We start from the raw sequence: 56,529 nt of genomic DNA, 5'->3' as shown, positions 1-56,529 counted from the left end.
GACTGCTACATGGACCCACGTTCCCCTTCAGTGTTTACACCTCACTGCTTAAGTGGCTGTCGTGGTGTCTTGTTTGACATCCCTTTACAGCATCAAGTTTGGGACGGTGCCTCTAGATTAGCTCAGCCTCTTGAAAGCTGGGCTCAAACTTCAAGCAGATCCTCAGCTTCCCTGGGAAGTGCTGGAGAGGAGGATCCATCAGCTATGTGATCCTTGGAAACAAAACACCAGCTGCTTTTCCTGCTGGAGTTGTGTGGCTTTGCATGTATGATATTATACAACTGGAACATGGTGCTGCCCCCTGCAGGTAAGCAGCAGCTACTATCCAGGTCATGTATTACCCAGAGGCACTTCTTTCCATTAGTGCCCTGTGAAGCCTTTAATCTGTGCTTTCGTTCAGTAATTACAAACTACTACACACTGGCTGTCAGAGTGTTTCCACTCTGGCTGCAAGAGGAGGAAGGCGTCTCTACTTGTCTCTCGGGGGCGGAGTTTGTTACCCAGAAAGGAGCCAGATTCTTTCAATGAGGCAGTTGAAGGGAGAAGGAAGGAAGTGCCAGCTGTTCAGGTAAGAACATGTTTAAGTGGTGATCTTTGTTGGAGGACCTTGTGTTGTTTCCTTGCACGTCTTCTTCATCTCTTTTTGTTCTTGTGTGTTTTTTAGCTTCATACATCTGTCTTCATGTGTGCATGCTATTGTGCTGACATTCACCTTAAATCTGAGGACTGCACTGAGCTTGAATACAGCAGGATACGTGCTCCATATAAAACTTATTAAAACTTGTAATTATTACTAACTGTGCATTTAAGGAGGATGATGAGCTTCAGACAACAAAACATGGTCGTGCTGTGTCCTGCATGATGTTCAGCTGTGCACAGATTCATCACTCTGAGCTCCTCTTTCTTCCTTCACTTATATGCAGTCTCTTGGACATTTTGCTGTACTCTACTCAATAGCAGTGAGATGTTAGCAGCCTGTGATTTCAACAGCGTTACCTTTTTCCCCTCGTGGCTTTAAAAGCGCTGGCTGCTGAAGGTCCCGTCATTATGTCGATGAGACGATGAGACGAAGGAATGGAGCAGTTACACATCAGCGTTGTGTGCTGGGCTTGGAAAAGAAACGAGGGAGGTCCTCATCTTATTTAAGGGAGGGATTATGAAATGCTGTTTGACCTTAAGAATATTTTATGACCTTATCGGAGACGCACCACATGTCAGCTTGTTGTGTGTCCCCCACCAGCATCCCACAGGATCACCACAGCCTGTGGTTCAGGAGTGGACAGCAGACAGAACATGTCTTGCTGATGTATTGTGTAAGGACTGTAACACAAGAGCCAAAACAGGAAGAGGATCAACCCAAAGTGCTGCAGGCAGCGTAACATTTGGACCTTTCCCAGGACTCCTGCCTCCACACTGATGCACATCAGGCACAGAGACATCCAGCTCTGTGAGAGTTCGACACACAGACATCAGCATCATGCAGTGCCATGTAGTCCTGGACAGTTATCTGACCTGCCATGCTTTGTTTGTCCGCTCCATCTCATCCACAACACTGATGCTGAGTGATGAGCTCTGGCTGTCCAAAGGTGTTGGATAAGGTCCGTGTCCAGACTCTGTCCAGGCTGGTTCTGTAGTTTCATTATAGAGACTCTGTGCATCCACACAGAGCAAACTGCTGTCATCACGCTCCATTAGCTACTGTACCCGAACACACAGTATCTGTCTGCAGGTACAGATGTGTGCTGCATATTTACAGCTGTGTACTTGACATGCAAACACATCTTGTAGCGGCTGTCGTCGTTTTGAAAAACATTTGGAGCACAGCAGCATTTTTCCACTCCAGCACCTTTGACCTGAGCTGTGTCTGAGGAAGTCTGATCGCACGACTGCAGCCAACAAATACATCTTTTAAAAATAAACAAAAGTTCTGAACAACAGCTGTTATATACTCTGCAAAGCATTGTTCAAACTAAATGAAAACTGGGAGCTCAAAGCATGTCAGTCAGTTTGTGAAGCTCATCAATAGTTATTGTGTGCACCAGATTATAAATCGTTATGAGAGGAATTCATTACATCAGTGTGGTGAATAAAACCACAGAGAGAAGATCTCTGACCGACAGCCAGGAATGACAGAGGGGCGCACTGCATCTCTAATAACAATCAATTTAACTTTATTTACACAGCGCCACGTCACAACACAGTCGCCTCAAGGTGCTTTATATTGTAAGGTAATAATACATACAGAGAAAAGCCAACAATCATGTGACCCCCTGTGAGCAAGACCTTTGGCGACAGTGGGAAGGAAAAACTCCCTTTGAACAGGAAGAAACCTCCAGCAGGCTCAGGAGGATACTTGGGTTTCACTGAAGTTTCAGAATAAAGGACCATCATTTACTCAACTGCTCTGTGTTGTTATACATCTGATCAGCATCATTGGAAATCTATGCTGACTGTACATGGAGCATATTTACACAGGAGGACAGAAAGCACACACTGTAACTTCACACGCTTTTGCAAAACAAATGTTTCATTTTTACCTGGACCAGCGCACTTTGGGGAGCTTTTCCTCTTAAATGCGTAGTACTACATCGAGAGGTTGAGGATGAACAATCAGAAAAGCTTTCTTGAGACACACTAAAGCTCTGACCAGTGGAAATCCAGTTTTCCCACACAGCTCCCACACATGCGGGACAAGCTGCAGCATGTTCTCTGCACAGAGGGTGATTATAAGGTGCTTCGTGTGTGAGGTCTGGGACAGCTGTCCTACCTGAGGAACACGCTGAAAGAATGTGGAGGGTTGAGATCAGCTTTCAGATACTGAACAGCTCTGATCTGCATCCTCAGCCTGATCGACAGTCAGACAGGACTAAGCTGTTTTGATTACTGTGGAAAAGTAACGGCTCCAGAAATGAGACGGTCTGTGTAAGCTGAAGTGGGCAGCATGTGAAAACGTTTAAAGCATCCTGTAGGAATTTATTTAGCAGTTGGGTTAATGAAGCCTTTCCCACTGGAGCTGTCCTAAAGAAGTTTGGCAGGAGCAGGCGTATGTGTCCCAAACATGTCTGGAGCTGTCTCGTTGCTGTTCCCTCACTTATAATTACCAAAACCACAAACAGCTTTGTGTCGCTGGTTTCAGAAAGCGCCGGTGTGTTTACTCCAGCTTCATGCTCTTTGTTTCTGGTGCCACTGATGGAGCTACAAAGGAGTGACAGAGATAACATTCATACTGAAACATGTCCAAGGTGAAAGCTTCTATTACACCTGTTTCATTTGGAGCTGCTTGTTTGGTTTGACATGTTCATTTAGACCCAATAGTGTAAGTTTATATCAGCATCATATTTCCAATCGTTTTCATTTGTAGAGCACATAATTACTCAGTGCAACACACTGGGTGGGTGGGGGGTCTTTCTCGCAGTCTTATTCAGGATGTGTGACCAGCAGCTTGGGGGAAATGATTATTTGAACCCTTTATAAATTAGAAAGAAATGAACAATCACTCATTTGCATCTTTAGTTTTAATGGAGAGAACATCACCCACAAATCCAAAAACACGTCATACAAAAGTTCCAATGATTTGCAGGCTGTGATTGGCTCCATTACAGATACTCCTGATGTCCACCCAGCAGCTGGAGAAAGCACATCTGTCCACAGAATGATGGTGTTTTCCCCCCCAGCCTCTCCACCACCATGGACCTGACCAAAGACTGGTCAAAGGATGTCAGGGTTGTAGATCTTGTTGGAAAGGTGACAACTGTTGGTGCAGTTATTCAGAAACAGAAGAAATGTAAATGAACCATTAATCACTCTGGTCTGGAGCTCCTGGGAACATCTGGCCTCATGGGGTGTGGATGATCATCAGAAAGATCCTCACTGAAAGAGCTTGATGCTCTGGAGGCGTCTGGGACCAGAGTCCCCAGGAACAGCACTGATAACACATAAAGGCAAACGTTTCCATCATCAGTGGCTGATGCCTGGTTTGGGAATCAAACTGTCTTGAAGCAACTCGCTGGAGACTGCAAATATTTTGGTGACTAGCTAGCCATTATATGCTCACAGCATCATGAGTGTCATCATATCCTGTTCACTTTATTTCCCATTACCATCCCACCTACACTCTGATGGTGCCACAGAGGTCAGGGGTCATACTGACACTCTTCATGTATGAAATGCTTTGAACTGAAATCTTTTCACTTCCTTTGCAGTTCCTGACTCATCCTCCCGCCTGGCACAAGCTCAAAGCCAGGAAGCTGAATCAGCATGCAGCCAGAGTAAAGTCCAGCAGGGATCCTTTCATTGGCTGAAGAGTTGAACTGAAGCGTTTTCCTGAAGGTGATCGTGCTCTTGTTTGCTGCAGGCCTGAAGGATCCTCGAGACGTTGGCTTGTGACTGACAGCAATGGGTTCAGCTGTTCGACTCCTGGCCTGGATGTGCCTTCCTCTGCTTTTGGTTGAAATAACCTGTGCATTGCATGGTTCCCTTGTAAAAGTCAACAAGGGGTTAAAAGTGAAACGAGGCCAATCGGCCTACCTTCATGTGGAGGACTTGCAGTTCCACATTCCCCATCAGAAGGATTCGTGCAAGTTGGAGGTGGTAGTGAATGAGCCCATAACTCAGCGAGTAGGAAAACTGGTGCCTCAGGTAATAAAAGCAAAGCTGTTATTGGACGTCATGTTTCACACTAAACTTCTTATTGACCACTGAACACCCAGTTGTAGTATTTCACGTCAAAAGTGGATTTGATCCATTAGTATTTCTTTTAATTGTATAAAACAGTAATTATGACATGATGAGTGACGGAGCAGCTACTTAAAGCACATCGTGCGCTGTCCGTGTTGTGTGCTGCTCAATAACATTCAATATTTAGTATTTACTGTTACTTACACCTGTGCAGGTTGTTGCTCTCATCTCTGTGTTGTTCTCTTTGTTCTTCTTTTAACAGGTGATCCAACAGGTTTTCTCAGTGTTCTCTTACTGTCCCCTCTGTTTCTCTTCCTCCCTTTCTCTGTGATTGTCCAATTTGTAATAATTTAAAATAAAGTAAATAAATAAACAATAATAATATAGCATTGCCATATTGATCCTATTGAAAAAATAAATCTTTCCAATGGACAGTGTTTTGATGTTATTCAGGTGTTGTTCAGACTACCAGAGGCTGATCTCTGTTGATCTCAGACAAGTTTCACCTCCAACCGCTCAGTGTGGTTTTCTTACACTGCAAATGTCCAGTTATAGGTCAGGTCTTAGAAAACCCACGTTTCTATTTATTTTCTGTTTAATTAGAGATATATACTCTTTTGCCTTTGTTGAATAGTGTAAAGTTAGACAGGACACTGTGGGGAAGTAGAGGGGGAAGACCCACAGCAGTGATCTGCAGCTCAGACATGTGACAGCTAAAGCAGCACCCAGGAAACATTTCTGAAAAGAGCCAAAAATGCTGCAAATAAACTTACTGTGAAAAACTTGAGCTGTATGATGAAACATGTTTGTTCAGTGACGATGGCTTTGACTCGTTGTGCTTGGTGATTTTCACCTCACAGGTGTTTGATTGTGATTATCTGGCTGATGAAGTAAAGTACGTCCACAACGGCTGCCCATTGTTGACAGAAGACACTGTCAAGCTTCGCCTGTACAGGTAAACATCTGCTGAAGTCCTTCATGCAGGCTTTTAAAGAGACTGTATATTTCACACATGAAGAAAAACATTTCTGAATCATTTCCTTTTTACAAGACTCTTTACTGGGACACAGTTTGTTATTTATCTGTGAAGGTCTGTTTTTCTTTGACATCAGATTCACAGAGACAGAGACATACATGGAGGTATTTGCCATCCATGTAGAAATTATGGAACCTGAGTGCACCATCATTAGGTTGGGGCCAAAATCCCTGGAGGTTCCCGAGTTCTACAGCCTCTCGAATGCTGTCGATGGAAATGTGGTCTCCTTCCACTATGAAAGCAGGTCAAGCTTGGATTGTAGCATCCATCTGAATAGTCACGACACCCATCTGCCAACCCACGGTCAGCTGGTCACAGGGGAACCAGAGAAAGCCACAAGGAGAGGGGATGAGCCGGAGACTTTCATCCATTTGCGTCAGCAGCTGGGTAATCCATGACACTGGTTGAATATTAGATCCTAAAATCAAAATAAAATAACAAGGAAAAGTCATTTTTATGCTTCACTGAGAGCAGCTAGCAGTGCACGAGGCATTTCATGGACGCCCAGCCTTCATGTTCTTGTGAATACATCTAAAACATGAAGTGAACATTGACCTGGACTCCAGGATGACCTGATCAGATGTTGGTGTGACTGAAGCTCACAGAATGTCGAACACACTGAATTATGTAAATGCAAAGTCATCTTCACTGTGATGTCAAATCAGTTTTAGATATACCAATTTGGAGCACCGTCACGCAATAACAATATTTTCATTATATTTACCTTTGGCATGGCAACTACTTGAGGTGTCACACTGAATATAACCAAAATCCAGATGGTGATGTTATGGTTTGGTCATGGTTACGTGCCGTGTCATCATGTAGACAACAAAGCCAGAGCAACGTGTCGATCTGAAGACTGCCTGAAGGGTCTGAAGCTGGTGAAGCTCACCAAAGTTTCCTGTGAGGACTTCCTGGTGATGGGGCTGAGGTATCAACATACAGACCCTCCATCTCCACATGTGGATTACATTGCAGTCAGACTGGATCTGAAGGACACCAGGAGTGGCAGCATATATCAGGTAATTATACACTTTATATGTACTTTAAGTTTCCATGAATTACACATTTGATACAAAATTCTTCTCCTGGTGTGTTTTAAGTCTGAACAGGCCTGGATCCCAGTGCAGATCACTGGTGCAATGCCCAACCAGCCTCCTACACCAGCCTACATGTCCACGTTTGTTCTGGAAGTCGATCAGTTCATCCTTACTCCGCTGTCCACTGCTACACTGGATGCTGACGACGAAGAAACTCCCAAACAGCTTTTAGTGTTTAACGTCACGACACCTCCTCAGGACGGCTTTATCACACATCTGTCTGACCACACTCGCCCAGTCTCCTCCTTCACGTGGCTTGATCTCAATGACATGCTCATTGGATATCAGCCTGCTAACTTCTCTCATAACCAACGCAGGAATTATGAGGTCAGCACATCCAGCTTTACTGTTCTTTTTTCATGCATTATGTCTTTGTGTCCTGGTGTGTAAAGCTTCTGTTTAATTACAGGTGGAGTTTGAAGTTCATGACTTTTATTTTGAGAAGAGCCCACCACTTACTGTTCACATGTCTGTAAGGACTGCAGACACAAACGCTCCCAGGGTGTCCTGGAACATGGGTACGTCATCACTGTCACATGACCTGAGCATTCTGGTTGGTTAGAACTAAAAATATAGACTGACAGGTTATTGTTTTGGTGTTCAAGAAAACAAAGTGATGTTTGTAATTTGCTGTAAACATATAGAAAGACATTTCATCTTTCCATCTTTGGTGCTGCTGGTGTCCTCCAGAATGACCAGTTACGTGAATTTTAACCATTAACACTTTGGTTTGTAGGTCTCAGCCTGTTAGAGGGTCAGTCTCGTCCAATAACGTGGGAACAGCTTCAGATTGTGGACAACGACAACCTGGATGCCGTTCGTATCATAACTGTGGACGGCCTGCAGCATGGACGGCTAACAGTCAGAGGTGCTAACACAATTTATTTATATGGCGCCAAATCACAACAACAGTCACCTCAAGGAGCTTTACACTGTAAGATAAAGACCCTACAATAATAGAGAGAAAACAGAGAAAACTCAACCATGAACAAACGTTTTGATACCAGTGGGAGGGAAAAACAGGAAGAACCAGGCTCAGGGAGGGGCGGGGCCATCTGCTGCGACGGGTTGGGGCTGAGGTGAGGAAGACGGGACAAAGACACGCTGTGGAAGAGAGCCAGAGATTAATAATAACTAACAATTAAATACAGAGATTTGTATAAACACACAGATTGTGAAAAACAGCTGCAGTGCAGTACCTGTAATACCTACAGCATGTTCTAATCGCTCTAATAGGATATTATGGTCGACAGTATCGAACGCTGCACTGAGGTCTAGCAGGACAAGCACAGAGATGAGTCCACTGTCAGAGGCCATAAGAAGGTCATTTGTAACCTTCACTAAAGCTGTTTCTGTGCTGAGCTCTGAAACCTGACTGAAACTCTTCAAATAAACCATTCCTCTGCAGACGATCAGAAACAGACTTATTTCCATGACAGAAAGTGTTGCAATGCTAACAAACGAATGGTGTCATTGTGTAGTCGCAGCTGAATCTAAATGAGAGACCTGTTCACATTTCCTATGAGCCTTTGAGCTCCTCCATCACTTAAGCCGGAGAAAGTTGGTGTTCAAAAATTGTTTGATGTCATCTTTTTGTCCATTTTGTTGAAAAAATGAAATTATATTGTTGCATTTCTTGCTTAGTCTGTCTGGAGCTGTCTGTGGGAACAGTGTTATCACCCAGCCAGTGGTTTGACCCCCACAGTGGGATCTGTCCCGTGCACAGTTTCACACGTCACCATTTGGTCATATTTGCACTGACGTCTTGGTTCGGATGCTGCCTGTATCTGTATCTGTTTGACTGTAATTGTTTGATATGATTCCAGGTGGAAAGGGCTTCATGTTTACTGTCAATGACATAAAAGGGGGAGTGGTCTGCTATCACCATGACGACAGTGACTCCACCAAAGACTTCATAATCTTTCGCATCACTGACGGTCATCATCAGACCCGGCACAAGTTCCCCATCAAGATCCTCCCCAAGGATGACACGCCTCCTTTTCTTATCACCAACATGCTGCTGGAGGTCCCTGAGGGCCACACAGCTCTGCTGAGAGGCTCCATCCTTCAGGCCTCTGACATGGACTCCAGTGATGACTACATCCTCTTTAACATTACCCGCCCCCCTCAGTCAGGAGAGGTTATGAAAATTCCTGGACCAGGGAAAACAGGTCGGAAAATTAATCATGTGTTTATACTTGTATCGTACCGAGCGTCTCTTTGTGTTCTAACCACGTCGTATCGTACGTACTGGTTTTAATCCAGGTTACCCTGTCAGCCACTTTTTGCAGAAGGACCTGTCTCAGTCAAAGGTTTACTATCGTCATCTTGGACATGAGGTGTCCGATGATTGGTTTGAGGTGGTACTGTCTGATTTCCATGACCCACCCAACCTATCAGAGGCTCAGGTGTGTAGCACTGTCTCACCGTAAAGATACTGTAATTTAGTTTGGATGAGGATGTACTATTGAGCGAAGCACCAGGCTGCTCTGACACAGCTCAGTCACATTTATCTGTATTCCCCAAATACTAAATACTCCTCATTCTTAAGCTAACCTTTAAATGTAGCAGCAGAGAGCTTCACATCTATGGATACGTTTTTAAACGGCTCTTGGCTAAACAGGTGAACACAGTGAAATCTCGTTTCCTTGTAAAGTTCATGAAAAAAGAAGCTGAAACTCTTCCCTTTGTCTTTGATTTCACATGATGTCCAGGAACACAGCCCAGAGTGCCCCACACAACGTGCACTGGCAGCACATGGGGCGCATACATAACCTATCTCGTCAGATTCTTTGTTGTTTATTTGCTTGTTTGTTTGGAGGTGGTGATGGTGCACGTGGAGCCGGTTCCCAACAAACCTCCTAAAGAGGTTCCAGGTTCCAGTCGGAGTCTTGTGCTCAAAGAAACGGACGTAGTCCACATCACACGGCAGCAGCTCCACTTTGTAGACCAGCAGTCAGCTGACAGAGAGCTCACGTTTACTGTGACTACTCCACCTTTTTACGCTCGTCCCCACAGGTGAGTCGCCTCAGCTTCACAAACCTGCTGTGGGGAAATGTTCGGTCTGAATTTTTGCTGTCTTTGTGTTGTCGTCTTACTGAGCAGCAATCCGGACGCGGGGAGGCTGTTTCTGGTCGACAGCATACCCAAATTTACCAAAGACGCCAACGCGCCAATGCTGAGGGTCTTCACTCAGGTAAACCTTTATTTCTTAGTCAGGTAGATGTTGTAAGCACATATGTGGTCTGGCTCAAAACTCTGGTTCCTTCCTGTTTTCAGCATGCAGTAAACTTCATGAAAGTAGCCTACATGCCTCCTATCATGGACATCGGCCCGCACCCCCAGCAAATCCAGTTTGTTCTCTCTGTAACCAACCATCGAGGTAAAACAGTCACTGGGATCTGCTTTAACATCACTGTAGAGCCGGTGGACAACCAGCCGCCACAGGTGGAAAAGAAAATGATCACATTCGTATCTTTTATCACATGCAGCAATGTGAATGCATAAAATAAACGTGATTACATTCTCCTTCAGGTTGTTTCCAAGCCTCTGACCGTAGATGAGGGAGGGGAGTGCAGGCTTGGCCCTGAACACTTGCTGCTGTCGGATGAAGACTCTTCAGAAGAAGCTCTGCGGGTGGAGCTGCAGAGGGAACCCCAGCATGGGACTCTGCATCTCAGTGGCCTCCTGATGAAACCAGGGCAAAGCTTCACTCTGCAAGATCTGCAAAGCCACAACGTTCGGTCAGACGATCTTAGTTCTGTTTGCCGCTGACGATTTAAAATGCTTTGCATGTCTCTTGCATGTATAGGAACGATTGGGATTACGTCTTCCTACACTGCGTTCTGGATCTTGCACATATAATCTTCTTTTACAGCCAATCACCTCTGTCTGCAGTTTTTCATTTGCACTGCCAGCTTTTGCAGAAACTGTTTATTCCTTTCTCAGGATCATGCAGTCATGTGCTTGTCTTAATGGAGCATCCCAGTATCTGGAGTTTCCAATTTTATCTTGCTACCATAGAAGCATCTAAAGTAACCTGGTGTAGCTGCTGCTGGATAGTGACAACAGGAGCCTCTGTGAGCACAAGGTGTCCTTTTAAGGTGCTGGTGCTCAGGACTCTGCATGATTAATGAAATGTTCCATCATTTCCTCAACAAACACAATCAATACAAACCAGGCTTATTGTATAATAGCAGTATTTGTACTTGCTGTTGACTCATTGGTTCATTTTTAGGATCTTAAATTGTCTTCGCTTCTGTTTTTACTGTTGTTCTTCCTCAGTCACCGTCCTCTTCACCCTCTCTGTAGGTGATTACTTTAAACATCTGATTCCATGTTAAGATGACACATCCATGTCATATCTGTGTTCATCTGTCATGTAGGTACAGTCATGACAGCTCAGAAACTACACAGGACAACATTGAATTCACTGCAACAGACAGGACCAGCTCAGTCATTTTTGTCTTGCAAGTGATGGTAATTAAAGAAATGCCCAACATCCAACAGAAAACAGAGAATTTGCACTTGCTTCACCCTCTTTGTCCATTTCCAGGTGAAGCCCATCAATGATGAGGTCCCAGTAGTCGGTGCAGGTTTGAAAGCAGGTCTCAGCTGTGCAGAGGGGCAGGAAGTAGTCCTCACCGCAGAGTACATCTATGCCACTGATAGAGACAGCGACAACAGCAGCCTGTCCTTCCTAATTGTGCAGCAGCCGCATCACGGTGTGGTGCTGAGAGAAGGTGCAGCGGTGGATCGCTTCATCCAGGCAGACATCACTGCAGGGATCGTCACATATAAACACACAGGTGCAAACAGAGAAAGAGTCGTATACCTATTATAGATATATGCAAGTCATTAGTGTGATGGCTGATGCTGTTGGATGGATGGTAACAGTAACATCAGGAATTTCATGTGACTGATGGTCTTAGAAGCATATTTTAAGACCAGTTTCTCTCATTGAACGCTTGGTAACATCAACGTTTTCTGTGATTGGATATGACCTGGTCTCATTCTGCTCCTTTTAGAAACCACAGTCATGGGTAACAAACATGTAACCTCAGGATGTGCCTGTCAGCCATCGGTACTCACAGTCTGGAAATTTCAGTAGCACACATGTCACCTCGTGTCATCCGGTTCACCTGCCTCTCAAACACTGTCATAATGATGTAAGGCCCCGACAAAAGCCGGGACGCTGAATAAGACACAAGTAAAATATTGCAATGATATGTAAATCAGACAAACACACATTTATTTCAAATATATGAAACACATTGAAAATATGAGAAATGTATTTAATTCAATGAAAGAAATGAATCTTTCCTTGTAGCAGCAGTTGATGCACGTCTGGAGACCCGGTGCTGAACTCTTGTTGTTCTCATGTCGAGGACAGTCCAGAGCTCTTCTTTGTCATGTTTGTTTCAGCATTGATCAGAGCTGGTTTTGGTCTCGTCTTTGGATCACAAATTTCTTCAGATTTTCAAAATCTTTTGACGACATCCTCCTGAGACCCAGACTGTTAGTTTATGTTCCCTGTCTGTGTCTTTTGACCTATGTGAGCTACCTGCTAAAACAATGATGTTTCACGTGGCCTCCAAAGAGGCAGAAATCACAAAAAAGTTCACCTGAAAGAGACTTTTTCCTTTCTCAGAAGGATATTATGCAGATGATGGTGGTGAGGAGGACCCGACGTGCAGACACTCAGAGGCGGAAAGTAAACTTAGATTTATTGTTAGTATTAAATCCGGTTCTTTGTATTCTTTACGGCAAAGACAGACACGGCTCAAAGTGGCAAAACTGAGAACACAAACAAACTAAGCAGACAGAACACACAGTGTGGACATCACAACACTGAGGAAAACACAGGGCTTAAATACACAGCAAATCAGGGCTAACGAGACAGGGGAAGCAAAACCTGATACAATAACCTGAGACACAGAAAGTAAAACAGGAAACATAACGGAGACGCGGACTTGACAAGGGGATACAGCAGAAAGCAGAAACCAAAAGGCCAGAAAAGATCAGTAATATCAAAATCAACATGAATAATGTAAAAACTCTGGGTGGCATCCCCAGGTCTCCTCACATCAGGGGCTATTACAATAAACAGGAAGCATGCAGACTGAGACGTGGACACAGAACAGGAAACCAGAAACTATCACTAACAAAGAATAATCCAAAGAGTCTCAGTGGAAGCAGAAAATACTGCGTCACCCTCGACTGATTCCCGTCTGTGGTCTCCCACCAAGCTGTCAAATTATCAGTTCACATGATATAAATGTTACTGAGGTGTGACAGAGACGCAGCTGCTTCTCTAAAGGTTCTTATCACGTTTGTGGTTTTAGAAGTAGAGATCGGACTCTCTCCTCGCCATGACACCGTCACCTTTGTCATTTCTGACGGAGAGACGGAGACGCTGGCTTTATGCTGCAGTGGAGGGAGTCCTGTCAGGACCAGCAGCACCGCTCACCTGAGGCAGACGCTACCCGTGTACGACCTGCAGATCACCGTGTTTCCTGTTGACAGCCAACCACCTACGCTAGAAACACGTGAGCGTCTCACCTTTAGTCACTCGGGGAAAAAGCAAAATGTACTTTGTTGATATCGACGCCCTGTTTGCTTGTTTGTAGCAGACATCTTTAAAGTGAATGAAGGTGGGACGGCCCCCATTACTGCGGCTCACCTGAAAGCCTCCGACGTGGACACAGTGCTGGACGAGCTGGTCATCAGCCTGACCTCCCCACCTCAGTTTGGCTACATTGAAAATGTCCTCCCCAGTCCTGGATTTGAGAAAAGCAACACAGGAGTGAGCACAGGTGAGCATCTCGCTGTACGTGACCACAGAGTCAGTATTTGATGTTTATTTCAACCTCTTTCTCTCAGCTTCTTTTTCATACAAGGACATCACTGAGGGTCATGTCAACTATGTGCAGTCCAGACATCAGAGGGTGGAGCCAACAGCTGACCACCTGATGCTCTGTGTATCAGACGGCAAACACAGCTCCGCCCACGTCTCTTTCTACATCATTATAAACCCCACAAATGATGAAGTGCCAGAGCTGGTGGCTCACAACATCACGGTAAGTTTTTATCAACTCTTATTGATCATAGTACTCATGACTGTTCGTTGAACATGGTCATTACGTCCGTTTATGTAAAGGTACACGAAGGACAAATGAAGCGGCTAGACTCGTCTGTCTTGCATGCGACGGATCTGGACATCCCCAAGAACGTGTTGCTCTTTAGCGTGGCCACACCCCCTCGACACGGCAGCATCGTCGCCCACAGCAGTGGAGAGCGAGAGAAACGAGAGGCCCAGCGTCAGCTTCCTGTGGTTGCCTTTACTGTGGAGGATCTTATAAATGGTATTGTTTACATGTTAAAGCTTCAGTTATGACTGAAATAGTTTACAAATGTTTTAAATTACTACAGATGATCCAAACAAGCCATATCTAACCAGCTGCACATCAACATGTTGTCTTCTGTTGTGCATTCAAACAAACAATAACAGTTTTATTAGTTTGCCTTGATGCAGCGATGAGTGGAGAGTAAATAGGAATATTAATATAGGCCAAGTTACAAAAAGATTCAAGACTTGAAAATCTGGAACCTTTAAATCAGAACAAAAGTTAAAACTACATGAAAGATATTTAAATAAACTCATGTTACCGAATACAAACCCCACTAATGTGCACATTTGATCAAAAATGAATAATTTAAATAAATGAACTGAGTCAAAACAACGTGCTCGTCACTGTCCAACAGCTGTGGGTGTGGTGTACGTGCACGACGACTCTGAGAGTGTGGAGGATAGTTTCACCATCCAGCTGACTGACGGACGGCACCACGTCCTGAAACAGGTGACGGTTAAAGTGCTGCAGGTGAACGACGAGAAGCCCCAGCTTACCAGGTTGGACCAACATTTCCCCGTTTAAAGTCGGTGCAGCATCGATTGTGCAAAATAAAGTGAACGTTGTACCGATCTTGTGTCCTTCAGGAACGCCGGCCTAGACGTGGATCCAGGTGAAAGCAGACTGATATCCAGCGCGTCACTGTTCGCACAGGACCGTGATACCCCTCCTTCAGAGCTCATGTACATGTTTGAAAGTGTTCCAACCCAAGGACTGCTTCAGCTTAAAGTTAGTGCAGTATCATTTTATTATATATAAAATATATCAGTTTGTTTGGTGGAAGAAGAGATTAAATGTTACATTTATACACAATAAGTCTGAAGCAACTTAAACATCGAGAGCCTCTGATGTGCAGCACGTTTTAATTTAACAGAGCTGCTTTTGTCTCTGAGACACAAACGATGGTGATGTTAAAAGTCTGCAGCACTTATTATACTGCTGTAAATCACAAGGATAAGGGCACCTGGGATGTTGTTCTCCTTGCCAACTCTGTTTTTGCACTTTTATTCTTTTCCTTTAAGTCCATGTTGTTTCTTTACATCTGCATCTTAAGACTCAAGGGTGACCGACCATTACTCCCTTACCAAGGAATTTGCTGTGTTCCTAACTATGTCTCATCTGATCTCAGGAGAATCAGGGCTGGGTCACACTGGCTGCTGGGAAGAACTGCACCCAAGAAATGGTCGACATGAACCTTCTACGTTATGTAAACACAGGCCGTCGGGCTGCTCAAAGTCAGGATTTCTTTGTCTTCCATTTGCTGGATGGAGAGAATCAGTCACCCTCACAGCACTTCCAGATCTCCATCAAAGACCTAGACAAAGGTATCGCAGCTTCATTTAACTTGTGTAGGTTCTTGATCAATGACGAACGTTCATCCTGCTCAGTGTCGGTAAGCAGAAGTCATACCAACTATAATATTTTAAAACACTGATGTGGGAGATAAGAGTCAGCAAGTCTACTGACAACTGGAAAGATCTGAGAGACACAGACTGAATCCTTTTGAACAAATAACAAAAATGTTCTAAAATAGCAGGAATCTTGGAATATTCTAGTCAACCACACACACACACACACACACACACACACACACACACACACACACACACACACACACACACACACACACACACACTTTATGTGCTGGACACACCCTACACCTGGGGTCTTGCCTGGTGTGATGGACCCCAGCCTCTATGGATCTTGTACTCAGAGCTTGTTCTTGTGCTGCCGTGATTAGTGCCTCTGTGCTTGCTTCAGTCCAGCTTTGTCCAGCCACTGGGATCCAAACACAGGACAGAGGGGGCAAAGAGAAACACGAGGGCCAAGGAAGCCAAACCCAGGAACCATAGAAATAAATCACAAATGAATTGAAAACGCTGGGTCGAAATGACCCAGACCTGTGACAGTCTATATGTCAGCATCTCCTCCTTTGGCCAGCTTATTATGCCAGCAGGGTATGTGGTCACGGGCAGGGCGTAGGTGTTGATAGCCTGTGCAGAACAGCAGTGGGGACAGAGCTTCTCCCTGGTACAACACTTGATGGTTTCACATTCCCACTGAGTTCCTGATGAAGCCTCTGAGGGTCCTGTTGATCTTGTAGAGCTTTGGGATCCCAGGATCCAGGTGTGAGTCATAGACTTTATTTCAGTCAAATCAGCAGTGCACAGGCTGGTCAGGCTGCTCACTCCTCAGGTATTCTTGCCCCTTTCTGTGCCCCACTCATGTGCCTGTTCATCTTAGCCGCTATGATGCCTGACAGGAGCTTCCACCTGGTGCTGAGGCAGGTTATCGGCCAATAGGATGTCTGCCACGGTGATGGTTACGGGACCCTGCATAGGAAGGTTGCTGTGGTCTGCTATTAGATCCATTAGCCACTGAGCATTGCTGTTGTGTCTTCTCCTGTTTGTTTTTCCGGTATTGCTCTGTCTCCAGGCTTGGTGTTCTCATCTTCCTCCCCTGCCACTGAGGTTATACCATGGATGGATGTTTCCTTGGAGTGTAGCTGGTTCATTCTCCTGCCTTCTATCTCTCTGGTATACCTCTTCAAATGGCAGACTTCAATGTCTCGATGCTGGCAGCTTGCTGTGCTTCTTAGGCACCCCTTTCTTCATCACACCTTTTAGTAGTTGGCTAACGTCCCTCCGTGCTACCTTCACCTTAGCTGATGGCCTGTAGTCTCCATGGAGGACACTGCTCCTTGTTGCTGTTCATCTTGCAGCCAAGCATCACCGTGGTCTCTGCTGCTGGTGTAGATCAGCTGGTTGGTTTCAGTGATGGTCACAGCAGGGATTGTAAGTGATGCTGCATTCATATCGTCTAGTAAACCTGCTGAGAGTACTTGATGTAGTCTTGGTGACCGGCAACGATACCTAATACACCCATAGCATACAGCCACCTAATCTCAGTCCAACAAAACAATATTTTAGTCATTGATGTAATAAATGCAAATCTGAAGAGAGGAAGTGTCTGCAGTGAAGTCACACCGTGTACTTTGTCTTTTTAGGAAACATCGTCATCTTTGTGAAACCAGCGAACGTCAGCCGTGGAGATCGCATCGTTCTCACCACCCATGTGCTGCAGGCCACAGATGGCACAGACCAGCCAGAGGAGCTTCTGTACGTCATCACCAGCCCACCTGCTCATGGACACATAGAGTACATGAAACATCCTGGCATCATCATTTCTACCTTCAGCCAGATGGACATAGCAGCCAACCTGGTGGCTTATGTTCACGATAACAGAGCCAGCACGCCCAAAGAAACTTTCCAGTGAGTCTGAAACGCTGTCTGAGATCAAGGAAAGCTCTTTCAAACGATGCTTCGTATTTAACTTTGACCTGCAGCTTTTCTTAATGAGACAGACCTTTCAAGATCCCATTTCAGTGGGATTCACTCAGTTATTGGTTGTTAGACTAATAACCCAAACTGGTGGAGAATCAAACAGCACATGGGTCACCTCCACCCCCACCCTTAAACCTGGTTCTGTTGGAGGTTTCTTCCTGCTAAAAGGGAGTTTTTCCTTCTCACTGTTGCCAAAGCACTTGCTCATAGGGGCTCATATGATTGTTGGTGTTTCCACTGCTTTCACTATATTATTGTAGGGTCTTGGCGTTACAATATAAAGCTCCCCGAGGGAACTGTTATTGTGATTAGGCACCATATAAATAATCTTACATTGATTTGAGCTGAATCGAATTAAACTGTCTGGTGAAAGCTAACCTCAAAGGTAAATTAGCGACTGATGTACTGTAGTCATCACTTTGATCACATTACACCTAACACCCAGTCCTTTGCATTTCTTTTGACAGGTTTATTGTGAGCAATGGTAAAACTAGCGTAAATGGCAGCTTTGAGATCGGGGTGGAAACGGTGGATCGTATCTTACCATCTCTGTCCTCCAACAAAGTCCTCACGGTGCCCCAGGGATCGTCCATTATCCTGGGTCCAGACTACCTGTCTCTGTCAGACCCCGACACTCCTCCCAGCACCCTGACATTTGTCCTTTCACAGCCTCCACAGTATGGCAGACTAGTTTTAGCTGGTGAACCACTGAGCACAGGCTCTAATTTCACCCAGAGAGACATAGAGGAGCTGGAGGTGGCATATCAACATGACGGGGGGCCGTCACAGATAGACCGATTCTCCTTCACTGGCTCAGACAGCACTAATCGAGGGTTCCTGCTGGATGGGCAGTTACACAGAGAGCCTGTTTTCTTCATATTTCAGGTAGGTTATAAGGGCTGGCTTTACCTGTGACAGATACTGTGGTTGTGCCATAATTGTGTTGGAAACATGTGCACTAGTTAAGGCAAACAAACACTGGTTAGCTGTTTTATCCACACAGTGCTAAACCACTTTTGTGGTCATTATTGAAAGCTGTGCACAGAAGGAGAGGGACATGGAAACTGCACAGTAGAAATGTACTAACGCTGTGCCATCTCTAGTACAACATCAAGCTGTGTGTAATTTCAGATCAGGCCTTTGGATAAGTCGCCTCCTGAGGTTGTGAAAGTGCTTCCCCTTTGGAAAGCAGAGCCTTTAGCTGATGGCCGATACGGCATCTTCCTGTCATCCCAAGAACTGAAGGCTCGAGACAGCAACAGCAGAGAAGAAGAGCTCATATTCTGCATAGTTCGTCCACCACACTTTGGTTTCCTAGAAAACATTACCACAGGTAAGGACGATGTTTACACTTTAACTTTGAACCAGAAACCTGTAGCCTCATCCTTCTTACTTTGTGCAGGGGGTTTTGTGCCACAGCGCTTCTTGCAGATGGAGCTAAAGAAGAGATCTATTGTGTACATCATCAGTCTGGACACGGAGTCTGTCTCAGACAGCCTGGAGTTCACAGTGTCCGACCTGCTGGGGAACACAGGGCCTCGTCACCTGTAAGAACAATACTTTAAATAAACAGTGCAGAGTTTGTCCTGTATTAACTTCGTTCTTTGCAGACTCGAGTTCAGGTGGTCCAGGGTGGAGCTGCTGCAGACCGAGACGTCAGCCTGTGAGGAGCAGGGAACGATCTCACTGGACATCGTTCGTCGGGGGAATTTGGCCGTATCGTCATATATTTCTGTCAAGGTTTGCACGTCATTTGGTTACTGAAACTGAGGCGTAGTTATGATTTCTCTTATTCTAACAATGGTTAACTAAGACATGTTATACGTATAGTTTCCACTATGAGGTGACTGTTGTTGTGAACTGGCTCTACACAAATATGACTGAGGTGAAAAGAGATTTGTGATAACTCAGCTACAGGACATTTAGCTTGTATGCAGATTGATGAACATGTGGTTCTGCGACTTGTGTCTTTATTTAGGTAAATGAGGTCACTGCAACAGCTGGAAAGGACTTCCTCACAAACCCATCTGCACTCGTCCAGTTTGATCCAGGTATGTGTTTGATAATAGAGACAGAAGGTCTGTCTGTCTGCAGGGTCAGGCCAAAAGTCCCCGTTTATGGAGCAGAGTTTGAGTCCAGGCAATGAAAGAAGGTCATTAAAGTTCAGTGAGGATCTGTGTCAGTGTCTTTCACACTGGAAGTTTGATGATAAGTGGCTGGAGGCAGCAGGTTCTCTCTGTGCATGTGTGGGCTACCTCCGGATATACCGTCTTTCACCCACAGTCTAAAGACGAGCTTGGATCCAGTCACGTGAAAAGAACCAGTTAAACAAACATGAAAAACAAGAAATATAAATACTGAAAACTGAAAACACAGAAGTGGAAGATGAGTCACGCTAATGGTCCAAAGAAAAGGACAAACCTCAGGTCCCTACAGACACACCCTGATGATGACGTTCTTCTAATTGTGTTGTGACTGAATTTCTTATTATTACAGCAACAGCTTAGTGCGACGTGTTAACGGTCCTCCTCAGAGTTTTGAATGAAAGCCTCGTAGAGAAGCGGTTCCCAGTAGTTTCATGTTCCTCTGGCTGCCTGTTTGTTCCCCTTATTAGTTCCACTTGTGCTACAATCAGCTGATTTCAGTTTATGTGCTGGAGGAAGAAAACAGTGACGCAGTTTGTGGATTGTGTTAAAGCATAATGCAGATGTTTCCTCTTTCCTGGATGCACTTTAACATCGTGCGTTCATCCTTTTGAGCAATAAAACAAATAAAATGTCTGTAACAATGTTTCTAAATCCTTCACACAAAACAGTTTAGGAAGCTTAGGAAGTGCAGCTTCTACACTCAGTCCCTGGTTACATTTTCTACTGTGAATGAATGATTAAATGTCTCTGTGTAAACACTGTGATGGACTGCTGACCTGTGCGCGCACACACACACACACACACACACACACAAACACTGTGTGTAGGAGTGTCAAAGCGAAGGTGGCAAACTGAGATTATCCAAGATTACCTCGAGGAGGCTGACGAGACTTTTGAAGTGCTGCTGGTCTCTCCTGAAAGCACCGTCATTGGCAGCACCAACAAAGCTACGCTCACCATCAGAGACTCAGCAGGAGGTAAAAATGATTATTTTGCCACACATGATGGCATTTGAGGATAGACTTATCTTACCCCCGAACTAAAACCACAGGGCAGTGCAGGCTAGACCAGAATCAGGAGGCTCCTGTTCTTGGAGGACAGGAGATTCAGGCCAACACGTACCCTCAGCATGGATCCATACACCTCGAGAAACTTCCTCTTGGGACAGACTCGATCATCTGGACCCGTGGAGACAGCATCTCCAGGCCAGGAGTCCCCAAAAAGAAACTCAGAGTCAGAGGCAATGCAAAGTCAGTAAGTACATCCTGTAAGCTCTGCTGTTTGAATGTATTATATATGAAATCGCTGCAGTTGAATCTTTCTGCAGTGGCGCGTGGGTAAACTGCTGCTCTGGGTTTTTCTTTCAGATTGCACCGTCATCAGTTTTTCACAATGGAACAGACACCGTTTACACAGTAGGTAGCACTCCCCACTCCTACCAATGAGACTTCTGAAAGTTTTCACTTCTATTGCTTCTTCAATTTCAGTATCACGGCATCATCCAAATGCAAGTAGAAGACGACACCTCATCATCCAGGAAGGGCAGAAAGGCAAACATCCAGGTGGTTAGCAGGGGGGCACAACAGCATCGGTCCCACCCTCACAGAAACATCTTAAAACCTCAGAAAGCTGGCGTGGCGAAGGGACATGTGAGTACCAGCGGGTTTTCTTCCCCCTCGAACTCCATCAGCTCGGCTTTTAGGAACGCTGAATCGTTTTGTTTTGCTTGTATATCTGTTTAAAAGAAAAGGAAAGAATCTGCTCATGCTGCTGCAAATTCACACTTCAATCTCCACCAAGCACTTCAGCTGGAGAACAGCTGCTCACACTCACATGTTGTTACGGCCGCTGGACCTGAAAGCACACACAGAAGTGTAACACAGAGCGAGTCGTTTATTAGGCTGAATACACGAACGCAAAACAAGGCAAAGCAACTTTGAAAACATCCTGAAACTGGACGTAACATGAAGCGAGATGGACAGACGATGTGAAATACACAGGAGGGTAATGAGGGAAGTGGAAACGCTGGGGAAACACAGCTGACACAAACCTGACGCCACACAGGAAGCAAAACTAAACACACTGAACAGGGAAACACAAGACTTTCAAAATAAAAAAGGAAACCTGGAGAGACGACACCACGAGCTTGACAAACATGAAACACGCAGACAGTCTGTCATGAAACACATGACAGACTGGAGAGAAACATGAGAAGAGACAAGGGAGACACAAGCACAAACAGGAAAAGAAAACAAGGAAACATAGAAGAAACAAAATAGATTAAAACTCAACGAACCCCAAACTAAAAATAACACAACAAGGTAACATTATTCCAATGATAAGAAATCAAAAATCCAAAATAAACTCAAAATGCTGGGTCACAGACGCAGACATATATGCTCTATAAAGTCCAGGCAAGCTGCAGCACTGAGTCATGTAGAGCACAGTAGAGTTTACGTTCTTGTCGTTCAGGTGTGTGCACCTTTGGGGTAGCATGATGTGCTAGCAACACGGTGGTAGCTCTGTTGCTAGTGCACATACTGGACCTTCTGTTGCTCCACACACTGTGAAGTACATTGCATATTATTGTGGAGCAGCACTATAATCTGTGTGAATGTTTGTGGGTCACAGACTACAGCTGGCAACCCCGTCCGCAAACCCTGTGTGCCAGGACTTAGAGGCCTCCTTCATTTTCACCAAGCTACCAACGAGCTCTTTCACTGCAACGGTGTCTCCTGGAAAGCCTGGGCACCAACTGATCAGGTACTACAGCTTCACAACACCAACACAAGCCAAGCACATTAACCTGTGACAACACGGGGAAACTGAAAAGCTGCAGATCTAAAATCATCTTTCCTGTTGAATAGATGGTGAGTGCTCAGATGTGTCCTCAGGGCTCCACCTTTCATGGTGGTTATTGCTACACCCTCAGTACTGAACGCAAGCTGACATGGAGTGAAGCAAACAGGGCCTGCAGGGAAAGGTACAGTTGTGTGTTCCCACAAACACTTTGTGCATTACAAACACGATGAGCATGAGGCGCTTCTTCTTCCTAACGGCAGGTTTAGAGGAACACTGGCCAGTGTTGCGTCTCAAGCTGACATGGACTGGCTGTGGGACTTTGGTGGAAGGAAGCCTTTCTGGATCGGTAGGTGTCGTGTTTTTACATGTGTGAGTAAATGTAACGGTGTCAATGGTGCCGGCTCCTCATTCGCTTGTAATGCATTCTAAATAAAAAATCACTCACTGTGTAAAAATGGACTTTCAGTTTAGTTTAATATGTAAAGTTTAAAGTGCACTGGACACAAAGTAACTACAACCTCCACCTCATCTGACTGGAACATTCGTTAAGTTTAACGAAACATTTTTGTATCCAGTGCAAAGAATTCTAATGTGTTTAAAAAATATAATCATAGTATGTAAATAGGTTAGTAAAGTGAATTCAATACCAACAGCGTTGCTAGAACATTATTTTCTAACATCTGGTCCCCAAAGTGAAAGTATTGATTCGTTTTATTGAGGCAGAAGGTTTTGATTTTGCTCCCTGCCTGTTCTCTCCATCCTTACATGGATTCAATCCCGGTACTCCTGCTTTAGTCGTCCAGAGACGGGGTGCTGGTTTAGTTCAGTGGGCTGAGCGATCCACCGTGTGCAGCTGCTCACCCACCGAGCTAAACCCGACGCTGCACATCTGTATGTTGTGTTTGCAGGGAGCCGTATAGCCCAGGGCCAAAGCCCCACACGTTTCTGTCCGTGCATTTTTTATGCAGAATGTAACGAGCTCATCTTCTCTGTTGCGCCAGGTCTGAACGACAGGGAGGGCCGAGGACGCTGGGAGTGGGCCGGAGGCGAGCCGGTCGGCTACACCAACTGGAGAAAAATGCCTCTTCAGCCAAAAAAGAAAGAAAGCAGAAAGTGTGTTCTGGTTTGGAGGAGGGCAAAGTGGCAAATCAGGGAGTGTAAGACGAGCAGAGGTCATCGCTTTGTCTGCTCGGTTAAAATCTGAGTTCAGCACCGTCCAGTCCAGCGCGGTCCGGCAGCAGTGAGCTGTCACTGTGCGTGACAGAAATTCACAACCTGTTTACAATTAACACGTGAAAAGAGCTTGGTGTCCAAACACAGTTCATGTTGGACTCATATTTACAGTGCAAGTGTTGCAAGTGTTACAGTGAAGATGTCCTTGGGGCCTTAATCAGCTCCTCAGCCTCTGTTTGAACCACAGTTATTAAACATTCATGCGTTTCGTTCATAAGTATGTAAACGTGGGAAGATGAAGCTGAATCCGTTCATTTATTTTCCTTATTAAAAGACTGAATCATGTAAATGTGCTGATATTGTATTTGTGTGCAATTATAAGTGACAGCCAGCTGCTGCTGCATTATCGACTTTATTAAACACATATTAACAGAGTTAATGTTATTGCACCAATAAAAACAGGCTTTGTTTGTCACGAGCTGCTGCTGCTGTCGTTTTTCTCTTTTCAACATTATCTCTGCTGCTCCGACCCGAGCCAGCGCTGCTGTTATTGTGATTATCCGCATCATGTGATCAGCAGGCCGGGCATGAAAGGAGGCCTTTTATACGAGCTGTAAGCAGTTCTCAGAGGCTGGTATGCAGGCTACATCTGATCCTCTTCAGCTCGGTGAGTCCTGATCAAACTGAATATCTGTGCGTGCTGCTTTCACACTAACAGGCTGCTCCATCTACACCAATCAAGGCATTTAGACACATTTTGGCGTTTTTTTTAGTGATTTCTGGTTCATCACATGCTGAACAGTGTTGCAACAGACCAACTGAAATCATTGTTTCATGAGCTCCACATTAAATCCATGGTAGCGTTGAAATAAAGTCTGCAGCAGTTTGATGTTTCGGGTCCTGTTGCTGACATCGTTGCTGTACATTTTGTTCCCATATTGTTTACTAGGTTTTTTCCTGTTGTTTCCTTTCAAACAGTAAAACGTGTTGTTGGTAGCCTACCATCTGTTTAATCTGCTTCAGTTTGACTTGATTTGTGTCTCCAGCTGTAAAATGTGTCGACTCTTCACACGTTCTGTCTTCATGCTGCGTTGCTGATTGAAGCACAAGCATGTTTTCCTTGAATCCTGCCTTCTGTAACAGCACACACATGTGTGAATATGCTCTTCACACACTGACACGCTGTCTGTACGTTAGCTTTGTGTGAGTGTGTAATTTCCCGACTGTCCTGAGAGTCGATAATGTTCGAGGGAAAAACAACATTTCTTCCAGAAGCATCCAGACTGCTCTGCGTCACTGCTAACCAGCTGTTGCTTTGCTGTTTGATCATCTGACTTCTAATCTTGATCACTGCCAGCTGGAGGAACAGAAGACACTTCACTGCTGGGTCATGGATCATCATGCATCAGGCCAACAAAGCCATGCAGCACATTTCCAGTGGCTTTCCTTTGCGTACCAGAGCCTCACAGAGATCCCTTATGAAACCATCCTGACACAGACAGACAGCCTGCAGGTGCTGGACCTGAGCTACAACCTGCTGGATGAGTATCCTTTTGTAAAGAGCACAGCAGCGTGCCGACCCTTTGCTAAGCTGTGTGTGCTTAAAAATGCTGAATAATATCTGTGTATTGACAATAACGCTAACTGTTTCCAACTCTAACTTTAACCTGACGGCTTCTGTTCTTTAGCAAACATCTTCATATAGATGATGATCCTGCTTTGGTTTTGTAAGTGATGCACATAGTCAATAAAAAGCCATCGAGTGTTGATCCGAGTTTCAGTGTAAGAAGAAACATTGGACGCTGATAAACAGTCTGCGTAGCAATCCGCCCGACAACAGTTCATTCGTATTAATGAAGTTTTTCATGTAATCTCAGTTTGACTGTGGGCAGCAAACAGAAGGATGTCAGTTATTATTTACCCACTCCTGGACATGAGGGTCCTGTGGATCGGTGGGATGCTGTGGGGGTGTCAGAGCTTTCTTCACTGACGTACAAGCCTAGTGTCCTTCACTCAGTCCTTATTGGAACCCGGCTCTGCTGGGCCGCCTGGAGAAGCTCAGCACTCTGATCCTGGACTGCAACAACTACACGTCTCATGTCAAGTTCCCCTACATGCCAAGCGTCACCACAGTGTGCATCAACAAGAACAAGATCAACAACCTGCCTGTGTTTGTGGAGGAGATCTGGAGAAAGTTCCCCAACATCAAGTGAGCTTTTTCTCTCTGATGAAGCGTCTGTGTTTGCTGTTACTGCTGCCTCATGTGTTTCTGTTCCTTCTAACCGCAGGATCCTTAGCATGATGAACAACGAGGCAGCACCCAGCTACTTCAATGGAGGCAGTCTGACCCAGTACACAGACTACAGGTGAGCGTGCAGGTTGCTTTCACAGCGAGAGCTTTCTCCTGAATTTACACACAGTGTGCAAACGTCATATTATCAGTATGAGCAGGGATAGCTCAGTAGGTAGAGTGGTGGCCCCATGATCGGAAGGTCGGGGGTTCGACTCCACTGAACGGCTACCCTGAGGTACCCCTGAGCAAGGTACCGTCCCTACACACTGCTCCCCGGGCGCTGCACTGGTGGCTGCCCACTGCTTCACTGGGTGAATGGGTTAAATGCAGAGGAACTATTTCCCTATGGGGACTAACACGCACACTCTCTAAAGAAAGATACATGCAAACATGTGCTCCACACAGCATAATGACCTGTGTCCCTCTGTTACCACCGTTACCACATGATGTTTATAGAAACACTACGTGCAAAATCTAGTCACGCTGTCTGTTGTATACAGCGCCCCCATCTGAGTCATCAGTGCAAGAACACAAGGCCAAGACGTCCTGTGTTAGAATAAACATTTTGTTTTCATGGCCACGGTCGGCTGCACGGACACTTTGAACAGACGAGCACAGAACTACAGGAGGTCAGTTTAGCCGTAACACAAGCCTGTGAAATCATTAGCATGCTGTGTGTGCCTGTGTGTGTGCCGTGACACCTGCAGAGGATCAGCTGCTGTGGGCACCTCGCTAACTTCAGCTTTTAGAAACAGCTATGGTTTGAAATATTCCTCTACGGGCCAACATGTGCAGACAGACGGAAGTGCATGAAACACATGTTTTCACAGTAAAACAGAAAAACATACAGTTTTAAGATAAACAGTAAACACGTGGTATCCAAGGAAACCAGACGAACGCTGTCTGATGGCTGACCACAGAACAGCTTCCTGCTCCGTGTTAATGATGCCTGAAGAACACAGCAATAACTCTGCATGTTCACATGAACAGCAGAGCCTTCTTTGCATCACGATCGTCAGTCTGCATCTGTCGGCTGTTCCTGTGTCTCACAGTCGTGCATCAGTGTTGGCTGTTGGCCCTCATGCACAGATTTTTCCATGTCCTTGAAATCTTTTCATACTGTGTGCTGTAGATTTTACCTCTTCCATCATGTTGTGTTACTGTTGTCAGTGAACAGCTGCACACTGCTTGTCCAGCTGTTTCTTCTTACTATCACTTCTCAGCCACCTGCTGCCCTGTTCCAACTGTTGAAAACCAAACAGAGAAAAACAGTAAAATGTAGTTTGAACTGTTTTCTGATGTGTTTATGAGATTTGCAAACCACTGTCTTTGTGTTTATACGTAAGCCCATCTTTGGAATGACTCAAACCAAAACAGTCCGAACATGTAAATGTTTTGTGGACATTACAAAGACATTGTGCCTGTAACAGTGCTCAGCATGTGTATTATAATACCAGTGCTGTTCAAATGGTTTTTATGGGAACACCACCCACTTGTGTGGAGGCATATCTATGATCATCCACACACAGATGTCTAACTGCCTGGTAGGTGTTGGCATGAGTTTCTTGGAGTCATTGTCAGACTGGTGCAGTGGGCCCTGGATACTTCCTGGTGCACAGCAGCACCTGTCATCACGTGTCAAAAGTATGCAGGTAGTTCCTGGAGATTGAAGGAAGTGATCTGACCGGCCACCTGACCTCCATCCAGTGGAACATCTCCCATTTAAGAAACTTTAAACTTGTAAGCTGTGATGATTTAAAAGGTTATGAATCAACACAGTCGGTGTGCTTTTTCTCTACGAGTCTATCCGCGGTGCATTCACCCATCTGGCCCTGTTCTTGCTTTGCCTCTTCAGACTCTATGTGATCAGTCAGCTTCCAGGTCTGGAGATTCTGGATGACACGGAGGTCCTGGAGAAGGAGAGAGCCCAGGCTCGGAAAACCTACCGGCTACAGCAGAGCGGTCACAGCAGCAGAAAACGGAGAAAGGACTCATCCAAGAAGCACACTCGCATTCAGAAAAAGCCCAGCAGCATCATGAAATAAAGCCTGTGTCGCCCGTGTTAATGTTATAATTGTGCGTTCTTTGTCTGCTTGTATTAACATTCATCTAAAGCTGTGGTTTGTGGTCATGTATGGGCATGTATGTCTGCTGGGCTTCATCTGAAAAACAATCAATAATTAACAGGAAGTGCAGCGAGTAGCTCTTAATGCAGAGCACCTGTTTTACTGAATGAATAATAAAGCAGCCAGAGGATTCTTCCTCTTATCGCCTGTAATGTTTCCATCATCAGCTTTCACACAGGTGCTCTCACATGTTCCTGCATCTGCTGACAGAAACGTGTTCCTTTTGTTTTTGAGCAGTGCATCAAAATCACTGTGTGCAATAAAACGCATCATAATTTTAATGACGTGCATTTTTTTAACAACACTAAATCGACTGTTTGTCTGCTCGGTCACCAGCGTCAGAGCTGCAACAGGCAGGACTCCGAATGACTCCAATCATGATGTTTGTGATTGTGGAGATATCAGAACACTCTCAGATTAATGTTGTTCTGCATACTGATCTCAGTCTCTTTGCATCAGCTACAGGAAGAGGGAGTGAAGTTGTGTCTGCATGTGTTACAGTCGGTATTTTCAGCAGGAGGCACCACTGTCAAACTCACACATCTGGTAGTTTCCCAGAGAAAAGAACGACATCAAACGTTAATTGAATCAACAAACCTTGAACTTTTCTTCGCTGTGTGAAGCACAGCCTGTGTTTCTTTAGAAAATCGAACCATCTGATTGGCTCACCCTGCACTCACACACGCCGGCCTCCTACTGCGAGCTCTGTTTGGTCAGAAACCCGACTCTTCATGTTCGATGCTTTGCAGTGAGACCTTTGTTTCACATGACTTCTCGTTTCTCTGTTCTGTGTTTTGCTCTCTCGGTTCCTTCCTGTGCTTCAGCTGACACCCTCAGTGTGTTTCTGCAGCTCTCAGTATGAGACGTTCTCTCAGTCTCCCAGCATGTGGTCCTGCATGCTTATACTGAAGGAGCCGTGAGCTCTCACATTTGTGTCACAACATGCTAGCAGTTACAGACATGTTATTTGTTACCACGTTTCAAAGATCAAAGTGTTGTTAGAACGTCTCACGTCTGTGTGAAACAGACAGTGCAGGTAACCTGACAGTGCACGCTAGCATTAATGATGCCCACAGACCACATATGATAGCAAGTCAGGAGTGTATGTGATGTGTTAGCTTCCATATCTAGTTCACTTACGTCAGCTGCACAGGCTCGGCTAAGGTTGGGACACTGCGACTAAGCCCTGTGGATACGTCTTCACATATGCGCTGACAGAACCTCTGGGCAGATGTGCAGCCCCACTGAGCATGCTATAGTTCTGAGCAGCGTTTGGAACAGGTGCAGATATCTGTGCTCTGTGCGCAATGTTGTATAAGTTGTGGCTTTTAGTCATTTTGAAGGCATTCAGAATCCAATTATTCCTGTATGATCGATTTGTGTTGCTGTCAGAGTTTCCCCTGATACTGATGAACAGAAGCTCACTCAGGAACGAGGTCACACAGAGCTCAGGTTTTCACTCGTGAGGGGAAGCAGTTGATCTCCAAACCACTTCAGCTTGCTTTCCCCCTGCAGGCTGTTTTTATTGGTTACACACATGAACATTCATAAAGCTTGATGCTGTATTACCTATGAGAAATTCCTATAACTGCTTACAAAGTGTGATTGTGCGAGCATGGTTATACAATGTGTGGTTACATGATGGGAGTGCAGCTCTCCCAGATTGTTGTCGGTAGAATCTGTTCGTCTCAAGGCTGCTTGTTGCCCTTATCGAGGTCGTGCACGCAGTCATGTGTGTGGTTACCTAGCAAACAGAAGCACTCTAGCTTTCTACCTACAACACATGCATCAAACCTAACATTCACCTTTGCTGACTCTATCTTTTCATATAAACTTTCCGTCTTGTACAACATGTTCTAGATTTCTTTTGTCTGGATCTAATGCTGATGTGTTTAAAAATATAGACATAAATACTCGTAAAAAGGGGAACTGGGCTGGTTGCTGACTGTGTCATCTTTATATCCTTTATTTCCACGATGTTCTTCTTGCTATCAGTGTCACGTTTGGGCTTCGTCTACACGACATGATTGTTTATTCCCTGAACAAACTGTAAAGGTCATATTTGAACCCTTCACTCATTACAACAGGAGGACGTTTTGACATTAAGACCACTTGTCCTGTATTCAGATGACTGTGCTGAGGTTTGAGGTCAGATAGTCACCAAATGTGAAATATGAACCAAATATCTTTAAATGGTAAAAGTTTCCTGTTCTTGTGGAACACAATACTTCACTCTGAGAACGACTTCTCTACACTAGCTTTCTGTTCTCAAGTACATGTTTTTGTTTGTATTTTGTGTAACTTTTGTTAGTCTCTACCTCTGCATTTATCTTTGCACTTGTCTAAATAAGGAGGACACGAGATGAATAAAGATTATTTAAATAAATAATTCAGTGTACAGGAATTCATCAAACTGGTTGCAGGAATGAAGTTTTTCTCACACAGGATGTTGCTGGCTGCCTTTGTGATTAATAGCTGTCTAACTAGCTGGTCAGAGAACTAACTAGCTGGTTAGGATATTGAAAAACTGAGTTGTTATGTTGGTAGTGGACAGGAAGCAGACTTCGTCCTCTGCACTGAAGATTATTCCCTTTGTTTTTCCCTGTCTTGTCAGACATGCAGTGGTGTAGCATGGTGCCCCTAACAGTGCAGTCCTCATCTGTCCCCAGTGTGACTACAGCAAACCTCAACCACACGACACGGACACACGCACACTCAAGATTTCTGTATCAGCTGCACGAGTCGTAACTGTACCGGAAACTGAGTGAATCCCCTTCAAAATAAGGCTCTTGGAAGATTTCACTTCGATTCCGTTTTATTTAATTTTGTTTGTAACGCCAAATCACAACAGCAGTGACGTCATGTTGCTTCCCATTATAAAGACCAATAACAGGCCGCATTAGAGTGATCTCTCTGCGTTTGTCTGCCTGCTCGGACCCCTGTTCAACACACCGCACTGCTACATCACAACACTCCCGATCAGGTGTCAAACACGAAACCTGCCTCAGGATCAGATTCAGCAGTAACAAGGACGCGGGCGCATCTTTCCAGAGCAGTTTGTGGTCGTAGTTAAACGTAAATGATGAATTCAGAGACGCACGTCCTGCCACACTGATAGTGCTGCCAGCTCTGCTCTGCTGCCCTCTGCACCCAGTGCAGCTGCTCAGTTGTTCTTTATAATGAATAATAATGAACCTCGGCTCAAATAACAGTTTCACCTCACACGTCCTGTATTTGGTGCTGCCTTGTGTTGTAGTTAGAGACTGCGCTTTGGCAGTGCGGCGGCGGTTCAAATGGTGGACACAATGACCTCTTAGAAGTGTTACGTCACAGCCTCGGTGTTCCCGTTTGAAAGCGCTGACCGGAAACTCGCTGTGACTGCGCGTAACTTGACGCAGGTGCCTGTCAAAGCGCCGTTCCGCTCGGTGTTTCGCAGAAACGCCGGCTGCCGTCGCCCTCCTCGGGCATCGCGCTCTCCTGCCTCATCGACCCTTTACGCGTGGAACATATGAAGGCGCGCTCTCGGCTCTAAAATGCTATTTTTAAACGTGACCTTGCGTCGAAGGACTGAACGCCGGCTCGTGTCAGTCCTGAAGGATTTCTTCGTGCCCGCAGCGCACTGCAACACACCGGCAGCTGAATGAATAGAAGCCGGGCCGTGGAGACTCGCTGCAGCAAACAGGACAGTGCTGATGAACAACACGGCCTACATGCCACGGAGTCTCCAGGACACCAGCTGTACGGACTCCTTCACTGACGCGCTGTTCCACCTTGTAACACAGTAATAACTGAGCTCCATTTTATTCGCTGCTGCAGAACTAAGCATCACAAGACAGGTGTGTGTGTGTGTGTGTGTGTGTGTGTGTGTGTGTGTGTGTGTGTGTGTGTGTGTGTGTGTGTGTGTGTGTGTGATCCACTATGCAAAAGAAGGAACGACCAACAGGCAGATGGACTGGATGTTTCTGCTGACCTTGGAAACCAAAATGAAAAATTAACCAGTGGCCTAAGCTTTTTGGATATTGCATAACTCTTCTTTGCTCTTGGTTCACTCCTGGGCTTTGTAGTAGCTGCTCACTGGATTAGTGTGCAGCTCACGAGGCCTGGAGGTGCACAGAGGGTGCTGAATGGTCTTTTAGAGCTGGGCCCGTCTGTAGATGCCTTATCCACCCAGAAGCAATGGATTGAATCGCAAACCACGATGTGATCAGCAATAAAGTCAACAGCCAAGCAATAAAAGTGAAGAACTTATGCAAACAGAGATCCCAGCGGAGGTTTTTGTCCATCGGCAGCATAAATAAACTCTAACTATGCTTCTGAACTGCGGTCAGCCATTGCCTCTCCTGAGGCATACGGACGTGCCGCCTCGAGTCATAGAAAACTTTATCCTGACGGGCTACCGCTTCCCAAACTACAGCCTGTGGGACTGCTTACTGTCAGCGTTCAGGCCTACCAATGAAACGGGCAATTTCTGGACGCACTTTCTTCCTGTTTTCATCTTTTTCTACTACTTTGTGGAGGTTTTTGGTTGGGAAGGTGCGCCTGATAGCGGTGAGCCTTTCTTCTATCCGCTGTGGAATTACTTTATTGGGGTGTCCTGTTTACTGATGGCCAGCAGCATGGCTCACCTGCTTAACTCAATGTCTCTTGTGGTACGAGAGGTTTGCTTCTTCGTGGATTACGGCACCATCAGTGCGTACACGGTCGGCTCATCATTGGCATACTACTACTACATCCACCCTCAGGCAGGAATAGCAGAGACAGGGAGTAGCTCCCGGGTGGAGTTGAACCGTGAGGCTGCACCCTCAGCCTATGCAATCCCAGAGTGCAACGTGTTCTTTGAGACCTACTACATCCCGTGTGCATGTGTTGTAGCAATCATCTGTGTTTTATCCTGCTGCAATACTCGGCAGAGGTGGAGGCAGCATCGATATATCATCCGGACGCTGGTTTTTCTCCTTCCGTTTCTCATCTCCTCCACACCAATCTTCTACCGCCTCCTCACCCGATCGCCTTACTCCACCTCCTCCTCCTCCTTCACCGCTTCCACCCCCATGGCCCGCTTCTTCTATCGCCACTGCCTCTGGTTGCTGGTGTCAGCCATCTTCAACATTAGCAAGTTCCCCGAACGCCTTGCGCCAGGACGCTTTGACATCTGGGGGCACAGCCACCAGTGGTTCCACTGTTGCACGTTTTTGTCCATCCTGGATGAACTTCACATGATCAAGGCTGAGATTAAGGCCATCTTGCTGAGCCCAGCGTTGCTGCTGCCCCCCACCTCCCTCTCCCACCTCCCTGGACCCACCGTTGCGTCTACCTACGGAGTGATGCTCCTCCTCCAGACCACCATTGTCTCCATCATCGTATGGTTCTCCTGGCGGGCCAACTGTATCTATGGATCCCAGAGAGAACAGCTGGAAAAGGAGCACCCCAAGAAGCACCTGAAATGTCACTGATCACGGAGAAGTCACCGCCATCATTAGACCCGCCGTATGTTCCCGCCCCCTTTGGATTATAAGGATTATATGTAGAGCTCACACGTGTGGTTGAGTGCATATCTTTGCCAGTTCTTTCCCCAGAGCTGCTGCAGCACCTCCTAACAGGACGTCTGAGCGCTGGGACAACAACTACCTCTCAGGGCTCTGCAATTATGGTTGCTGCCCAGGAGAACTAATGTTCCACTTTACGACTGGTTAACATGTTAGACGTTAGTGGGACCATTAAGAACATTTGCTGATGAGCTGTCTGCTGTTAGGTCCTTTTTGTTCTTCCTCCTCCGTTTGTTATTTCGAGCTAAAACGGTGTGTTGCTGCGGCCTGTGCCGAGCCCATTGTTTCATGTCCAATGATTCCTTTGATAACATACCTTTTCTTCCTCTTACTTGCACAAACATTCGCACACGAATCTCATTTCCTGTCTGTTTTGCAAGTGACCCTTGCAGCAGGAAGTGTGCGTTGCACACGACGACAGAAATAGCTGAGAGCTCTTCTCAGTCTTACAGTGAAGCACTTTCAGGGGCCGCTCATACTCGCCCCGTCATTAAGAAGCCATGCTTAACTTTCTGTAAGGACACAACACTTCAAAGCAAATAACCGTGTCCTTCTGACACCGCAGTTTTTGACAGGTGAAATGTGTTTGTGTGACTGTTTCTGCTGTTTGTGTGGTTTTCCCCTTAGGCTCTGCTGCTCACTGCAGACTTTATATCTTTATGATGAGAGCAAAGTCTGCAGAGCACTGTTCCACTTTAAAGGTTTGCTTTGTTAGCGTGAGCACAGTGACTGCAGCAGTGGGCTCTGTGTCCGAGACCCTTCATGTGCTGAGCAGCCTTCAGAGTCAAAGCCATAGTTTGAAAAGTGTTGAGCTAACATCACAATTTCAGTTCCTACGAGCTGATATGACCACGTGTGTTATCGTCAGCCATACGCTCAGTGTGTCCATTTTTTAAATACAGGCTGAAACCAGCGACGTTCAGTCATGAACAGCCTGAGGCTGTACGATCGAGTTAAATGTTAACTTTACCACCAAGTCTTGATTGAGCAAAGTTAAGCTTTGTGGCGTTGCTTGATCACACCTCCTCAGCCGTGAGACTTGGACCCTGTAGGGTTTGGTTTAGACACCATCCATGTACATCGTGTTATTTAGATGTGGGTTGTCCAGAGAAGCATTAGTAGTGGATGAAGTGGACATATAACCTCTCATATGCTGAGAACTCGAACATGGAGGTGGAGCAGGTCAGCTTGGTGGCTTCATTGCTGGATGTCAAAGTATACTGGGAGAGACACTGGAAGCACCAGTCGCTGCAGATGTGTTTGAGTGTGAAAGATGTAGAAAAGATGCTCGTATGAATCTACGGGTGAAAGAGACCTGCTGTATAAAGTGCTTGAGCAGATTAGAAAAGCTGCATAAGAGCCAGATTTTACCATACAGTGACTAATGTCCCCAAATCTGTACTGCTGAACACAAACGTGTGTAATAATGATGATGATGATTTTAGTTAAACAGAAATATTCTTCTGATCATTTAGTTTCATGTCTTCCACAAAAAGAAGCGAGACATCGGTGTGGTCCGGTCCTCCACCCCGCCGGGTTTGCGCTCTTCAAACGGACAGTGACCATCGGTGGTTTTTTTTCTCTTTGACCTGTTTGTTAATCTCACGTGGTGACGTTGTGATCATGTACTAAAATCTGCACATATACCTGCTTATACTTGCACACCAGAAATTAATTCTCATGGATCAGAGTTGTTTATTACACGTGACACTGGAATATGTACGGAGGGAACATAGAGGTTGAAATCATGCTGCACTTTCTTCAGGCTCCTCGCGTGGCTCCTTTGAGGGTCTGTGGTGCTGTGATATTTCATTTCAGGTTAAAGTATTGCTGTCTGATGAACGGCCTGAGAGACTCGTCTGTGTTGAAGCAATGTGTTTACCTCAATTCAGCATTCGAATCGTTGTGTTGCTGAGAAAAACCATCGCTGGAACCGATCGTGTCCGGTTGAGTCTGGAATCTGTTAAGCTGTGTTCAGTATGAGGATGTTAGACTCACTGACTACTCATCTTACCTAGTGAAGTACTCAGGGTGAAGAAAACTCTAATAGATTATTTACACATGCATTTAATTATGAATGACTTCAGGAGGGTAATTCTAGCACTCAGTGTACAAATCCTAATCAAATAGTGTATCTTTGAGTTTTCAATAAATTACACAGAGAACTTCTGTCATTGTGGGTCTTTATTTTCTTTACTGCTTTCATAATCAATGCCACTTGAATGCTGTCCTTAGCTTCAGCTGCACAAACAGCACTGCTGGTTTCGTTGTAATGAGTGCAACACAAACACTTCCTGTAAGCTGGTGTGGGTCAGAGACCAGCCTCTACAAAGTGACAACAGCGTGCGACGACAAGCTGAACACAGCAGGCTGAAGAACAGTCATGTGGGCTGTGGGCAGCAACTGAACACAAAGCAGACATCAGAAAATAATGTTTGGTTCATGTGCAGAACAGAAAGTTTGTTTTTCACTTCAAGCGTCGTTTTGAAACTGCAAACTCTGAAGCTGACGTAACAAACACTGGGAAGTCCTGCTGCTGCTTCCTGTGTCGTGGCGTTAACGTGTGCAGCTGCTGCTTCCTGTGTCGTGGCGTTAACGTGTGCAGCTGAGCTCCTCCGTTGTTTCCCAGCTTTTCTTTTGCGTCGTTTGGATTAAAGAAGTGAGATCAAACATATTAACTGCACCCTTATCTGTGTCCATGCAGATGCTAGCAGGTGCATTTTTAACCTTTGAACGAATGGATTTGTTATTAATCTTCTAACTGACAGACGAAAGCAAATGAAACTGTGACGTGTTCAGTTTCAGCCATCGCACACAGTCCTGGTTCCTGGCCCCACACAGCTGCAAACATGTCTATAGGTGTTTAGACTCGCTAAGTCAGGGGATCTCAGAGGTTTGAATAATTCAAATGTTTTCAAAGAAGTTCCCTGTCCTGCCCTGATTTGCAAGTCTAGCACTTCCTCCTCTCAGCCTGCTGCATGCGGTGTGTGCTGTAGGTCTGCAGGACCCTACGCTCTGCCACGTGCACGTACCTGCACGCACAGCTGGCTTTTCCACTTCTACCCCACTGCATCACTTTGTTTCATTTGACTTTAACATCCACAGCTGCAGGAAAGACATGAACATCAGAGTGGAGATCATCCTCAAGCAGAGCTGCTGCTAAATCAGGGAGCCTTTAAACAGTCAAGAAGGTGGTGAAAGCAAAGGGGAGAGTGATGGAGGCAAAGGCTAATGTAAATGAATTCAATTCAGCTTTATTTACACAGCGCCAAATCACAACAACAGTCGCCTCAAGGTGCTTTATATTGTAAGGTAGACCCTACAATGATACATACAGAGAAAAACCCAACAATCATATGAGCCCCTATGAGCAGCACTTTGGCGACAGTGGGAAGGAAAAACTCCCTTTTAACAGGAAGAAACCTCCGGCAAAAACAGGCTCAGGGAGGGGCGGGGCCATCTGCTGCGACCGAAATGAAGAGTGAGAAATAACTGTCACAGCATCAGATGCAGGCAAAGAGATTTGTTTTATAATCTGACTTCTTTAATGGTTTTATCTGTTTTATGAGGATTTACCAAAGCAAAAGGAAAAAGCGCGAGTGAGGGAGTTAGAGGAACGAACGAACAGCGAGAGCCTGTTTGCAAACAGCCCCACAGCAGCTCTCTGAACGTCAGATCCACTTCATGATCAGTCCAGCTCAAGTCTCAGCACCCCGACACGTCTTTTGGTTCGTGTTGCTGAAAAACGTTTCCGCAGCACGCAAACGCTGCTGCCACCATGCTTCATGCCAGGTGATGACCGCTGCCTGATTTCTTCCTGACATGACGTTTGGCATCAGACCAGGTTCTGATCAGACTCCTGTGCTTTTAACTGAGGCGTGGCTCCTGTCTTTCTCCAAGGAGCGGTGATGGAGCTTTGTCAGGGTGAACATTGGCTTCGTGGTCACCTTGAGTTCCTTTCTAAGAGTTCTGGTTGTTCCAAACTGCTTCAATTTCTGGAGGATGGCTTCGATACCCTTTCCCAGATCTGTGCCTAAATACAGTCCTGTCTCAGAAGTCCTTGGACTTCATGGCTTAGTGCTCCAACATGCACTGTCAACACATGTCCTATCAGCCGGTGGACTCCAGTCAGCTTGTTTTGATAGCTGATGATGAGTGTCATGGCAAAGGCTGTATGGGTACATACAGTTTTTACATGTATGCAACCTCTTCAGGCTTGATATCTTACATATAGATTGATGAGCTTCTTCAATTGGTGATGCAAATTACTACAAGTATGCAAAACATTTCATATGGGCTCAGTGTGTGGGCTTCAAACCTGTGCAAAGTCCAGTTTTAAGGGAGGAACTTTAACAACATGAGAAGCTGAAGTCAGACTATTCAAATATCAGGTGGAACATTGTTTGCAAATGTCCGTACTTTCACAACAAAGAGGGTTTGTTTGTTTCATCTACTCATTCAGTTCTGACAGCTGTGAGCTGAGATAAGCTTCGTGGTCTGAACTGGGGAGGGGCAGTGTGGTATTCACCGCTGATAGGCTGAAGGGAAAACACGACCCTATCACGTTTGGTTATTGAGCTTTCATACAGGACGATGCGCTCTCTGTTATTTTCACATGAAACTGACACAGTGATCCCTGAAAAGCAGCAGGTCGGTGAAACAGTGTGAAATAATCAGACTGTGCTGGATTTATTTTGTCTGGTAAGATAATCACGAGTCTGAACACAGCTGCAGCTTCATCCATCGCCACTGTCAGTTACATGACGTGCAATGTTTTAAGCTTCTTGTCCTCGATCATGCAGTGAGGGAAGCACCCAGCAGGGAAACGCTTTGCTGTCTGAGTACCAAACAGAAGCAGAAGAGAGAGAGTATCCCAGGATGATGACAGGTGGTGGGAGGAGCTGGTCGCTGTGCAGGACTCTGAAACATGTCGGAGAGTGGGGACCAGTGGAGGGTGCTGAGTGGACCCAGAAGGAAGCAGCTGTTGTGTGTGAACTGTGGTTTTGCTGTTTGTGTGGGAGACAGAAAGGCTTCCTCTGCTGTGTTCAGTCTGGACCTGCTCTGCAGGACTCTGTGGAAATGTAGCACAGCTTTTACTTGAGTAATGTCACTAAACTCTCCACACTTCTTTTCTCCCACCTGGCTGGGGCTGATCAGCTCGTCCCCACCCACACAGCCCCAGTCTCATGCATGCAAGTCTCAGCAGCTCCCTGAATGTTTCTGTGCTCTAAACAATCTCACAGACGCCTCTGGGTCAGCCTGGCTGGCTCACTGCTGAGGACTGCTGAGACCTGAAGCAGGCACTGGCCTCTGGTGTCAGTCTGCCAGGCGTACTGGTGGATCTCTAGATCCAGTAGGTGGTATTCCACAGAGGGGAAGCTCCACTTCTTTCTCCAGGTGAGCTCATAACCCACAGCAGCTGTCTGCTGGTGGCTGTGGAAGCAACACACGCACAGCATGGAGAGGAGGGAGCTGAGTTTGCTAGCTGCTCTTTGTGCCGTCCTCACCTGTAGTCCTGAACCAGTACAAGCTGAAATCTGTTTCCACGTGTCTGGGCTTTTTCTCTCTGCACACTGGGAGTAACTGGGAGTAAACCTGCTGCTGCACACTGAGAGGAGCGAGCTGCTTTGGTTGAGGTGCTTCAGGCCCTCTGGTCACCTGGCTTTTGCATCAGGTAGACCTCAGGGATGGGATCGTGGCTTAGAGGAGGTGCTGGAGAAAACTGCTGGCAGACAGGAAGCGTGTGCATCTTTGCCTCGTTTGTTGGTGTTCCAGAAATCAGTGCTGTGTGAGAGCAGAACTTTAAACAATGGAGAGCTGCTTTCATGCTGCCGCCTGTGCCTTTCTGAGAAGCAGGAAGCTTCGTCTGCCAGTAAACTTCCTGTTCTGCAGCTCTGTTCACCCTCTAGTGTCAGAAAGGAGCAGATCGTGAGGCACGTCAGAGGAACCCAGCGAACCACAAAGCTCTCACTTCCTGTCAGAAAGATATTTGAAGCCGTTTCAGACCTACTTTTACCTTCAGTCAGCTGGCAGCCTGTTTATGCAGCTGAAGGCCGTCCAGTGACTCTTTTAAGGCTCCGTCTAAGAACCAACAAAGAGTGCACACTAACGCAAGCTACACAAGTGAACATGATGAAAAGTATAAAGACGACAGGACAGCGGAGCCAGAAACCAGCTTTTATTTCTGAGACTTCATCTGACATGTGAGAGCTACAAAAACTGTGATTCTCAGAGCCATGAAAAGCAGGACAACAGCAACATGTGTGAATAAAGGATTCACGCAGACAGCGAGGATGGACTGAAGGTTTTAATCCCAGCAGGAATAACTGGGAGAAACGTTCAGTTTCCAGTTAAAACACTGGCTGTGAGTCTGAGAGCAGCTTTTTTAAAACTGCCTGCTGAACGACTACATCACCTAACGAGGTCATTGTCACCATATTTATGCTGTCATCGGTGCACGTAGGGCTGCGCGATATGACCACAATCTCATATATATAAGACATTTATCGTCCTGGCAACGATATAAATCACAAACATGTGATATTTCCTGTGAATCTCGTGCAGCTCGACTGGCGTTTAGTTTTTCCAGCTGTGCGTCCTGCAGCTGGAGTCGAGTGTTTTAACCGATGCATGAAACGATATATTTTTAGACATAAGTTGTAACGGACGCAGTTTTCTCTCAAAGTTTCAGGCTGAGGTTTATTTTTAGCACCTGACGGCTCTTTTTTGCTTCTCCTCCATAAACTCTCTGCATCTTTCACGTGATTCAGTTTATTTTGAAAAGTCTCAACAGGATCTTGAGCTTTATTATGAAAGGTTTACGCGATGGTGTTACCGTCATTGTTGCTAACAACAACATGTAAAAACAGGCGCTTGTCCGTCTGTAGTGTGGTTATATTATATATAAGAGAAAGAGAGAACTTAAGAAATTAATACTACAGTGACATCAAAACCATGAACAAATATTGCAGTAAACAGTTTATTTTGCGACACCACGAAACAAACGATAGCGTGATAGGAATCGACAGACGTTTTTACATCGTCATATATATGGTTACATCGAACAGCCCAAGGTGCAGGTCTGGCTGCTGCTGACATGTGTGTGATACTAACTGTGGTCCACGAGGTCAACAACAAGAAGTCTTAAAATGAAGAAGCACTTGGTCTTATGGCACAGGGGGACGTCTTTGCTTTAAGGACCAACAGCAGAGAGCCACGTCTGTCTGTGACATGTACACAGCTGATGGTTCATAAAGCAGGATGGTTACAGGACGGTGGGCCAGGCAAACCTGACTGAACGGGTCACCTTCATGTGCACAATAAAAGCAGTAAAGCTGCTGAGGCTGAGCCCTGGACTGAGGCGGATGCTGTTTCCCATGTTTGAATCAAGCTTCATCTTATCTTTAGTACGGTTAATAAATACTCATCATCATCACCAGTCTGCTTTGCCATTCAAACACAGCTGCTGGCACCAGTAGTAAAACCAGAATCACACACACTACAGTTATGCTGTGTAGCCCACAGTGACACATCAGTTAGGACTCAGACATCTTGCGGATCATGTAGTTGAGGATGCCTCCATGCCGGAAATATGCCAGCTCCACATCCGTGTCAAATCTCAGGCGCACTTGGAATGTTTTCCCCGTGTCGAGCTGTGGGAGCAGGGAGAGAGCAGGTCAGCGTCACATCCCAACACGCCTGCAGCAGCGTACTGTCTGTCCGTACCTTGATGTCTACGACCATCCTGGGTGTGAGCAGCTCAGGGATGACCACGGTGTAGCGCTCTCTGCCGGTCAGACCCAGGCTGTCGGCCGTGTCTCCTGGTAGATACTCCAGAGGAATCACTCCCATCCCCACCAGGTTACTGCGGTGGATCCGCTCATAGCTCTCTGCCAGGACAGCCTTGATCCCCTGCAAACACAAAAAACACCTGAGACCTGCAAACAACTATGTGAGCATACAAACAAAGTAGTTTGAGTTTACCAGCAGAAAGGGGCCCTTTGCAGCCCAGTCCCTGGAGCTCCCAGAGCCGTACTCCTTCCCTGCGAGAACGAGCAAAGGGATTCTGGACTGCTGGTACCTGTCTGCAGCATCGAACACATCCAGCTGAAACAAGAACACAGATGCTCCAATCATAAGATACGCCCGGCAACAGCACTGCATCTGTTACCATGGTCAGCAATGCCACACATCTGACATGGTCTACACTGATGCTTTTACACAACAGTGATAATTAACCCTGTGAGGTCTGAACCCTGCCCTACTTTAGATTACTGCTGCATTTTATTTCACAACTTCATTTTCAAGAACAAACCTAAGAGCACCGTTAGAGCTACTGTAACAGTGTTTAATGAATCTACATGCAGCTTGTAGTTCCTGATGTCAACCAAGAACCAGAACGCACACTTCCTCATAGCTCACTTATTATCGAGATAAAGAGTCACGGCACAAAGCTCTGATTTTTCTCTTTCAGGCATAACCGTTGATATAAATATGGGAAACATATAGATGTGTCTAACATTTGCTATGTGCAGTTATTATCTATTATTATCAGCTGGGTGTTGGTGGTGTTCCTGAAACAGCTGCAGGTTACTGTTAGGGTTAGGTAGGTACTGTTAGGTACATGCTGCCCTCTGGTGGACAAACTATGCAACCTCAAAACTCGTAAACAAGAGTGTCCGCAGGCTCTCCTTCAGTTTATTAATATCACAACATTGACTCAAGATCATCAGAAAACCTTACATTTATGATCTGCTCTCCACACTCCTTTAGATGCACTGACGGTCATGTATATATAGCTATAATAATATTAGCTGGTTTGTAATTTAAATAAAGAAAATGTGCTCGAGGCATAAATTAAATGTAATTTAACATCGCAGTTTAAACAGCTTGTGTCTGACTTCTGTTGAGAAGTTGAAGTTGCATAGTTTGTCCACCAGAGGGCAGCATGCAGCCCTGACTGTGCTGGCTCTGATATTTCAGCATGTGGGTTCAGTCTGAGCTGACACAGCCGTGCCCCTTCTTCTTATAAACAAGTGCTGCACAACGATGCAGCGTGAGGCTTCCTGTAGCTCAGTGGTAACGAGCTCCTACCGTTTCTCCTGTCGGCAGGTGGATGGTTTGTGGCGCCTGCTTGTTGAGAAACTTATTGAAGAGACGGATGTTGGCAAACGTCCCTCTGGCCATAACGGCGTCGTTACCTCGCCGAGAGCCGTACGAGTTGTAGTCTCGGGAGTTCAAACTGCCAAAAGAGCAGCAGCAGAAAATGTTGATGGCTTCACACCGACAAGTGTTTTTCATCAAGAGATGAAGTCATATGAAAACTGTCTGTGACGTGGGCTAAGTACCATTATTATTCAGTAACACGTGTGCGCTGACTCACCCCCTGCTGGTCAGGTAGCGTGCTGCAGGGCTGTTCCTGGCGATGTTCCCCGCAGGTGAAATGTGGTCGGTTGTGACCGAGTCTCCCAAGTTCAGAAGCACACAGGCATCTGTGATGGAGGCAGGAGGCTGCAGCTTCCTGGTCTGAGTTAATACAACACAGTCAAGACACGTCAGGTCAGACAACAGGGTTTCCTGTGTGCAGCGGGGACACGCTCGCCAAACCACACGGCTCAAAATGTCTCACTGTCTTAACTAAATGATGTGCAAGACTAGTCAACGAGCTGTCACTTTGTTTTAACTGAAGCCGGGACATTACTGTGTCATAAATGTTATGCACCCGTCTTCCACCAGATGGCGTCGTTAGTGAGAAACGGCACAAATCAATTGTTAATGGTGGAAATGAGCTTTCTCTGAAAGGTGGATGGGCTCCAGACAGGGGGCGGAGGTCATTCGGAAGGGCTTTAGAGTAGGCCCACCTCTCTGGCTAAGGTCACCTGGGTCAGGTGTTGGAACCGGGCGTGTCCTACTGCAGGGAGGCCCAACCAATAACACGACAGCCTCCTTGTGACAGACTGTGGAGCTGTGGTGGAGCACAGTTCACCACCACAGTCACCTCCAGGCACTGTAAGCTACACCCTACACTAGTGGGGCCAATTGCTTTATGGAGGCAAGTCCACTCTTCTTCTCAATGAAGGCAAAACATAACCTTTGAATAAGTCTGCAGACGAACGTTCGTGTACGGCATGTACTTACCAAACCATCAAAGAAGGGCGGAGACTTGATGTAGGTTGATTTGGGGTCCCAGGTGTAGAGTTTATCAGAGGGAGCAGCCAGCGAGTTCCAGCGTTCATTCACGTGCTGCAGCGAAACCACAAACACAGCACGAGGCTTTCTGTCAACGAGACATATCAGCAGTGCACGATCTCCCCAACAAACGTAAGATCACACTACCTCGATCTTCTCATAAACCTCTTTGAACATGGATGGGATGACGAACATTCTCTCCACAGCCTGGATTTCCTCTCGAGTGGGCCAGATGTCCCTGAGGAAAACGTCTTTGCCTTCAGAGCTCATCCCTACAGGGGATAGAGAAAGAAAGAGGACAGCAGTCAAACGTCTTTTCAGCTGATTGTGATAATAACCTAAACCATATACAGACGCTTCAGCTTAAAGCTCATCAACACACTTAGAGCTGCTGGAAGTGAGCTGCAGGTTTAAACCCAGAGCGCAGGTTGTCTCGTCTCTTTCTTTCAAATATCACTCCTATTTATTTAGACCTGGACCTGTTTCCACCAGCCATCTATAACTAAAAGGCTTCAGCTTAGTATCTCAAATGTTTTGGGTTAGTAAGTGAAAGCTTGGAGATCCAACTCAAACCTGTTTCAATCAGTGACTTACCAATGGGCTCATTGTCAAAGTCTATTCTCACTGTGCCAGCCAGTGCATAGGCGATGACGAGCGGTGGGGAAGCCAGGTAGTTGGCTCTGGTGTTGGGATGCACTCGTCCTTCAAAGTTTCTGTTGCCTGAAAGGACGCCTGCAGCGATCAGATCCCCCTGAGGCACAAAAACACCTCAGTCACATGACACACAGAAGGCTCATGGTGCCTGAACACGGAGCTGCTTCAAGTCAACAAAGAGTGTGTTAGGAATGAATAAACGTCACAGGAGGAAGGAGGAGGAGCCTCCGATGTAAGCCGTTAGTACCTGGGTTATGGCCTCCACCACCGGCTCTGGGAGCGGCCCACTGTTGCCTATACACGTCATGCAACCATAGCCAACAACCTCAAAGCTGGCAGAAGACACAAAGGGATTATTAGACATCTGCACGTCACACACTCTGTCACTCTGTCACTTCCTCAGATGTAAACACAGGAGTACCAGTTCTAGGGGCGCCACAAACGTGCAGCACACAGGGGCGCCACAAACGTGCAACACACAGGGGCGCCACAAACGTGCAGCACACAGGGGCGCCACAAACGTGCAGCACACAGGGGCGCCACAAACGTGCAGCACACAGGGGCGCCACAAACGTGCAGCACACAGGGGCGCCACAAACGTGCAACACACAGGGGCGCCACAAACGTGCAGCACACAGGGGCGCCACAAACGTGCAGCACACAGGGGCGCCACACGGGGGCGCCACAAACGTGCAACACACAGGGGCGCCACAAACGTGCAACACACAGGGGCGCTTCAGAATCAAACAGCAGTTATGACGAGACATTAACGCAGTGATGCTGAGCGCTCAGAAATAACTCTAACCCTAACTCTGTGTTGTTAAAACACCTCAAGTCTTCTGAACGTAAACAACATTAAAAACAATCATTGAAACGTTCACTGATCACTGTGCTGATGTCCTGCTTTTAAACACTGGTTACACTGGATCCTACCAGGTCTCTAGCAGGTGAGAGGTGTGAGTGAAATAACAGTCAGTCAACACAAACGTGGGATCGTTTCAACAACAAGCAGCTTACCCGAGCTGAGACAGGTAGTCCATGACGCCGCTCTCTCTCAGGTAGTAGGTCACCACTCCGCTGCCAGGGGACAGGCTGGTTTTTATGTACGGCTTCACACTCAAACCACACTCGACTGCTTTCTTTGCCAGGAGTCCTGAGATACGAGAGACTCTCATTCAGTCACTGTGTCAGAAAACTGTGTGACAGTGAAGCGCAGCACACCCACCTGCTCCCAGCATGACGGATGGGTTGCTAGTGTTGGTGCAGCTCGTGATGGCAGCGATAACCACCGAGCCGTGACTCAGCGCGTACTCCTTTCCGTTGAACTGGAAGGGGGCTGTAGCGTTGTGGCGCTGCGGAGCCACCTGGAAGCCCTTGAAGCCTTGCTGAGGCGAGAATTATAGAAAAGAACGATTTCAGAGCATCTTATGTGACAGACGTGTCGGTTAGCAACAAGGCTGTAGCAGCACACGAGTGACTCCTGGTAAGACTGAAGTGAACGGCCTGCACTAATGAGCCCCCCTACAGCAGCTAGACACCTGTGCACCTGTGCTAGAGGCAGGTATCACCTCATGCTACAAGCAGTGATACTGACCAGAGCTAATGCTGAGTGTCAGCAGCCTCCACCTGTAAATGTGTAGGAACGCACCTTTGCTTCCAGACAAACTTCAAAATCTTTCTTCATGTCAGACACGGGAACTCTGTCCTGAGGTCTTTTGGGACCACTGCAGCAGGGAACCACCGTGCTCAGATCCAGCTCTACAACCTGAGGAAGACAGACACATCCAGCTTTATTCTTATTACATTTGCATCATGTCACAATTTTCATTAAAATCTATAAAAGACAAAACAGACAATGACCTGTGATCCCTGAAAATAGACTTCCTCATGAACACATGGAGTGTTTTGTGGGTTCAGCAAACATGTGCACAAACATAAAGGAAGTCAGAGGCTGACCTGAGTGAACTCTGGATCCTGGGAAACATCATTGTAGTCTCTGAAGATGGCCACCGCCTTCAGGTACTTGGTAATGTATGCTAACTTCTCTGGTTCCCGTCCTGATTTTAGACAAATGAGTCGCATAAACAAAAAGAATCGCCTGCAATGAATGAATGCAACCTTTGTGCTGACGTCAAACGCCACCAGCTCACCGGTTTGTTCCAGATACTGAAGGCTGACATCGTCCACGGGGAAGAAGGCTGCCGTGGCGCCGTACTCTGGACACATGTTGGCGATGGTGGCTCTGTCAGCGATCGACAGCTGAGCCACACCTGGGCCGAAGAACTCCACGAATTTTCCTACCACGCCCACCTGACGGAGGTGCTGCGGGCGCATGCAGAAAGCACAGCTGTGACGTCAGAGCGCTGACTGCTGTTGGAACAGCTGCATCAAACGCCCTCCTACCTTGGTAACAGTCAGGACGATGTCGGTGGACGTGATGAACTTATCCGCAGCGCCGTGCACCTTGTAGCCCACCACCTCGGGGAGCACCATGCTGATTGGCTGACCCAACATAACAGCTTCTGCTTCAATCCCACCCACACCTGAAGGGGCAAGGTCAACTTTTATTTAGGACACCAAGCTCACACCTGATTTTTCACTTTCACACCATTACAAGCAGCTAATGCAAATGTTTCTGAGTGATCTTACTGCAAATCAAACAATCTGCACTTATGTGTGGATGCATAACTAAAAACAACACTATTACTACTAATTATGTTAATAAAGTGTTGAACTGTCAGAGGTTAAACAACATAATGCACATTCACAATGATACAAAAAGGCAACAACATGGGCTAACAGTGCAGACGCTGCTGCTGCTCCTACAGGTGTGACCTCCAGCCCCCCGTCTGCATGAAGCAGTGCTGGACACACTGTGGCACAAACCCTCGTCAGCATCAGCTGAACAGACAGAGTGATGAGAGACGGACCATCACAACACTTCTAGATGCAGGTCTGTGCTGCAGAGAGATGCAGACAGAGTCGAGGTGTCAGCGAGTCCAGTTTCCTTCAGCATCAAATGCAACCTGTGACAGGCAGAGGTCTGCAGAGCCAAAGACACGACTGAGTCAAGTTTCTGAGAGTTAACAGCTGTGTGACGGCGGCTCACAGGACAACAGCTTCAAGCAGCTTCATAGTGGTCGTAGTAAGAAAGTCTCAGTTTCTACTGTTTGACAGGACGAGCTGCAGAAAGAAAGCCAGACGTCAGAATAGGACAAAGTTCCACAGTGTGTGGCATCAACATGGAGGAGGAAGTGTGATGGTCTGGGGCTGTTTGCTGGATCCAGGGTTGCTGACTGAACCAAAACAGCTACCACAGCGTTCTGCAGCACCATGCAGCACCCTGCGCTCCGTCAGGGCTTCATCCTACAGCAGGATAACGACCCACACATCAGTCCAAGCTGCGCCAGAACGAGTGTCCAGCACAGCCTCCAGACTGAAAGCCCATCGAGCTGGTTTGAACTGAAAGCAAAGCAGCTACAAAGGTCCACATTTATGGAACTTCTGCTCCAGATGTGGGAGAAGATTTGATTTCTGTTGTAGACAGAAGCCACGACTGCGTTCAGCTGCTACATCTGCCAAAGGAGGCGACTGACGAGTCAAAGGTTAGAATATGTTTGGGTCTAAAACTGACTCCAATTACTTTGTGCTGTGCTTTGATTTCAGAGTGCAACGAGACATTAATCATTTTCAATGGAAAAATGTGTGCATTCTAAAACCTCTGACTAGTAGTGTGTATTTCATGAGGTGAGGATCCTGCACAGAGCAAAAGAAATCAAACAATAAACACGGCAAAAACAAACTATGAGAGAATCTAGTTAATGATGGAACAGAGAAGCTGCATTCATACTGGGACCAGCAGCAGCCTACAGCAGCATAACTGCTGTAAAAGAGAGTGAGACAAACAGCTGCTCCTAAATATTCAACGTCTTACCCCAGCCCAGGACGCCCAGACCATCGATCATGGTGGTGTGAGAGTCGGTGCCCACCAGACTGTCCGGATACAAGAGCCCATCCTGGTTAAACACCACGCGGGCCAAGTACTCCAGGTTGACCTGGTGAACGATTCCTGAACCAGGAGGAATAATTCGCATGTTTCTGAAGGCTTTGGAGCCCCACTGCAAAGACCAGAGATCATATTTACGGACCGAACCATCAGACTTACATGGACACACGACAGTTTCATACCTTTAGAAACTGAAATCTTTCTTTGTTGCGGTCAAACTCCAGATCCTGATTTTTCTGAAGGCTGTCAGACCTGCGTGAAGAACAACAAGTGAAATGAAGCAGTGAATGAAACACCTATGAGCTGACACACGGTGGGAGAAAGGCGAGAGATCTTACTTCCTGTTGAAGTCCACTTGGATGGAATGATCAATGACGAGGTCAGCGGGACAAACTGGATTAATCTTTTCTGGGTCGCCACCGAGTTTCATCACTGCATCACGCATGGCAGCGAAGTCGACCACAGCAGGAACACCGCTGCGTGACACAGCACAGGCTGATCAGGGACCGCTCAGAATGTGATGTCACCTTTTTAAACATCACTAATAAGACCCCAAAAGCATGTGTTTGGAGTCTATGTTACTGTAGAAACCTGTTGCTTACACAGGGAATAACTTTGTTGTTGTTAAAGTCCAGACTGCTTTTAGCAGATGCTGCTGCAAACTGCACTTAAATCCTGAGCTGGTTATTTCACTCAAAGGTTCTTTTTGCACCTGAGATGATGTAAACAGGGATTTCACAACACCTGCAAACACCTCGTGACACAACGTTCTTCTTACAGACCAGCGTTACTCTGATGACATCACTGACACACCAGGTGCATTAAACGTATTAAATGTGTGAAAGTTAAAACAAGACACTGACACTCAAATTGTGAGGAAAAGACATACGTGAAGTCCTGGAGGATGACCCGCGCCGGCCTGAACGGCACCTCCACAGTCTGGAACTGCGTCTGCTTCCAGTTCAGGATGCTTTCCACATCCGAACGCTTCACTAGAAACTCATCACAGTTCCTGACGGCAGATTCCAGGAGGACCCGGATGGAGAACGGCAGACGGTCTAAGGAGCGCACGTGCAAGTCAATACTTCTCGGTTGTGTGCACCGACGAGATGCTTCATGTTAGCATTCAGTGTAGATGTGCTCCTACCATATCTGGGATCTCCAAGCTTGGATAGATTGAAAAACTGCTGCTCTGGGTGTTTGGGGTCCAGAGGCTCAACTATGTGCTCAAAAGGATTTTTCACAGTTGCCGACATCTTTTCCTAAAAGAAGATCAAAAGCCTGACTTACATGATGCAGACTAAAGAAGCACCTTTCAAATACGTCAACAACATACAAACCAAATGAAGACTGACAGGAAGGCAGAGCTCGGGCCTGTTACTCGTTCCCTAACGGCAGGTGGATCTGCTTGGATTCAGGGTTAGTGGTGGAGGGTCGTTGACCTCGTTCTATGAACATTGCGTAACTCAATTCCTTTAACAAAAATGTGACGCTGACTGTGTGTCAGTCACTTGCAGCTCAAACACACATTAAGTGAAATTCAGGTTCTGGGGCCTGTTAGAAAGAGGCGTTATCTGTGTGAAAGGTGAAAACAGCGCATGCCTGCACACCTTACATGACCACAGACTTGGCTGGTTAGCTGAAGTTCAGGCTAAACCTCTGCTGTCAAATGCAAAGTCAAACTGCCACGACAGTGACAAAGACATCAATATCCGGACAGCTTTACTTCTAATGGTTTAGTCCTGTGTAACAACTACTGTCACTCCTGCCGATATAAAACGTGACGCTGACCTTTAGGTCACATTTGTAGCCTCGGTTATGCCATTTTTACCAGAATGGTCCCAGTTTCAATCAGAAAGTTTTACACTTGAAGCCTGATTAAAGTACAGCTTTGTCTCCACATCCGTCACGTTGATATATTATCAGTAAAAACGTGCGAAGAAAACCTGACCTGCTAACGATCACGGTTAACTGCACCCATTTACGAATTCTACCAAAACTTGCTAAATTTGATGCTACGTGTTCAGTTAGCATAGCTCATGGGTCAAAGTTCAGCATTTATGAAGACAGGTATCAGGCTTTTATTCAAAGATGAACATTTAAATTGAACACTAAAACGAAGGAAAGAAGCATAACATTAGCTAATAATTCAGACATGATATCTTATTAGTGTGAGTTGGTATAAAGCATAATGTGACAGTTGGATAAATTAGCTTTCGTAGCGACACAACGAGAATTTCAGTTCAGACGTTCTTCTGGAAAATCGTTAATAAGCCAAGAAACTGAATGTGGTCGGATGGTTATTGCTTACTTTAGATGCAGTGTTGAAGTATCACCAGATCACAGCAGTTAGGTCACAACCAGCTAGTCGCCACAAAACCTGCTGCTTGTTCCGCCTCCACTGGGGACACTTCCGGCTAGGTTTTTATTCAGAATAAAAGCTGAACCCACGCCGGGCTTTGCAGCTTCATATCCACGTATATCTGACAACTATGGAAAGGAACTGGAACGGGAAATGGATTATTTATTTATTCATTTATTTATTTATTTTCGGTGGCATAATACAAAACAATTATTTGGCATTTATATATTTTATCTTATATTTTAAGAGGGAGAGAAATGCTGAGTATGACAGAAAGACCCCTAGAACCACAGTCAAGCATGGACTGTTATGCTTTGGAGCTACTGAGGGTACAGGATGACTTCACCACATTGAGGGCCAGACGGGTCTTGCACCATAAAATGTGAACCTTCCTTCAGCCAGAACACGGGGTGGTGATGGGTCGTGGGCTTCCAGCATACCACTGAGTGAAAACACACTGCCAAGGCAACAAAGCCGTGACTAAAGAAGGAGAACATTAAGGGCATGGAGTGGGCTAGCCAGTCTCTAAACTTCAGTCCCATAGAAAACCAGTGGAAGCTTAAAAAACAAACAAACTAGGTGATTAAGAGAATATCACGAAGTCTCGCCATTTAGCAGTGTTGGGGAGTAACGGAATACATGTACCGCCGTTACGTATTTAAAATACAAAATATGAGTAACTGTATTCCGTTACAGTTACCGTTTAAAAAGGTGGTATTCAGAATACAGTTACTTTGTTGAAATAAATGGATTACACTGCGGTACTTTCCTGTTTCATATTGTCGCGGGTCAGGACTGTTTGGGTTTTGTTTGACAGCTACGTGCTGTTGTTCCAGGCGGCAGCGTTACGGTTGCCATGGTTACAGGGTGACGCTCTCTCTCTCTGCACTGTGTGTTTCCTGGGTGAGAGAGCGCCTTTTCATTGTTGTTGTTGTGCTAAGCTAACAGGCAGAACGCTACAAGCATAGCTCTAAAGAATGTAGCATCATGGGCAGTGTAGTCCGTGCTGCTGGGAGAATGGACTGCCATACACGTTATGTGTCTGTGAGCGCCAGGAGGGAGAAAAAGGGGAGTGGAAAGGTATGAGCTGTCATCGAGGAAAAACGGGAGCTGGAAGCATGTAAATATAATAATAACCACTGCAGCCAAGAAGAGTGCCTGACGAGCCCAGTTGTAAGTAAGCTATCCGGTTGTTCAGTGATGACGCGACGAATCCTACTTCCGGGTCTAAAGTAGTCTGCGTTTAATATGGCTTTTGTGTTGTTAACATGTTTAATGTTATGTATTTTCTTCTATTTGATCTCAAAAAGCTCCTAAAACAGTCAGTGATCACTGTTGACCTCCCTCGGCTTTTATTACCGCTAATCATTTATTTAAGCTCAGTTTTTAAAACCTTACATGTAACTACAGCCCAGCCCATGCAGCAGTATATGAATGACTAACCTCGTATTGTGGATGGATTATCTCAGTTGTTCTCCTGGCTGAAGTTTGGTCCTTTTACAGCATCCTGCCATGCGATTACATTTGTTCCTGACCACCGAGAACACTCACATTAACTTTTATCGAGTGGAAAAAAAGTTAGCTTGTTTATATTATGCTAACATAGCTGTGTCGCTAGCGGTCACGTAGCACATCTTTATATACCAGCTAGCCCAACTTCAGTAACCCTACAAACGTCACTGCTGTTTAGTTTTCTGTCTTCATTTATGCTGGAAGTGATAGCAGAGCTGTACATTTTAATTTGTTTCCAAAACCCCGCAGTCAGGACATGCTATATTGTATTTAGATAGAAGCTAGCGAGCTAACTCCCTGCTAACTTCTAACTCCGTTAAATGTCATAAATTCCGTTTTCATGGATGCCTGGATGTTAAACTCAATTGTTACACCTGGTAGAGCAGAACGCTGATCATTTTATTAAAGATGAAAGACTTTAGACAGTTTTTCAACTCTCAGTAATCCCATAGTGATCGTTTGATATATGGACCTGCAGCGGAGTTTAGACCCAGACACGGCTAGTGACGTCAGACTGAACAACCGGATTAAGACTCGACTGTACACCGTGTTCCTGTTTTCCTCCGAAAACAATAAGTTCCGTTGGAGCAGCCTTTCAACGCCTCTCTCTGTCTGTCGCAAGAAAAGTTGACCCACACAACAAAGTAAAGCTATTTTTCGGCTACGAGCCGACAGGGACCCCGCCGTATTAGTCAGACGTCCCTTTACTACAGTTCGGAGTCGCGGACCTTCAGTAATAGTAATAAATCACACAGCAATAGTACATTCACGTTGTTGTAAAAAGCATGATAATATATTAAGTAATCCAAAGTATTCAGAATACGTTACTGTCATTGAGTAACGTAACGGAATACGTTACAGAATACATTTTGGGGCATGTATTCTGTATTCTGTAATGGAATACATTTTAAAAGTAACCTTCCCAACACTGCCATTTAGTTAGTATTAGGCAAGAATGCTATTAAACCAATGCTATTAAAAACTATCATGAGCAAACCAACATGAAGCAAAAATGGGGAACAGCAAACCTAACGCAATAATGGATTTGTTATATTGTACACATTCATAAAGAGAATAATGACCAGCATGTTTCACTGCAGCCAGGGAACACAAGATAAGATAGATAAGAACACCTTTATTAATCCCACAGGTGGGAAATTTGTTTCGTTACAGCAAAAGTACAAAGTTATGTAGCAGAAATGAGAAAACACTGGAATGCAATAAAATAAAATACTATATACAATAGAATAAAATAGACAGGCCGTCCTACCTGAGAGTAGAACTCACAGTGGTGAGTCTGAGATTTACAGTCAGTGATGAACCTCAGAGAAGGATACACAGTATCAACCGGAGCAGAAGCATTCATATGTAGAATATCTCCATAATCCAGCACAGGTAAAATGTGCCCCCGAACAAAAAACGAATACAATGTAGCGCTGTGCAGACTGTATACTAAAAGATTAGCTGCTTTTATCAAAATGACCAGTAGATGGTGCTGCAGCAGCAGCTATGTTCTTACATGTGTCATTTGCTTCGTGGCTCGTGTTAAACTAGCACATCTTTATAGTTTGTAGTTGCAGAACTACTTACTTATGCAACACTTTCCTTTCCAAACACATATGCAGGTGGTTACATATGGTTAAAATGATTCAAATGCAGTAAGTATGCACGTTTTTCATATAAATATATTCTGTAACTTAATTATTGTCTGTAGCCCACATGATTACACACTTTAGTTACATGAAACATGTGTGTTTTGATGTTATGTACTGTATAGCCTGTATAATAAATAAATATGTAGCCCAATAAGTATAAACTCCAGAAAGCTACACAACTTGGGGCGCTTCATTTACAAACACAAGTCTAACTTAAGTTTCACTGTTTTTTGTTAGAAAACAATCACATTGTTACAGCTTAAATTACACAAAATGTCAGAAATCTGCACTGTCATGAACAAACATGTAAACCTCATTTTTCATGATTTGCTGGATTCACCCTCTGAGGTCTGAAATACGACCGGACATTTTTGACTCCTTTTGAGTTTAGGCTGTGGTCAAACAGGAGTTTTTATCTCCTTGTTCTGACTGTCACTGCGGCCCCGCTGCTGTGTCAACATGTGTTTGTGCTAAACAATGATGGAAAGTGTTATAAATGACTTGTTGGCCTCTGATCTGTCACAAACAGCTGAAACGTGTCTCTCATGAGTCACATGAAGGTTTTTGACAGAAAGGACAAAAAGTAGCTGCAGTCAGTTTGTGTCATTTTTATATTTATTCATCTGGGAGAAAAATCTGAGGGACATTAAAATGTGTTTTCAACAGAGACAAGAACATGAATATAACAGAACAGGTAAATGAACATGTTTCAAGTAAACAGCTGGACTGATCAGGTCCAAACACAGAGTGATAAACTTGTCAAACAGCTGTCATATCTTTATACAGTGGGGCAAAAAAGTATTTAGTCAGCCACCGATTGTGCAAGTTCCCCCACTTAAAATGATGACAGAGGTCAGTAATTTGCACCAGAGGTACACTTCAACTGTGAGAGACAGAATGTGAAAAAAAAAATCCATGAATCCACATGGTAGGATTTGTAAAGAATTTATTCGTAAATCAGGGTGGAAAACAAGTATTTGGTCACCTCAAACATGGAAAATCTCTGGATCTCACAGACCTGTAACGTCTTCTGTAAGAAGCTTTTCTGTCCCCCACTCGTTACCTGTATGAATGGCACCTGTTTGAACTCATCATCTGTATCAAAGACACCTGTCCACAGCCTCAAACAGTCAGACTCCAAACTCCGCCATGGCCAAGACCAAAGAGCTTTCGAAGGACACCAGGAAAAGTATTGTAGACCTGCACCAGACTGGGAAGAGTGAATCTACAATAGGCAAGCAGCTTGGTGTGAAAAAATCAACTGTGGGAGCAATCATCAGAAAATGGAAGACATACAAGACCACTGATAATCTCCCTCGATCTGGGGCTCCACGCAAGATCTCATCCCGTGGGGTCAAAATGATCATGAGAACGGTGAGCAAAGATCCCAGAACCACACGGGGGGACCTGGTGAATGACCTGCAGAGAGCTGGGACCAAAGTAACAAAGGTCACCATCAGTAACACACTACAACGGCAGGGAATCAAATCCCGCAGTGCCAGACGTGTTCCGCTGCTGAAGCCAGTGCATGTCCAGGCCCGTCTGAAGTTTGCCAGAGAGCACATGGATGATACAGCAGAGGATTGGGAGAATGTCATGTGGTCAGATGACACCAAAGTAGAACTTTTTGGTATAAACTCAACTCGTCGTGTTTGGAGGAAGAAGAATACTGAGTTGCATCCCAAGAACACCATACCTACTGTGAAGCATGGGGGTGGAAACATCATGCTATGGGGCTGTTTTTCTGCCAAGGGGACAGGACGACTGATCCGTGTTAAGGACAGAATGAATGGGGCCATGTATCGTAAGATTTTGAGCCAAAACCTCCTTCCATCAGTGAGAACTTTGAAGATGAAACGAGGCTGGGTCTTCCAACATGACAATGATCCAAAACACACCGCCCGGGCAACAAAGGAGTGGCTCCGTAAGAAGCATTTGAAAGTCCTGGAGTGGCCTAGCCAGTCTCCAGACCTCAACCCCATAGAAAATCTGTGGCGGGAGTTGAAAGTCCATGTTGCTCGGCGACAGCCCCAAAACATCACTGCTCTCGAGAAGATCTGCATGGAGGAATGGGCCAAAATACCAGCTACTGTGTGTGCAAACCTGGTAAAGACCTATAGTAAACGTTTGACCTCTGTTATTGCCAACAAAGGTTATGTTACAAAGTATTGAGTTGTATTTTTGTTATTGACCAAATACTTATTTTCCACCCTGATTTACGAATAAATTCTTTACAAATCCTACCATGTGGATTCATGGATTTTTTTTGTTCACATTCTGTCTCTCACAGTTGAAGTGTACCTCTGGTGCAAATTACTGACCTCTGTCATCATTTTAGGTGGGGGAACTTGCACAATCGGTGGCTGACTAAATACTTTTTTGCCCCACTGTATATAAGCTCTTTATAAATGCTGCTCACTGCAGTCTGTTTACTAATAATGTCAAAGTGTTAGAAACACAGAAACATCAGAATGGTCTTTGTTCACAGAAACCTGTCTG

General features: G+C 45.6%; 4 protein-coding genes across 4 annotated transcripts; 3 read left to right on the top strand and 1 right to left on the bottom strand.

Annotated features, from left to right (window-relative positions):
• The first annotated feature begins 500 nt into the window (after window positions 1-500).
• On the top strand, window positions 501-24,166 carry frem1a (Fras1 related extracellular matrix 1a). The gene is made up of 37 exons (XM_085442454.1): window positions 501-568; window positions 4,203-4,638; window positions 5,538-5,632; window positions 5,790-6,100; window positions 6,539-6,735; window positions 6,817-7,140; window positions 7,223-7,331; window positions 7,550-7,681; window positions 8,640-8,984; window positions 9,079-9,221; window positions 9,635-9,831; window positions 9,919-10,009; window positions 10,093-10,260; window positions 10,348-10,556; window positions 11,199-11,292; window positions 11,369-11,621; window positions 13,158-13,361; window positions 13,443-13,628; window positions 13,696-13,892; window positions 13,973-14,177; window positions 14,578-14,722; window positions 14,810-14,951; window positions 15,352-15,547; window positions 17,230-17,494; window positions 18,034-18,451; window positions 18,698-18,899; window positions 18,969-19,113; window positions 19,177-19,306; window positions 19,545-19,617; window positions 20,541-20,690; window positions 20,765-20,967; window positions 21,081-21,128; window positions 21,201-21,362; window positions 22,345-22,476; window positions 22,581-22,696; window positions 22,776-22,861; window positions 23,517-24,166. The coding sequence occupies exons 2-37, from the start codon at window positions 4,396-4,398 to the stop codon at window positions 23,717-23,719; spliced, it is 6,519 nt and encodes a 2,172-aa protein (XP_085298580.1). The 5' UTR covers window positions 501-568; window positions 4,203-4,395; the 3' UTR covers window positions 23,720-24,166.
• Window positions 24,167-24,243: 77 nt separating this feature from the next.
• On the top strand, window positions 24,244-28,388 carry LOC146712401 (leucine-rich melanocyte differentiation-associated protein). Its single transcript, XM_085442467.1, has 5 exons — window positions 24,244-24,355; window positions 25,046-25,233; window positions 25,706-25,897; window positions 25,977-26,054; window positions 27,837-28,388. Exons 2-5 carry the CDS (start codon window positions 25,079-25,081, stop codon window positions 28,024-28,026), a joined length of 615 nt encoding a protein of 204 aa, XP_085298593.1. The 5' UTR covers window positions 24,244-24,355; window positions 25,046-25,078; the 3' UTR covers window positions 28,027-28,388.
• A 3,008-nt stretch (window positions 28,389-31,396) lies between these two features.
• paqr9 (progestin and adipoQ receptor family member 9) lies at window positions 31,397-35,827 on the top strand. The gene has a single exon (XM_085442448.1). The coding sequence runs from the start codon at window positions 32,415-32,417 to the stop codon at window positions 33,558-33,560; it is 1,146 nt and encodes a 381-aa protein (XP_085298574.1). The 5' UTR covers window positions 31,397-32,414; the 3' UTR covers window positions 33,561-35,827.
• Window positions 35,828-39,816: 3,989 nt separating this feature from the next.
• aco1 (aconitase 1, soluble) lies at window positions 39,817-51,664 on the bottom strand. The gene is made up of 21 exons (XM_085442439.1): window positions 50,813-51,664; window positions 49,649-49,763; window positions 49,391-49,559; window positions 48,840-48,977; window positions 48,684-48,753; window positions 48,430-48,613; window positions 46,899-47,038; window positions 46,646-46,817; window positions 46,452-46,552; window positions 46,144-46,260; window positions 45,721-45,880; window positions 45,513-45,648; window positions 44,743-44,827; window positions 44,436-44,592; window positions 43,989-44,113; window positions 43,791-43,895; window positions 43,036-43,178; window positions 42,747-42,894; window positions 41,637-41,759; window positions 41,379-41,564; window positions 39,817-41,305 (listed from the first exon to the last, which is right to left on the bottom strand). Exons 2-21 carry the CDS (start codon window positions 49,755-49,757, stop codon window positions 41,189-41,191), a joined length of 2,685 nt encoding a protein of 894 aa, XP_085298565.1. The 5' UTR covers window positions 49,758-49,763; window positions 50,813-51,664; the 3' UTR covers window positions 39,817-41,188.
• Between the last annotated feature and the right edge of the window lie 4,865 nt (window positions 51,665-56,529).

This window comes from Copadichromis virginalis, linkage group LG3 (genome assembly GCF_057382275.1).
Source record: "Copadichromis virginalis isolate Kocher_CV1m ecotype Utaka linkage group LG3, C_Virginalis_male_GT1.1, whole genome shotgun sequence".
In the NCBI taxonomy this organism is placed as follows: domain Eukaryota; kingdom Metazoa; phylum Chordata; class Actinopteri; order Cichliformes; family Cichlidae; genus Copadichromis; species Copadichromis virginalis.
Note: the sequence above shows the minus strand (reverse complement) of the source record. Positions and strands in the feature narration are given on the sequence as shown.

Excerpts from the sequence above, each read along its gene's own strand:
- frem1a (XM_085442454.1), top strand. The coding sequence starts at position 4,396 with ATGGGTTCAGCTGTTCGACTCCTGGCCTGGATGTGCCTTCCTCTGCTT. Across the intron at positions 6,736-6,816 it reads GGAGTGGCAGCATATATCAG|TCTGAACAGGCCTGGATCCC; the intron begins GTAATTATACAC and ends GTGTGTTTTAAG. Across the intron at positions 18,452-18,697 it reads CTGTTTTCTTCATATTTCAG|ATCAGGCCTTTGGATAAGTC; the intron begins GTAGGTTATAAG and ends GTGTAATTTCAG.
- LOC146712401 (XM_085442467.1), top strand. The coding sequence starts at position 25,079 with ATGGATCATCATGCATCAGGCCAACAAAGCCATGCAGCACATTTCCAG. Across the intron at positions 25,234-25,705 it reads AGCTACAACCTGCTGGATGA|TCCTTATTGGAACCCGGCTC; the intron begins GTATCCTTTTGT and ends TCCTTCACTCAG. Across the intron at positions 25,898-25,976 it reads AGAAAGTTCCCCAACATCAA|GATCCTTAGCATGATGAACA; the intron begins GTGAGCTTTTTC and ends TTCTAACCGCAG.
- paqr9 (XM_085442448.1), top strand. The coding sequence starts at position 32,415 with ATGCTTCTGAACTGCGGTCAGCCATTGCCTCTCCTGAGGCATACGGAC.
- aco1 (XM_085442439.1), bottom strand. The coding sequence starts at position 49,757 with ATGTCGGCAACTGTGAAAAATCCTTTTGAGCACATAGTTGAGCCTCTG. Across the intron at positions 46,261-46,451 it reads AGGATCCAGAGTTCACTCAG|GTTGTAGAGCTGGATCTGAG; the intron begins GTCAGCCTCTGA and ends TGTCTTCCTCAG. Across the intron at positions 43,896-43,988 it reads AGGTTTATGAGAAGATCGAG|CACGTGAATGAACGCTGGAA; the intron begins GTAGTGTGATCT and ends GTTTCGCTGCAG.